Source organism: Phalacrocorax aristotelis, chromosome 15 (assembly GCF_949628215.1).
Source record: "Phalacrocorax aristotelis chromosome 15, bGulAri2.1, whole genome shotgun sequence".
In the NCBI taxonomy this organism is placed as follows: Eukaryota; Metazoa; Chordata; class Aves; order Suliformes; family Phalacrocoracidae; genus Phalacrocorax; species Phalacrocorax aristotelis.
This window is the reverse complement of record NC_134290.1, coordinates 5,724,872-5,788,352: the sequence shown is the minus strand read 5'-3', so window position 1 is coordinate 5,788,352 and position 63,481 is coordinate 5,724,872. Positions and strand designations below refer to the sequence as shown.

General features: G+C 58.3%; 2 protein-coding genes across 3 annotated transcripts; both read right to left on the bottom strand.

The window, feature by feature from the left end:
- Positions 1-11,499: 11,499 nt before the first annotated feature.
- Positions 11,500-32,350, bottom strand: SCARF2 (scavenger receptor class F member 2). 2 transcript variants are annotated; one of them, XM_075110762.1, is made up of 12 exons: positions 31,931-31,996; positions 26,245-26,303; positions 25,094-25,136; positions 24,212-24,313; positions 23,373-23,892; positions 23,041-23,259; positions 22,507-22,635; positions 20,053-20,156; positions 19,850-19,967; positions 18,237-18,358; positions 13,904-14,056; positions 11,500-13,516 (listed from the first exon to the last, which is right to left on the bottom strand). In XM_075110762.1, exons 5-12 carry the CDS (start codon positions 23,852-23,854, stop codon positions 12,312-12,314), a joined length of 2,532 nt encoding a protein of 843 aa, XP_074966863.1. In that variant the 5' UTR covers positions 23,855-23,892; positions 24,212-24,313; positions 25,094-25,136; positions 26,245-26,303; positions 31,931-31,996; the 3' UTR covers positions 11,500-12,311. The 2 variants fall into 2 exon arrangements, with proteins under 2 accessions (XP_074966863.1, XP_074966862.1); XM_075110761.1 differs by lacking the exon at positions 25,094-25,136 and having other exon boundaries at positions 31,931-32,350.
- A 4,804-nt stretch (positions 32,351-37,154) lies between these two features.
- Positions 37,155-48,796, bottom strand: PRODH (proline dehydrogenase 1). Its single transcript, XM_075110053.1, has 14 exons — positions 48,477-48,796; positions 47,952-48,160; positions 42,771-42,805; positions 42,287-42,436; positions 42,079-42,143; positions 41,557-41,673; positions 41,332-41,411; positions 40,977-41,058; positions 40,631-40,723; positions 40,374-40,520; positions 40,021-40,196; positions 39,831-39,929; positions 39,344-39,432; positions 37,155-38,147 (listed from the first exon to the last, which is right to left on the bottom strand). The coding sequence occupies exons 1-14, from the start codon at positions 48,789-48,791 to the stop codon at positions 37,960-37,962; spliced, it is 1,845 nt and encodes a 614-aa protein (XP_074966154.1). The 5' UTR covers positions 48,792-48,796; the 3' UTR covers positions 37,155-37,959.
- Positions 48,797-63,481: the final 14,685 nt, after the last annotated feature.

The window sequence follows — 63,481 nt, the reverse complement described above, 5'->3', positions numbered from 1 at the left end:
CCGCTGGGCTGCACGGGTCCCTTCTAATCCCTTAAAACACACGGAGTTTATTAAGTGTGTTTCGACTTCAAACGCCCTGCTGGGATGGCAATGGTTTCTTTTCGTGAGTGCTTGGGTGCAGGTAATGAGATCAATGTTTAGCGCAGGCCAAGTTGCAAATTCATTTCAGTGGCACACATGAAAAGGGTCCTGGCTTGAATTACCAAAATGAAAGATCCACTGAAATGTATTAAAAATGCCAAAAAAGTATTGTTTTTTTTAACATGACTTCAAAGCTTAAAAAAGCTGTGCTGCCTGCTCAAGGGGAGTAGAAACATCCATGTTAAAGAACGTGGCGCATCCCCAAGGAATCAGTGCATCTCTAAAATCTCCCTGAATATAAATTGCTCCTTTTTTTTCCACCCGGTTGGTTGCCTCAGATTTCCATCCAAGGATCCCCAAATCCCAAGTCCTGGTGAGGCTTTGGGTGTGCTGACTGCAGATCCCTCTGCCTCTGGGCTGCTTAGACCACTGCCTCGTACAGTTAACCCTGCTGTGTCTGTCTGTCCTGCCCGTCCCCTGCCTGGTTTTCCCCCAGCTTGGCAGCAATGTCCCCATGAAATTGCCACCCCAAATTTTGAACAGGCAAATCACCCCAACCCCATCCTCAAGAACTGCCAAGAGGCTTTTGCCACGCTGGAGCTGCCAGAGGCAGAGCCATGGCACCGAGCCTGGGTGGCTGCAGACTGCTGGGGAAGGGAAAAGAGGGTCTTTTAAGTTAAAGCCATTGGCCATGCTGCTCAGCTCCAGCTGGGGTGATATGAAAGACCAGGATAAAAGCATCCCCGACACTTTGCCATCCTCTGCCATGAAGATTTCATGGCAGCTTTTGCTAAATGTCCTTCCCTGGTGTCACCTGAACCCAGGGTTTTGCTGTCACAGGGTATTCCCCCGGCAATACAACACAAAATCCCTTCGGCAGCTGTGGGTGCTTGGGGAGGAAGGGGCCAAGACTTCACCTGGTGCCAGCACAGGACCAGGCAAGCTGCCTGCCCCCAGCATGGCTGCCTGGGCTGCTGAGGACCTAAATTCAGCCTGCCTTGTCCCTGTCTAAGTGTCACATCCCCGTTGTCACAGCACGGAGCAGACCCTGTCTTGATCTTGCCACCTTCACCACCTCACTGGGGCTTCTGCTCTCTTCCTCAGGCCATTTTGAGGAGGGGTTGAAGCCTGGGGTGTCTGGGTGTGGGGAGGGTTGTCTTGACCCCAGACTCTAAGCAGCAGGGTCTTGACCTTGACCTTGAGCAGTATCAGACCGGAGGGGAGAGACCATGCATGAGGCTTGGAGGGCTGGCATGCCTGTGAGAGCCTTGCAGAGTGGCTGCGGGGAGCCTGTACACCCCTGTGAGCAGAAAGGGGGGCAGCCCGGAAGAGGGGGGTCCCAGCCCAGGGAAGGGGGGAGCACCCTCCCAGGGACAAGCTCCAGCAATGCCAGCAAAGGAGCAAGGTGTGATCCGGTGCCTTTGCACCCCTAGCGAAGGCGTCACAGCTGAGCTGGTGGAGGGAGGGGGGACCCCGGGGCTTTCGCTCCGCCACGGACATTCCTCTCCCTTCCTTTGTGCTGCAGGAAATCTGCGCTTCCTCCCTTCCCAGCGCTGCTGCCCGCTCAATCGCTACCAGATGTTGGTCCCATGCGCTTCTCATTAGCCCAGCTGGCTCCGGGCGCTGCCTTCTGCAGGCTGGTGGGCTGGGGCCTGCAAAGACTGGCTTTTGGGGGACCTGCATGAGTGCCATGGGGACAGAGGGACAAGGGGTATGTTGGTGCTTTGAGTGGAGGGAAGAAGCTCAGTGAGCTGAACTGCAGCTGGGGACAATCTGCAGCCACAGGCTGGGTCTGGGAGCATGGGAGGGGGGGTGGGTGGCATGCATGGGGACATGGGCTGGAGAGCACAGGCAACCCAGGGGTGTCCCATGCTCCATATGCCCCAGGAGGCCCAGGCAGGGAGCACATCTTGATGTGTCGGGATATGTACAAGGCTCCTGGGGTGCAGGCTGAAGTTTGGGTGGCGGGGTGCCCAACCAGGTGATGGTGTCAGCAGCGGTACAAGCAGCTCAGGTGGCACCACGTGGGAGGAGAAAGCATGGGCCCTTCCCATGCTCCCCAGGGACGGCTAGCACCCAGGAGGAGATCACAGTGGCTGGACACAGGGGCTTGACAGCAGAAACAGCCCCGCAGTTGGTTTGTGATGTCCAGGAGGAGACTTAACCTGGCCTGGATTGAGCTACAGAGGGACAAACGGAGCAAGAAAGCTCCTTCTGTCCTTCCCCACCCTGCCACACCCACCATGGAGCTCACCCAGGCAAGAGAGCTGGGGAAGAGCTCAATGGGACCTGCAGGTGGTCCCACCACATCATCCCGCTCCAGCTGCTGCTGGGCCATGTGCCCAGGTGGGCAGGATGAGGCCACATTTGGGTGCTCATGGCTGAGGGGCTCTTGCATCGGGAGAGCGGGATGCTCCTTGTCTTGACACAGAGGAAGCCTGGGGGTGATCCTGGCCCGCTGCTTCTTCTAGAACCCTGAAACCAACCACAGGGCTTTCCTCACACTGCTGGTGAAGAGGTGGGTGGTGAGAAGCAGGAGGACAAGCACACGTTGTGGAAAGGAGCCCATGCCCTGTCATGGGATGTGCAGGGACATCCAGAGAGCCAAAGGGTCTCTGTTTCCCACTGGAGCCACTTTCTTCTCACCCAAGTAAAGGGTCCCCTGTGGGGTTCAGGCTTCTTGCACTCACCCGCAGGTAAAACATCTCCCAGTATGATTTCCAAAGGTGTCTACTTCCCATTTAGGGAAGGGATGTCTGGGTGTTACCTTTCCCCAAAGGGTACATTTGCATGCTCAGAAATCCTGGAAAACGGCATTTTTGTGGCCTTGCTGGATGCTGAGTTGAGCAGAAATGGCAGTGGGAGCAGGGTGCCCACGTGCATGGAGCAGGATGGCTCACTTTTGCAATTGGAGCACATTGCAATTAGGAAAAATCCTCTAGAGAAACCTGAGTGCAAACCCATCCACAGAAGGCTGTCTGAGCCCAGTTTCCCCTGGGAGAGTTGCAACGTCACTACAGCTCTGAGTGACTGCTCTGGAGCCGGGACCTCCACCCACAGCCGCTCAGCCTTCGGTGAGCATGGTTTCACCAGGCAGCCAGCCATCACCGATAGAGGCCAATTCACCGTGGCTTTTGCACCAAATGTGGCTTTACTGCTTTTACCGTGGGGCAGGGGACAAGGCAGCATCATCTGGGGCTTGGGGCGGGAGCTGGTGAACATCCCACCAGTGGCTCCACTCTCCATGGCATGACCGCGGATTGGGTTAGCTGTGTCAAAGCCGGTGATTCAACAGCAGCTCTGCCTGAGCCATAGTGTGCTAGATCAGTCCCTGGCTGGTACCCAAGCCAGGGATGGAGCCAAGGCGCTCCTGGAGCAGCAAACCCCCTCAGGGCTGGCTTTTGGGGTGGCTCCTCTCCTCGGGGCCAGATCCTGCCCTCCTCACCTGGCTTGGTTTGAATGGTTTCCCTGAGTCTCCTCCAGCTTCACCTTGGACCCTCCAAGAGCTGCATCAGCCCCCAGCACCCCTGGGAAAAGGGCTCCAGCACCAGCTCCCCATTCCCATACTGCACTGGGCACGTGGTCACCCACTGCAGTGGCTTTGCTGCCTGTCCACAGCCTCCTCCCTCCTTTTTTGGGCCACTTTAACCTTGTGCCTGACCTCTGCTTTGTGCACATTCATCCCCTGGGCAAGGGGAGCTCGTGGCTGGGGCTGCCAGAGCCTCATGGCCTCGGGCTCACCAGATTTATTCCAATTTCAACACGAAGGAGTAAATGTGTTTCCCCCACTCTGGCCTCTGGAGCTGAATATCTGAATGGGAATTTCACCCCTGAGCTGTAGCTAAAATAAGATCTGGATTGAGGTGGTTGCTGGCTCTTGGTGGTGCCAGGTGAAACCTCTGTGCTCCCTCCCCGACCAGCTGCTGACGTAGCCGGCAGAACAAGGGCTACCGAGCTGGAAAAGTTGGGTTTGACCTGCCAGGAGGAGCATGCGTGGTTGGAAACATGTTAGAAAACATGGCTAGGCTTCAGTTGTCTGCGCTGAGCATCCATGGGGACTCAGAGGAGATGCCGCACACGCGCGTACTGACTGCACATCCTTCACCGAGAGGAGATGCAGATGCTCGGCCAGGGTTAATTCATTTTAGTTGTGGTTCAGCAGCCCAGGAGCTCCTCAAGTCTCCACTCCCAGCAGAGCAGAGGGGCTGTCAGGAGGTCTGTTTGACACGGGGTGACAGGTCTATACCACCCCGAGGACAACATGGTCCTGCTTACACAGCCCTGCCTGGCGAGTGTAGGGAGAGACAGGAGCTGCTTCCCCTAAATACTACTGGAGGGGTAATGTCGAGACGGGGTGAGGGAGAAGTGTGTGGGCTTGGCTGGGAGTTATGCAAGGGCCAGGGTCTCAAGGGGTGAAAGGGTGCAAAGGATGCAAGTGACACAGCGAGCTGCAAGAGATGCAAACGGTGCAGTGGGCTGCAAGGGATGCAGCAGACTCTGCAGCCAGCCCCTTCCATCCCTTGGCCTGGGCTGCTGGTTTGCCAGCTGTGCCTCTCTATTTCAGCAGCCTGATTTTTGGGGAAGGGGAACTGACCCAAACTTGTGGGGCCTGTCTTCTGGGCTAAGGGTGCTCCAGAGGGTCCATCCTGCTGTGCCTCAACAGTTCCCATACTAGCACAGGACAGCTTCAAGCCATACTCCCTTCCCCTAAGGATATTTTCAGGGGCTTCAAACATCCCAGGGGGACCAAACCACGGTCCCACCGAGGCAGCTGTTGCTCCTCACCTGCAAACAAGGTGCCTATTCAGCCCTGCGCCCCGACCCGTCTCCCCTGCATCCTGTGCAGCTCTGCAGGGGGAGTGTGGCCAGCCCCCAACAGCAGCCGAGGCCGATCATGTGGCTCCTAATGAAATCCAGACCCTGGAAGAGTGATGACATTGCGCCGTGATTTGTGTTCCCATACAGACTAAACAAGGTCGGGTGCGTTACGGCACGCAGCTGGGCCAGCACAGGCGCGGGGGTAAATCAGGTAGTGGCGGTGCAGATGCCTCTGCCTTTCCTCTGCCTAATTATTCTTCCTCTCCTGTTCAAAGCACTTGGATCAAGTGCACTTGTGCTTTCTGTAATGCAAAACCAGGGATTTTTCCAAAATATGCCGGACAGAGCTTCCAGAGGCTGGAATAAAGGCTCAGGCTCTTGGACCTGTTCAGAGATGGCTCCGTGTGTTAGAAATTTGTTTGCAGCCCAAAACGCTGGAGCTGCTGAGCTTAGTCCCTTTGCTCTGCGCAGTTCATTACGGCCAGGGGTTGATTGGTGCCCTGGATCACATGCAAATGCTTCCACTACTCCATTGGGTGAGGGAGAGTCTTAAAACGGAGCCAAAGTGGGTTTGCTCAGCGGGCTGCCTGGGGAGGTGTTGCACGCATGCCCAATGCCTGCAGAGAGGGGGGCTCCAGCTGCAGCCCCCCTGAGCTGCCCCAGGCTGCTCAGGGCACAGGACCATCCCCCAAAATGGCACATTCATGTGCATGCCATCCTTTGGGCTGGAGGGTCAGGGGGCTGTGGAGCATCGCCTGGAGACCCAGACAGGCTGAGGCCACATCTCCAGTTTGAACCCTCTACTTCAGCTTGGCCCACGCGATGTGCTGCAGCAGATGACGAGGCAGAGGAGTGTGACTGTGGCCTTTTGCCCAGCCCTTTGGTGCCTGTTAGCAGGGACAAAATGGCTTTAGGGAGGTACCAGGTCTTGCTTGCAGAGCTGGGAGCTGCTGCTGGACTCGGGACGGTGCAGGGAAGAAAAGTCCCTGCCACACACCCCACTCCCCTGCTCTCCCAATGGGTCCATACTGGGGGACCCCCATGCCTGTGGCTCCCTGCACCCCAGGTCCTCAGGGAGATGCCCAGCATGGCACTTGTTGGATTTGTAGCATAGAATCATTAAGGTTGGAAAAGACCTTTAGGATCATCAAGTCCAACCGTCAACCCAACACTACCATGTATCCTAAACCATTCCCTGAAGTGCCAACCTCTACCCGTCTTTTAAATACCTCCAGGGATGGTGACTCCACCACCTCTCTGGGCAGCCTGTGCCAATGCCTGACCACTCTTTTGGTAAAGAATTTTTTCCTAATACCCGACCTAAACCTCCCCGATGCACCTTGAAGCCATTTCCTCTTGTTCTATCACTAGTGACCTGCGAGATGAGACCAACACTTACCTCACTACAGCCTCCTTTCAGGTAGTTGTAGACAGCGATAAGGTCTCCCCTCAGCCTCCTCTTCTCCAAACTATGATTCAATGTCAGAAAGACCCTGTCTGTGGACACGGTGTCAGGAGGTGCCCGGGTGGCACTGCCACGTGGCTGTCGGTGGCAGGGCTGGCGCCTGGATGCTGGGGGCTGGGGGCAGGCTCAGCCCGGCCCAGCCACGCTCACTTTTGGCTCCTAGAGCTTATATAAATATAGAAGTATACAAGTGTGTACATATATATACACACATATATATATGTATATATGTATATTAAAATATATAAGTGTATATGTAAAAATATATGTGCATATATCTATACTTCTATACTTCTATATTTGTAAGTATGTATTTTATATACTCCAGGAATATATAGGAAAGTGTGTGTGGTGTGTATTCATATGAAAATAAGTGTATCTATACAGATAAAAAAAATTTACTCCTGGAGTGTATAGGAGTGTAAATATATTATTTTATATATATATATATATGTATTTGTGTGTGTTTATATATATGTATATTAAAAATATATACTTCTTGAGTATATATTGATGTTCTGTGTCTTGTGGCAATTCAGGCACAGGGAAAGGCTGCAGCGACAAAACCGTCCCTCCGTTAGCCCTTCATGGGCAAAAAGGCTTCAAACAACCACCAAAAGGCTCTGTCATCCCAAGGGAAAGGTGCAGGTGCTGGTTCAAGGTGTTCATCCTACTCCAGGGTGGTGGCACAGGGTCCTGGAGCCACAGCCCACGCTCACAGGGACCCTTGAGACCCTAGAGCTGAGCCCTGCCATGGGAGCAGAGCTGGTGGGCAGAGCATGGACAAGCAATGAGGAGATGATGCCTGCCAAAAGGCTGCTATGTATTGCCACTCAAATGCCACCGGGGTCCTCCGGGCACGTTGATGGGGTCACTGATGGCTGCGGTGAGGAACATGAAATGATTTTCGTGGCGTTGTGGTGGCTGCTCCTCTTTGGGGTCCCAGTCTGCAGAGTGATCCACTTAGCTTGGCTGCGGGGAGCCTCATGCCAGCTGGCTGTGGGAGGATGTCACTGACGTAGCAGGGGGACATTGCAGTGCCCCCAGCCTAGCCATCCTTGGAGCTGAGTGTCCCAAGGAAGGCAATCAGGGACCATTACATCCACTTTTGGGGGTGAAGGAGGAATTTCCCCATGTGTAGCATGCACCCACACGAAGCCACTACATGCAGTGTAGGCTGAAAGTATATTTATACCCCTTTCGGTTTACCCTGGCTTGTGCTGTACCACTGGTGGAGCTGCTGGAGCTCCCCAAGCCCCTCATGATCCCCTCTCCAGCATGGAATATCCCTGGCACCACCATCCCCCCTCCCAGCAAGCGTTGAGAGACATTTCCTATTTAATTTCAGGATCTCATTGTCTCATGCGTGTTTCATTCTCATTGGAGTTTCCCTTCCGAGTTTATTTTTGGTAGGGCCTGAAATAGGAAATGAATTGTTGGCAATGGGCTTGCTTTTATCGCTGCTCGCTGGCCAAGCCAAAGCAAATGCGCCACTGTCCAACCCAACGGCTCCTTCTTCGGTTTGGGAAATTCGGATGAAATGTGAAGATGACCAGTGTTACAGTGTTGGTGGAGGAGAGGACGGGCCACAAGTGCCACCACACTCCTCTGCTTCCCCTGACTGAGGTCCCCGTGGAGACGAGGCCTGGTGGCTGCTGAACAGGTCCTGCTCCAACACAGCATCTCCTGCCAGCTTCATGCACCGCTTCTCAGCCATGGGAGGCCATGCAACGTGCTTAGCCAAGCCATCACGTTATCACCAAAAACCTCTGACCTGTCTTTGGGGAAGATGCCTTCAGGGAAGGTGACTCCTGAAGGTGGCTTCAGGAGAAAGTGACTTCTGCTCCATCTCGGGTGAGCAGAAGACCTGGTTTTGCTCCACATTATGACTTCCTCCTGTGATTGGGTTCAGCAGGTTTTTCCTCAAGGCCAAAGGTTTCTTGCATGTCCAAGAGAGCGGTGGAAAGCAGCTAAGAAAACCAAATGTATTTATGCTATGTATGATCTTTCTGGTGGGACTCACAGCTGTAATTTTATGGTTTTTGGCTTCTGCTGATTTGTGGACCCCTAAAAAAAGTCCTGTCCCCAGTGTCTATTGCAGGATGCTATCAGTCTGAGATAACCAAAGTGTGGTGGTGGGACAAAAGCCTGCAGGCCCTGGGAGGATGCTTGGAAAAGAGATTCATGGTCACATTAGGCAAAGCAATCAGCCCTTTGTGATTTGTGAGTTGTGCAAGGCCTCATCCTTTGCGATGGTGATGTCCTTCATGGCCTGTGGCATCACAGGGCATTTCTTGGAGAAGCATCTGACCAATCTGAGCTGGAAGGACCCTGATGAAAAGAACCTGGAAGCTACAGTGGACCTCAGGTTGAACATCTGCATGTCATTGTCTTCCCCAGAGTAAGGCAAAGCCCATAGTGGGGGATGCTGGGAAGCGCGTGGGCAGCCACCTGAAGGAAGCTGCTGCCTCTCCACCCAGTAGGGTCCAGATATGGGCCTCCCAGTTCAAGAGGGATGTGAAGAAACTGGAGAGGCCTGGAGGTGGGCTATCAACATGGTCATGGAGCTGGTAGACATTTCGCCAGGAGAAGTGGAGGAGGCTGGGCTGGGTTAGCCAGGCCATGAGGAGGTGAAGTGGGTCTGAGAGCAGCCAACAGTTAAGATGATGGAGTCGAATCCTTCTTGGTAGTGCCAGACCATACGATGGAGGACAACAGCCATTGACTGCAGCTTGGGAGGTTCAGGTTGGAGCCCGGAAGAAAATTCTTCTTCAGGAGAGTGGCACAGCCCTGGGACAGTCACCAGGAGCTAGGGGATCTCCATCCTTGGAGGTTCCCAAGACTCGGCCAGACAATGCCACAGCCACCCTGACATGGTGCATTGCTGCCTGGTTGGGCTGGAGCCTCCAGTGAGCTGCTAGGATGCATGTCAGCATCTGCAGCGTGGGCTTTTTGCATTTACCTGTAGGCTGCTCACTCGCCAGCTCTCATCTGGCTTGCTGGGGCTGTGGTTGCAGCATATGGATGGGCTTATGCCTAGGGGAAGCTCTTCTGTCCCAGGATAGCTTGGGGACCAGGGCGAGCTTATGGTACCCAACCTTCCTGGGCACCAGCCCTAGCTTTGCTGTCTGCATGAGTGAGAAAGTCCTCTGAGAGGAGGCTGGGGCTATTCCCAAATTCACCTTGTTGGGTCACCATTATGAGTGTCATGGCTGGTTTGCCCCAGATGCTCTTTAGTGCTGATGTGAAGTTTGTACAGGACCATGTGATGTCTGTGACAACCTCTTTCCTCTTTAACTGTATTTATTTTTGCACTTTTATTGCCTGGATTCTACTCCTTTCCTTCTCCCAGGCCCTTCTGAGCCTCCTGGAAGACTCTTCTGTTTCTCCCATGGCTTCTGTGGTGGAGGGAGAGGGACTTCAATGTTATCGCAGGACTCATAGGCTCAGTGCGCCCATTTTTCTACTGATTTTGTCTGTTTTGGCTTTGGTGACACTGAGCTGATTCATCACCTCCTGTTACTCTGCTGTGTGATGTCCCAGAAGTAGTTTCAGCTGTCGGCTTAGATCTTCCCAAGTAAAACCTGAAGAGGAGAGAGAGTGAAGGAACTCTGAAAGGTGGCCAGGAGTCTTGTAAGCAACACTGGCAAGTCATGTGATGTCCCATCCCTTCAGTCTTCTGCTTTTTTCTATGAGATGATGCTTCGCCAGCCAGTGTCACAGATACCGCGCTGTCTCCAGCTCTGTGATGCTGGGTAATGCCAGAGAGCATGCCAGAGCTCTGTCCCTCCCAAGTGCCATGCTGGGCTGGCTGTAGTCCTGGCTCCAGGTGGTCTCATCCCATTCTGGTGTCCACTGATTTCCTCCATCGCCTCTGAGATTGCCCCACAGTGGGCTTTTTGGTCTGGTGGTCTTCTCCTGGGCCATCATCCCTCGCTGTGGGCAGAGGTCAGGATGGCTCAACAGTGGGCACTGGTGCGCCTGGATCCCACAGCAGCAGAGCCCCGTTTTCATTTCCCACAGCAGGGAGGGTCCCCTGCAACCACGGTTCTGGCTCCTCCAGGGAGAGCCAGGCAGGGTGGTGGGTGCTGCAGCTCCATGGGCTGGCGGAGGCTCCAGCTGAGGCTGAAGGAGCCTGGCAGGGGCAGAGCCACTGCCCCAAAGGACCCCGAGCCCCGCTGGTGGCACCAGCTGTATTTACAGCCCCGCAGACACCGGGAGCAGCAGGACAGGCAGGGCTTTGCTGCCCTCAGTCTCCCGGGAGAGGCTGCAGAGCACCGCTGCCTCCCCGCCGCAGACCCAGGCAGCGACACAGCACAGGCAGCGTGTGGGTAGAGCGCAGACGGCGTGAGCAAAGCACAGGCAGAGATCAGGCAGAGCACAGGTAGCAGACAGAGCGCTTGTAAAACGTACACAGCGATTAGGCAGTGTGCAGGCAGCGCACAGGCGGTGATGGAAGCATGCAGGTAGTGTGCAGGCAAGGGTGCAGGCAGGACTGCTTGGGAATCCTGGGCAGAAGCCATGTGGGAGAAAACACATCTCAGCTGGTCCCTGGGCTTGTCCCAGCCTTGCCACATGGCAGCACCGTGCCCAGGGCTCTGTGGAGAGCCCAGACACTGCCAGGATTGGTAGGCCCTTGGCAGGGGAGTTAGAAAGCTGGGGTCGGAGCTCTGCACCCCACTGCCAGCCCCATGTCTCCCCACATTTGTGTCCCAGCACCCTGATCACCCAGCCAGGGGTGGACTCTCTTTACCCAGCGGCCAGAGCTCTCGAGGCCCAGGGTCCATTCCTGGCTACACTGGAGAGGGTCTGACCACAAGACCGGTGTGTGTCCCCTGAGGCTTTTGCTGGGTTGGGGAAGGATGCTGGATACCAGGGGCAGGTGAGGGAGAAGGGTTGAGGGGCTCCTAATCTTGCCCCTAGGGCTGGTCTCTGCTACCAGGTGAGCATGTGGCAGCAACCGCAGTGGGGACCTGCCTCCCCACCATGCCTACCTGCCTGTACCTGCCGCAAGGTCATCCATCCCCCCTCCACATCCCACTCAGGACCAGGCTGAGCACTCGAGCCAGGGCAGGTGATGCCCAGCATGTTGCCTGCCCCCGGGGAGCATGGGGCACGGAGAAATGGCACCCAGCTACGGAAGAAATACATTTTTATTACAAAAGCACTCTGCAGAGGTGCCAGGCTCTGTCGTACCAAACTAATCTCTCCAACTCCACTGGATGGGACATGGGAGCCTGAAGGGCGTCCAGCTCTGGCCATAAATAGTGCTTTCTTCCTGGCCAGAAGCAACCCCAGGCGCGGACGGGAGGGAGGCATTGGTCGAAACCAGCTCGACTCCACACCGGGCACGGCCTGGCTGCGGCAGGACTGGCAATGGAGAGCCGTGCCTGGAGCCCGGGGTGCCAGGGCAGGGGTTTGCCACTGGTGGTGGATGTGGGGTACATCCCCAGTGATGCCCTGGGCGCTGAGCAGCAGCACCCTCCCTCTCCCGTGCACCGCAAGCCTGACAGACCAGAGTGGGGCGCAGGAAGCGAGCGGCTCCATTACTGCAGAATATACCGTGGGTACGTCTAGTACAACAAGCGCTGCTTATGCGATCGATAATACTGCTACAAAAAAGTGTGGGGGGATATGCCACACATGGGCCCCCCCAGGTTGGCGGCCGGGCCAGCTCTCTGCAGTCCTGCCCTGCGTGGGGATGGCGAGCTGCCAGACCCAGGCAGGGAGGAGGCAGCAGGGCATGGATGGGGAGGACCAGGTCCTGGGGCAGGGGACACTAAAGAAAAAAGGGGGATGAGAAAGATGGAGGGGGGCAAAATGGAGGCTCAAGGCTCTTCCAGTGCCCCCTGCCCAGTCCAGGCTTCCACGTCTGCTGGCCATGCCGGCAAGCGTCCTTCCTCTCGGCATGCAGCTGGCTGGCACAGGGCCAGTGCCTGGCTCCCGGTCACTGCACCGCCTGAGCGGGCACAGCGGCTGCTCTGGGCTGCTCCAGGCTGGCTTCTCGGCTCTTCTTCCTGGGAGGCTTTTTAATGGGGGTTTTCTTGGCTGTTTGCTCATTGGGGAGAGCCTGGTCCTGGCTGCTGCCAGTGCTTGGCTTCTCCACCCGCTTGGGCTCCCCGGCCGCTGGCTCAGCCGCCCCGGGGATCAGTTTTTGCAGATGGGGAGAGGTGGGCAGCAAGGGCTTGCTGGTCTTCTGGCTGCCAGTGGCCACCGAGCGCTTGGCTTTCTGCGGAGGGGTGGGCTTCTCCCGCTGGGCACCCACTCCATTTGCGCGGGTACCTCCGTCCCCCTTGTTGAGGCTCTGAGTCTTTTCCTTCAGCTGGGCAGCCAGCTCGGAGGCCAGGTGGGGATGGAGGGGCTCGGAGCGGGATTTGCTGGTGCTGGGGCTGCGGGGAGCATCCCTGTTGTCCCCGACCCGGCGCTCTGGCTGGAAGGCACCCATCTTTCGGAAGGCATTCTGCACCGCCCCGTTGATGCTTTCTGTTGGCTCTGAGCCAGCTTTGCTCCTTTGCTTGGGCTTGGAGGGTGACTGGGGCTCCCCGGCGAGGCTGGCTTTGCCCTCAGGGACACCGGGTTCCTTTGGTTGCTTTTGTGCTTTCTCCTTGCCCCGCGTGCTGCCCTTCTCCTCTGCTCTGCCCTGCATGCCAGCTGATGTCTCGCTCGGACTCCTCTTCCTCTTGGCCAAGCCCTGGCCTTGCTCAGGGCTGCCAGACTGGGCAGCCGCTCTCTCTGGTGACCGGCTGGGTGCTGGCAATGAGTTGGACTGGCTGGAGTTGTACCTGCTGTGGATCCATGAGACTTTGGGCTTTGTGGCTGGGTCTGGGGGACGGGGCTTGGTCCTCTCTGGGGATGGTGGCTTCCCGGGGCTGCGGGGCTCTGTGACAGCATCCTCCTCCTCCTTGGACTGCTTGGAGAGACGGGCGACCCGGGCATAAAGTGCAGCGCCGGCTGAGCCGGAGCCACAGGAGGAACGCTCGCTGTCCGAGGACTTCAGCAGGGGTGTTTCACTGCTGTCAGCTGGGAAGGCTCTGACAGACCCCGTCTCTTTCAGAAAGGTGTATTCGCCTGCTTCCTCCCCACTGGCTGGGGCCAACAGCTTGTCCCCAGGGCTGGCAGGTGTCCCCCTGTCCCTGCCGTCACCCACGCTCTCTGTGGAAGGAGAGCATGGGGGTGTCAAGTGGGGATGTGCCCAGGGAGGGGAAGAACTGAGATGCTTCTGCAGCATGGTGGGATGGCATCCCACCTGGTTCCCCCCCACATCCCAGTGAGTCCCTAGGTCCCCCTGTCCCCTCCTCCTGGTCAGGGACCCCAGAACAGGAAGGCTCTTGAAACAACCCTGGAGCAGCAAATGCTGGAGGAGGGAGCTCTGAAACCACACAGGAGGCAACATCAGCACCCACATCCCTTCCTGGGGCATGAGAAGCCAGGGTGACAGAGTCCCCACCGCACAAGGGAGACACCTCTCCACTGAGCAGGAGGTGGACCCTGGTGATGGCCCCAAAGTCCCCTGGGGAAGTGCCCCATCGCCCTGCTTACCTTCGTGGGGGACGCAGTACACAGGCCCCTCATCCGTGGTGTCAAAGGAGGAGAAGGAGCCGCGGGATGACCAGGATGGGGAAGGCTGCTCCACCACAGAGGGTGGCTCGATGAAGCTGCAGTTCAAGGTGTTCTCCAGGTCGTGGTGGGCCACTGTGAGGGCAAGGAACTGCTGTCTGTGCCTGTCCTGCCAGACCCCCTGAGCCCCCACACCAGCCAGGAGGATGGGATGCTGCACAGCTCCCCCCTGCCCAACTTGCCGGTGGGTCTTAGGGACAGGGACAGCATCCCAGGCATGGCGATATCTCTCACCACGCATCCCCACCAGGTCCCCCAGCCAAGCACCAGCATACAGAGGCCATGAACCACCAACAGTGGTGACCAGCATCACCCATGCTTGGGGTCAAGTGTCTGCGGACAGCAGAGCCTGTGCCAGCCTTACCCCTCCCATCTCTCCCCTCCTTCCACTGCAGGTCTCCAGCTACCCAAATCAAGGATGCACATGGAAGAAGAATGAGCTGCCCAAAACCCTGGGTCCCATGAAGACTCAGTGAGCATCGCAGTGATCACCCATGAGCTGTACAACCCAGCACAGCCACCCTGCAAAGAAAGTCCCAGTGCTATGACTGTCCCCTTCCTGGGGAAAAAAATGAGCTGCCCATTTTAATGCACTAATTTCCACTTCAGCATCACTGTTTGCATATTCCTTTTCCTTCTGCTTCTGCAAAAGGAGGTAGAAGGATGGTAAAAGGATGTCCGTGGCAGGGGGATGTGCGGCACCCTTTTTTCCCCAGTTCTTCCACTTTTCAATCCCTTTGCCAGCTTCTCCCATCCCGAAGCAGAGGAGAAGCATCCCTCCTCACTCCAGCACTGCCCCCTCCACCACAGGGGCCACCCACAGAGAAAAACCACCAGAGAGGAAAATCTTGGTGTTAAAAATATTTTCAGTTTCAACGGGTGAAAAAAAAAAAAGCAGCTGAGCAGTGACAGTTGTCTGGGCTGAGGGACTAGTTTTTCTGTTTGATCATCTTTAAGGTTTTTTTTTGCTGGATAAGTTCATGTCCCAACCCACCCTACGGTGCTTCCCTGGGTGCCTGCAGCTTTGGCATCATCCTCGGGGTACCCAGAAGGAACAGCTGTCCTGGAGAGCTGGGCAGCATCAGATGCTCTTGTCCCCATGCTCTGCCTGCTGGCTTTTGTCCCCCAGGGTGGTGGCAAGGGCTGCAGCCCAGGCAAAGCCCAGCGCACAGGGCAGGTTTCCCATGAGCAGCAACTGTACATCAGTATTTCCAGTATTTGTAACCTCTGCCAGCACATCCCAACCATCTAAGTCACACTGCAATTTCCTGCTTGGACTGTTTGATTCTTGCACCGTGTCCCTGGTTTACAATAAAATAACTCTAAGTGTTATTGGGATGCCCACTGGAACATTTATTCTTTATTAGGGAATCTGGCTTCAGAGCTGCAGGGCCATTAGAATGACAGCAGCGATGCAAGCTTGCCCCTGCATAGTTTGGCTTCTTGGAGAAAGGAAACAAAAAAAATCCCCGTGATATTTAAAGAGCAAATGGCCTGGAGAGGGGGAAGTGGCAGTTCCAACATGGCTTTCCTTGTAATAAAAACCAAAAAGGGAAAATTAAAAGCAGCCGGCTGGAAGCGGATGAAGGGAGATGTTTCCTGAGAGGGGGCGTAACGAGTAGCTGGGACTTAGGGCCATGAGGCGTCTCTGGGACTCGGATGAGACCCAGGACACAGCCAAAGGATAAAAAGAGGGTGTGCAGTGCACCCAGAGCTGAGCTCAGGGACTCCTGTGTGGTGCCCTGGGATTTATACCCCCGTGGCCAATATATCACAGGCTGATGGGGCTCGGAGAAATGTGCCCATTTCCCTTGGGTCCTGTCCTGCTGCTCTCCCTGGGGCCTCGGGGGCCACAGCATCAGGGTGACAACTCCAGCCCTGCCTGCATGGCAGCTGATTGGTCTGAAGACAGGGATAAAGCGGCAAGGAGCCACAGAAAGGCCATGGAAAGGTGGCCCTGGAGCCCTCGTGGCCATCCCCTCCCACTCATCCCAAGCTCCCCAGAATGAGCATCACCCTGGGGGCTGGCGGAACTCTGCTGCTCGGAGGAGATGCAACAGCGGGGTGCAGGAGCAGGCACCCCGTGGTGCAGAGCTTGAGTTAGCTCCAGCACCTGCAGGGTGACAGAGCACTGAGACCCACGCTGGTACCACTGACATCCTGGGCGAGCAAACGCCATGAAACCCGCGCATACAGGGATGCCCAGGCACTGCGGCCACTGGCGTCAGCCCAGGATGTGGCTGTGCAGGCTGCCAGCTCGGGTGCAACCCCCAGGGAGATGCTGTGGATCTGAAGCTGGTGCTGAGGTGGGAGAGCAGCTTTCGAGGCAGGTACCTGGAGCCCCAGGCACCGGATGAGCTTCAAAACCTGCTGCCATACCTGGGGATGTTCTACCATGCATGGGCTTGTGCTTGCTGACGGTGACTGTAGTCATGTTTGAGCCCAGAGGGGAAAACCTGCCCAGTGCTAGCAAATGCATGGCCATGGTGGTAGCTGTGCAAGGATATAAGACCTGGAACGACCATCTATCAGGGATCCTTGGCTTTGGCCAGCACTGGATTCACCATAATATCCCTGGGGGGTCCTGAGCAACTCCAGTGTTCACCTGGCACTTGGGATGGGACATTTCAGCATCCCCCAGACCCTGCTGCCCAGACAGGACCAATGCTGGGAACAGACAGCCTCTGCCACTGCGTACTGGCCACCACGGCTTCCAGGTGGAGCCACACACTGACATGGCACTGCAGTCACTGGGCATCACAGGGCTGCAGCTGCTGTGGGCACCCCGGAAGGTCTCCCTCACCCAGGGGGTCCCCAGACCCAGTGAGGTCTGGAGGCATCACCGGACCATGCACCAGAGGGACCCAAGTGGCTGGAGATGACACCAGCTCTGCCCTGTCACGCTGTGTGGGATAACACTGTGAACACAAGACAAATCCTGACCAAAGCCTTTCCCCCCAGTGAAATAGCAACCCCCAACTCCATGAATAGGCTCCAGGAATAGCCCCAGTCCGGCTGGGACCCAAGACCTTCCCGAGCATCCCTCTGGCACCAGCGCCACATCCTCAGCCTTGCCAGGGCTGCTGCTGCCGTTTATACAGAGCAGCTGGGTGGGCGCCAGCTGCCTCCAGGCCGGCGCAGGGAGCCCCCCTGAGCCCCCCCTGCCCTTGCCGCACACAGGCCCCCTCTGTCCTCCCTGAGCCCTTCCCGGCCCCTTCCACAAACACGGCCTCTGTTATCCTTGCAGCAGGAATGTTTCTCCGGCCCTGGTGCACCCTGCTCTGGGGCAGGGCTTTGCCATGCCTCATGCAGCGAGGAGTTGCCCCCGTCGGCTTTGATGCTCGAGCTCGGGCATGGCATGCCGGGGTGGGGACCACCTCCATCCCTCCTCCACCCGGGATAGGGGATTTGGCCCCATGCTGAGCTGCTGCACGCCAGGATACGGCCGCTCGGGCATCCCGCCAGCACTGTGCAGCCGGGGAGGTGCTGGGCTTGGGGAGATACGTGGCTGAGCCCCATGCCGGCACAGGGTGGGGAGCGCTGCCTTTGCCCCCCAGTTTATTCAACAGGGTCCTCTCCGAGGCAGCACATCCTCATCCTCATGCTGGGATGAGCACAGGGAAGTTTCAGAGCATGTGGGGTATAGTGTTCCCCAGCTGCCTGGATGTGGGGGGTCCCTGACAGCCCCAACACCCCCCGGTCAGGAGCTCTGCTGGGTTTGAGCAGCCTCTCTATGAGCCCGGTTTGTACCTGGGCAGCACGGGGAGCTCACCCAAAATCTCTGCCCCTCCATCCTCAGCTCTGCTGCACACAACAGAGGGGTGGGCTCTGGCTCCAGCTCGGATGCTTTGGCTCCACACAAAGCTGGGGCAGGGTTAGGTCAGGACCAAAAGGGCAAACAAGGCATTTCGCTGCTGCGACAGGGACTGCTCCGCTACCTGGGAAACCTAAAACCCTCACAAAACAGCTCAGCAGAGCTCCAGGCACCAGGTCCCTGCCCTTGTGAAGCAAAATGATATGCTTTGAGATCCAGAAGCTGCAGACTGAGAAAGGGCTGAGCTCCTCTGAGCCAGGCAGCCTGCATCAAGCACTACAACGGTCCCAGGGACACACATGTCCCTGTCACCACTCTGCCGTGCTCACCAGCCGGGGTTTGGGGCTAGAAAGGCTGCTGTGAGTCAAGTGTGTAGCCCTGCTAGGAGTAAAGACCCCAGGGTTTGGCTTTCTGCCCTCTCCCCAAACCCCAGCACCTTACCCACGACCTTGGGTAACTTCTGGCGGCGCAGGGGGATGCGCGGGAGCTTCATGCCAATCCGACTGAAACGCCCGCACAAGCGTCTTGGCGGCTTCTTGGCTGCTGCCGGGTCCTGACTGGAGCTGCAAGAGAAGGCAACGGCCCCATCAGAGAGGCACTGGCACCTGGCCCGCGGTGAGGACGGCCTTCACAGGATGAGATAGCACGTCAGGAGCTCAGGGATGCTGTAAATGCAAAGGGGTTTTGGGGAAGAGCCTGGGCTGGCTCGGGGCAGGGGCTGCACAGGGGATCAGGGTCCTGCCGGGGCTGCTGCCAGCCCCAGGCACCAGCCTGCACTCGACCAGAATGCAGAGCCAGGGGATGATGGCAGGGACGGGTTCAGCTGTGGCCCAGCCCCAAAACATCCGCAATGCCAGGCCAAGACCCTGAATCTTTAAAAAAAATAAAAATCATCCCAACCCCAAAGCAAACACATGGCTTCTCTTTATTTGCTCTCTGGTTTTGAAGCCTCCCAGGGCCGAGGTTTCAAGCAATTATCTGCAGCCGCAGGAGCGAGCGTCTTCACATGTTGATGCAAGGCAACCTGCGACGTGTCCACCGCCGATGCGGTCCCTTGGCATGTTCCAGCAAGGGACTGGTGCTGGTACAGCACCACTGGTGACCCAGCTATTTGGGGACACATCCTAGGCACCCCAGGAGAGGAAACTATTCTGAGCCATTTCCCCCTCTCCCTGTGTGATACTTCACCACACAGGGCTGCATTTGTGCTTTTATCTGTGGGTTAATTACACGCAGCCCCCAGGGTCCCCAGGGCAGATGTGCTGGGCTGGGATTGAGCTGGCAGGGCTGCAACGGGAGGCTTCTGGAAAATTCCCGTGCAGTGGCTGGTGGCACAAGGGGAGACTTTCTCTGCAGCTGAAGGAGCTCCCACGGCCCACTCATCCCTTGCTGAGCAGCACAAGCCTTCCCTGCAATGGGGCTGTCCCCATCCCCGTCCCTGTGGCAGGATTTTACTCAGTGCTGCCCAAATGCTGCTGGCATCCTGAACCTTGCTGCAGGAACTCACCCTCCCTGTCCCAAACATCCCTGTGCAGGACAGCTGGCAGTGCTGCAGCCCGTCACCCCACCAGCTCTCACCCTGTGGCCCAGGGGTTTGTTCTGTGGGTCTCAGTCATGTCTCGATGCCCTTGCTGTATTTTAGGGTTCCCTTTGTGGTTCAGCTGCAACCCCCTGGAGACTGGAGGGGCCCTGGTGGGTCTCCATGAAGCGATGGCCCATGAGACGCAAACAAAGTCAGGGAGAGTGGGAAGGGTGTCCCCAGGCAGGGCTCACTCCGAGCCCTTTCATCAGCCCCCTGCAGCTGGGTGCTGCCCTGAGGATGCAGCAGGACTTGCTCAGACCAGGGAATCACAGGGTAATGGTGCCAGGAGGGCAGCTCTGCTCTGCCTCAGTTTCCCCACAGTGCTGCTGTCCCAGTGCAGTCTCTGCATCCCCACATCAGTCACAGCCCCGCACCCAGCACCGATGTCCCCAGCTGTCCCCAGACCCACAGCTCCCCCTGCTCAGGCTTCATGGCAGAGCCTGGCAATAGCCCGCCCAGCCCTGGCACTCACCCGTGGGCTTCATCCTTCTTGCGGCAGACACAGCAGCAGCAGAGCAGGGAGAGCAAGAGGATGAGCAGCAGCGCCAGCAGGGCTCCTGCCCCGATCACCCCCATCCGCTGGTTGGCCTCTGCAAGACAAAACCAGCCAGCTCAGCTGTGGTGATGGCCCCGTGGCAAAGCCTGGCACCCCAACCCACGCTCGCCGGCACTCACCCATGTGGCAGGCGCCCGTCAGTGGGTCGCAGGCGCCGTCGTGGCAGCTGCAGGCTTCGGCACAGTTGGCTCCATAGCGGCCAGGTGGGCAAGTCAGGTTACAGCTGGAGGGAAGGTGCTGGGTGAGAGCCCTCGCCACCCCAGCTGCTGCCTCCTCTCAAACCCTCCGTGCTCCGGGGAAAAGCAGGGGCTGCTTCTCCAGGCAGCTCCAACACAGCCCCCGCCGCCCCAGGGACCGTGTAACCCCCAGGGAGCAGGCGCCCACTGCCCATCCAGTGGAGTCACCCATTGCCTGGGGGGATTTCGCCCGCCTGGGGGTCAGACACGCTCGCTGCTCCTCGCGCAGGGCTTCAGGATTAGGTGCAACAATTATGAAAGGCCGTTAACCCAGCAGTTGTATCTAAAGTCAACCCGGTGTCACGCGGGGAGTTTCCAGCTCAGCTCGGCAGTGACGTGGCTGCAACACCCCCGGGCTCCCCCACGCTGAGCCAGGCAGAGCCGTGGCAGCCGCAAGCTGGAAAGGTGCCCAGACTGATTTTATTTTTATTTTTTTGGCCTTCAAGAAGAAAAAACAACTGAGTAGCCCTGAGGGATACATTCTGTCAGGGTGGACCCTCCTGGTCCAGTTAAGCCAAGTGTCAAATCTGCACTGCCGGTAAACTGCCACCTCAGTGGTGGGACAGGCACTGCGGTGTGGGACCCGGATGAATTTGGGGTATGCTGGCGGCACTGCTGGGTGCCAAACCGTCCACCAGCTGCTCACCAGCGGCAGCATCCCAGCTGGAGCTGCTGCAGCCGTAAGGAGCCAGCAGGCCCCAGCCCAATCCTGCTCCCCTGAGGACACAGCTGTCCCCCTGCCCTCGGCGCCATGCCTGGAGCAGCTCAGCCCATTTCACGCTCTGCCGACTTGCAAAGTGCCGCCCCAGCCGAGCCTCGTGCCCACCAGGCGCCGTGTGCCCGCCAGGACAGGCACTGAGCCACTGCAGATGCTCCCAGCAGCTGCACCAGGGCATTAAATGCTGCAGGACAGTAGCTGGGATATTTCCCGGGCAACCCAAACCTCTTCATCCCACCACTTGGACCCATATTTCTGCCCCAGGCTGAAATTTTGGAAGAGCAGAGGGGGGCAATTTTTCCTCAAGAGGATCCAGGCATCTCTGGGAATGCTGTGGAGGAGATAAAACGTTCATAGTGTGCACAAGGCGGTTTAGCAGCCTTTCCTCTAGCATCCTCCTGATGTAGAGCTGAGAGGACACCCCTGCAGCGTGAGGACATCCCTTCTGCCTTCATTCCAGAAATCATCCCTTTTTTAGCAAAGTTATACACTGCTGACAAAAACACTAGTTTGCACATAGTCACAGGGATCTGCCCAAGCACACAGAAAGTCCCCAAGCCCGCTCGGCGTGCACCCATACGGCACAGCTCAGGCCGCGGTTACAGCTCCAGGATGCTGCTGGGGCTGGTGCTGCATCCCGAGCATCCCTGGTCCCCACATCCCCAGTGCTGTGCCAAGGCCTCAGAAGAATTTAATTCATGTGCCACCCTCCAGCGCTGTGCCAAAATCACTGCCACTGACCCCTGGTGAACACCAGGACCCTCTTACCTCCAGCTTTGCTACCGAAGGTGGCAGGATGCCCAGGACGGGCACGCTGAGCTGGCACTGGTGCCCAGCCAGGTTGCCTCCCTGCTTGTCTCCACAGCTCTGCCAGCAGCACAACTGGTCGGTGAAGCCCCAAAATAACCCACCTGAAATCTAAATGCTCCCTGTTTCTAAGCCCCAAGAGAAATGCCAGCACAGGTGGGACGCTGGTCCCAAACCCTAGGTCCCACCGCCAGCCTCGTGGTTAACTCCCAGGAAAATCCGAGCAACACCTAGCAGGGCCTGGGGGAGCTGGACTGCATGCCCCAGCCTTTTCAAACAGCACTTCTGTCCCACACCAGGATCACACCAGGGGATGTGAGGAGGACTCCGATGTCCCTTGTGCCCCTTCTTTGGACAGGGGAAAGGGTAAAGACCGGGGGGCTCTTTCTAGGGGTGAGAAAGACCCCTGCCAGAGCTGCAGCTTGCAGCAGGAGCACCCTGCAGATGCCATGCCTGTGAGGCTATTTGCTATTCTGGGATGTGGTCTTCTCTCTCTTTTCGGCTAGAAATTCCACCCTGGATTTAAAAAAACCACCAGAACAAAAAAGCACCAAAAACCTAAACCACCGTTTTGTCGACGGCATTTGTTTTTGCCAAATAGCTGTTTCCTAAAGCAAAATCCCTCTCTCGCTGCTCATGGCTCTGCAAGTGCTTCCTTTCTACTCTGCTCCAAAAATCAGCCAAATTATTGCTCATGATCGCTTCCACTGCAGGAAACCTCTCAGCTGGGAACCACATAGGACCCAAGGGGGCAGGAGGTGTCCGAGCATCACCCATGCCCCAGGGTGCACCCCAAAGCATGGCTCACTTACTAGGTGCCGTGGGAGCCGGGGTGGCAGAGGCACTGGCCGGTCTCGAAGTGACACTGGCCGTTGACGCAGTCACTGCAGACGAAGGCGCAGTTCTCCCCATATGTCCCATTGCGGCACTTGGTTTCACACCTGAGGAGGGATGAAGGCAAGTGGCTGGAGCACCCATGGCTCCTGGGGACCTCCAGCATCTCCCCGTCCCTCCTGCCTGCAGGCAGGGAAGTGAGACTGTGCATTGTCAGCCCTGCTTGGGTGCTGCAAAGCCCCAGACCCAATCCCGGGCACAAGAGCCTGAGGAAAAGCATCCCAGCTTCACAGCTGAGCCCTACTGCAAGCACCCAACATTACTCAGGGGCATGGGGCAGGGGTCTCAAAGGCCCCCTCTGGTTCCATGGCCATGCCAGCAGGATCAGCCCATCCTTGCCCTCCCCTCCTGGCTGCAGAAACCCACAGCCATCCCTGGTTCCCAGGCAGGGAGCAGCAGAGAGGCTGCGCATCACCCCACCGGGGCCCAACCCTGCACCCACCCGCACTCACCGGTCTCCGATCCAGCCCGGGTTGCAATGGGAGCATTTGCCATTGATGTGGTTGCAGGTGTGGCCGTCCTTGCAGGGGGGACAGAGCTTCTCGCAGCCCTCTCCGTAGAAGCCAGGCGAGCAGGGCTGGTCACACTTGGTACCGTTCCAGCCTGCCTCGCAGGTCAGGCAGCGTCCATCTGCCACGGTGCATGGCTGCAGGCTCTTGCACTGCCCGCACCTGCAACAGCCAAGGGGAAGCCTGTCACCCAGTGCAGCATCCCTGAAACCTCCCTGCCACCTCCCACTGAGCCCGTGGTGTCGGATCAGGCCCGACAGGGTCTGGCCACTCACCGCCTCCTGCAGCCTTGGCCATAGAAGCCAGCCGGGCACGGCTCGCGGCAATACTTCCCCCGGTAGCCTGGCTCGCACGTGCAGGTCCCATCCACCTGGTTGCACTTGCCCTTGTAGCACTGGCAGTAACGGTCACAGCGGGGCCCGAACGTCCGCTCCCGGCACTGGCAGCGCCCCGTGAACTGTTCACAGGGCGAGTTGTTGCAGGAGCACTGGTTGTTGCAACTGCGGCCCCACCAGCCTGGCTGGCACAGGCAGTTGCCCGTCTGCTGGTCGCACTGGGAGTTGTGGCTGCAATAGCAGGAGCTGGAGCACTGGGGTCCCCACCAGTTGGGCTCACAGGTGCATTTGCCCGTCTTCTGGTCACACTTGCCGTGCTTGCAGAGGCAGACGTTCTCACATTTGGGACCCCAGCGGTTGGGGTTGCAGGTGCACTGGCCCGTCACATCCTCGCATTGCCCGTTTGGGTGGCAGCTGCACATCTCCTTGCAGTCGGGACCCCAGAACTGCCGGGGACACTCTGCGGGCAGAGCTGTCAGCCCTCACACTGCCCGTAGGACAATCCTACCACCAGGCCCTGGTGGAGACCCCCAGCCGCAACGGGACCTCTCGGCTGCACTCCCCACCTTTCCTCCCAGCACACTGGATCTCAGAGGAGACCCCACCAAAGGGATGATGCCCTAGGGACAAAGCCAGGGGGACAGGCAAGGGCAGAGCAAGAGCATCTGCAGACCCATCCCTGATGCTCTGCTCTGGAAAGTCACCCTGGGGTGAGCCAGCACCCCAGGGCCACCCTGGCAAACCCCACCAAGGACACATGGGCACCTGCAGGTACTCACTGGCGTCGCAGTTGGCACCGAAGTAGCCGTGGCGGCAGCGGCACTCGCCGGGCCTGACGCACACCTCATTCTCCTTGCAGGTGAAGTTCCCCTCACACGCAGCTGGACAGACGGACAGATGGCAGGCATGGGTGTGAGTGCCAGTGAGTTTGTCCCTGCTCCCCCCAAGCCCCCCCAGTCCCGCAGAGCAGGGGAAGGGTCGTGCAGTGGCACTCTGGGTGCTGCTGAGCTGTGACACTGTGACCGTCCTTGGCAAGCAACCAGGCAGGCTGGATGGGACCCTCAACAGAAAAATGCCACCAGACTCCTGCCACCCTGTTCAACTCCATCCCTGCCACCAGCCTCCTGCCTCCCAGCTCAGCCCTGTCCCTGTCATCAGTGTCCTGCCACCCAGCTCAGCTCCGTCCTGGCCACCAGCCTCCTGCCACCCAGCAAAACAGCATCGCTGCCACCAGTCTCCTGCCACCCAGCCCAGTCCCGTCCGTGCCACTGGCTGCACCCAGAGGCAGTGGCCCCTGCTCAGCTCCCTATTGCTGGCAGAGGCAGCTCTGGGGGAGAACAGGGACATGGGGTGGGGGGTTGCAGGCAGCCACGAGCACGCTCCCCCGTCCCCGTCCTTGCACTCCTTACAGACCGCAGCAGTGTCACTGCCACCCCCACCACCGCCTCTCCCACACAGACCACCAGCCCCCAAAGGCCACCTGCCCCTCTCCTGCTGAGGGGACCTTGCGCTGGGGTGAACGCCCGGAGCGGGGCAGGCACAGGACATGGGACAGGCAGCACCGCAGCGCAGGCAGGCACAGGCAGATCCCACATGGCCCTGGACACGCCTCCTTAGCCACCGGGAGATGGAGAGCAGACCACCCATCCCGTCCACCTTACCTGGGAGTTCTTAGACCTACGGTGATGGATACTATAGAAACCCCTAAAATAGACAGATTACACAGGTTAGGAGCAGTGAGTCTAACGGTTAGAGCAAGTTGCAGGGGGGAAGAGATGGGGACAGCTCACTTGTAGGACCATCCTCCCCCCGCTGTCCTGGCAGACCCTGTCCTTCTCCCTTCCTGCCAGCACGCCGAAGGGACCGCGTCCTGTTCCCGGCGTGCGGGCACCCAACGCATGCAGCGAGCGGTTATGAGGGCTCATGCACGGTGGGTTAGTTGGTTATGTGGTCTTCGCTGCTGGCTGCAAACTGCTGATGGTCTAGGCCGGTGTGCAGAACTCTTCCAGCTGTCCTGGGGCACGGCGAGCCCCGTGGCCAGCCGAAACTGCGCAGAGTAGCACAAGAATCCCAAAACAGCTGCCTGCATCGTGGTGGCAGTGCAGGGGATGAGAGTTCCTGGGGCTTCATGCTGAGCATCCATGCTGGGCTTGTCATGGCCCCTGGTAAGAACTGTAATGCCTGGCATGGCCCCAGCTGGGGCTGCCCTGCCTGCAGGCTCGGTGGCCCCTGCCTGACAGCCTGCCTGCCCCGGTAGACTCTCCCCAGTGGGGCCACGATGGACACATGCCTGGTCCTGGAGGCTTCTCCTCCACCGTCGGCTCTGGCTTGGCTCCCCACACTGCTGCAGCACCCATGGGAACTCTCTGGGTCCCATCCCCACAGCCGCACCTTCCCTGTCCCCAAATTTCACCCTGTGGAACATCTCACTGTCCCTTGGATCCCAGAGAAGCACCCCCAAAGCTGGCTGGCATGGAGAGAAACCCCCCAGTCTGGGAGCAGGGGTGACGCTCCCCGTGGAGGAGCCCACTGGGGGCTGGGGCACCCCAGGGCATCACTCTGTGACCAGCACCCCAACACTGGGGCTGAGCACCCATTCCATCCACACGCTGCTGGCTTCGAGCACCAAAGGGAAGCAGGAGGGCCTCCGGCATCCCCGGGGCACCCAGCTGCAGGCAGAGGTCCCTGGGACACAGGGCCCCCACTGCAGGGCACATCAGGATGGCCCCTGGCAGTGGTGGTGAGGCCAGGAGGCCTCAGCAAAGGATGGGCAGATGAACAGTGTCCAATGAAGCAAAAGGCCGGTGCTTACCTATTAAACACTCGCTTCCTTGTTGCCTCCATCCTGGGCAGCACACGAGCGCCGAGGAGCTGCAGGGGAAAAAAAACACCACAAATGGTTACGACCCTCAGAAAGTCCTGGCCCTTCCCAAAAACCAACCAGAAGCACCGATGCTGTGAAGGTGAAAGGTCCTGTTCCCAGTCAGCTGAACCCTGGCTGGGGGCTGCTGCATCCCTGTGGGGCAAGGAGAGCTGTTGGCTCTTTCTCCACCACGCAGGGAGCACAGATCTGCTGGGGGGGTCCCACAGGCACCGGCTTGAGATGCCCCACCAGCCAGCTGAGGCAATGCCAGGAGTGAGGACAGGACGAGTTCCTCCCATTAATCAGGAGCAACGAAACAACAAAAGTGACATTCGTAACTGTTATTTTGGAAAAAAAATCCCCAAAAGACCCCAGAAGCTGGGAAAAAAAGGGAACGCTCTAAATGTCCTAGGGGAAATCTGCTCTGCCCCCGAGGGTCCGGCAAAGCAGCCTGCTCCCAGGACAGGATGGCTCGGCGCCCGCAGCCAGATGCCCGGCTTGTCTCCCCTTGGTGCTGGACCTCCCTGCTCAGAAGGGTGCTGCAGTGAGTGGGGGACAGCAGTGCCTGCACCAACATCCCCAGGCTGCTCTTCTCCGCCTGCCTGCACGCTGCTGCCTGCCTGCACCCCGCTGCTTTCCACTGCCTGCACCCTGATGCCTGCCTGCACTCCCCTGCCCTCCTCTGTATATGCCCTGCTGCCCACGTGCGCTCCACTGCTGCCTGCCTCCACCCTGATGCCTGCCTGCACCCCCTCCCTGCCTGCACCCCCATGTACGAGCTGGGTGATGGCAACTGCAGGAGAGGCCCCTGAGCCCTTAGGTGTCCTCAAGTGCCACCAGCTCCAGGAAACACCGCATACAGGATCATCAGCCAAAGTGTTTTTGGCACAAGGTTGACCCTGGCCAACACTACCGCGGGGTCTCAGACCCGTGTGGAGGCTCAGCCAGGGACACCCCGTGGGGATGGGACACATGGGGACTAGGCAGGGACACCTCACCCACACTTGCTCAATGAGCCCCCAAAGCAAATGGCTGGGGGCTCACGATGCTCCAGCCCAGGAGTGGGGAACACGCTCCCTGTGCCACGACACCGCAGGGACCCCCTTGGTGGGGGAACACTGCTCATCCCCAGGGTGACCCGCTCATCCCTGGGGCGACCCGCACTGCCTGGTTCCTGCTGGCGACCAGAGCGATGCTGGAGGGTTATAAACAGTCTGAGTGGACGTTGCAGTCGAGGAAAACTTCACCCGGGCTGGTCCAGCGGCACAGCCTGGAATGTGTTCTGCTTTTTTTTTTTTTTCCCTTTTCCTCTTTATATGTAACAAATGCAGAAGAGGAGGAGACAGCGAGGAAGTATTCGCTCAGAACCCAGCGCAGTCACAGGACCACGTCTGGCTGCCAGACCGCCTTGTCCTGGGGCCGGGGAGGGAGCTGCCAGCAGCCCCCCAGCCAAACACGGGTACTGGGGAGGCTGGACGCAGCTCCCACTGCCAGCTCCTCAGCGGGCAGCACCCACACGGCCTAGCTGGGAGCATCGCATCCCCCTTTTCGTGGCGGACAGTGAAAAATTGGAAAGGAGGCAGAAAAGAACCACAAAAATGATTCAAGGCCTGGAAAAAATGCCTTGCAGCCGGAGCCCAAAATAGCTCCATCTATTCAGCCCGTCGAAGCGGTCGCAAGATGCTGCGATGGCAGCTGGCCCATACCCCCCATGCGGGGACCCCGGGGCTCGAGTGGGGGTTCTGCTCTGGCTGAGCATGCAAGGACATGCACAGTGTTAACGGCAAAGGGGGGTCAACCACCAAACCACCTCCCTGAGGACCGGGTGGACTGGAGACAAGGTTCTCTGCAAGAGGCTTCAGGCCGCCCTCCCCGATAAGCCTCGCCAGCTGTGCCAGGATGCTCAGGCACAGGTAGGGAAGGGTCTACGTTGCCCTGACGCTGCCACGGTGTGGCCAAAGCACCTGTTGTCCCACCTGGGCTTGCTTTCACCACTCCACCTTTTCAAAATTCAGTGTTTGGTGGTTTTTAGATTAAACCATTGCAGGTTTGCAAGGGGAAACCCCTCCACTTGGGAAACCTCCTCCTTGAACAGCTCAGCCTGGCCACCAAAACAGGCATCATGGATAATCCACCAAAAAGCATCACCCGCAGTGAAAGCCCTGAGCCAATGGTGGGGAGTCGGGAGCTGCTGAAACACGGCGGCGGGAGCGAAAAACCCTTCCCCTGCCCCGAGCAGGAAGAGGTGAGTAGGACTGCGATCATCACCAGCCAGGACCCCAGCCCACCCACTGCCTCTCTGGACACAGGATTCATGCTTATCTTTTAACAGACAGCTAATCTCTCCTTCACCATGCCTGCTGATGGAGTCACACACCCCTCCGCTCAGCCCCTGCCTCATTTATCAGCAGCTTTGACAGCAAATAAAATTGCTCTCATTGCAAGGAGAGGCAGCTGGGTTGCAGCACTGGGTAACCGGTGCTCCCAGTGCAGCACATGAACTGGTCCCTAGGACAGCCAGGCCCAGGTAAGGTTGGTGCTGGCTGCAGAGCACCCATTGGGGTGGGAGCCTAAAACACGTCTTGTGGTCTCTGCTCCTCCAAAGAGGGCTTGCTCCATGTGCCCCATGACCACTGGAACTGGGATAACATGGAGATCTGTTTACAAGCTCGCTCCTGACCCACACAGACCTGGCGCCGCAGACATGCACAGTGCAAATACATTTTCTGTTTCTTTTTTTTTGTTTCTTCAAAGCACTACAAATGCTGGGAAAAAGAAGAAAGAAAAGCTGCCTCCAAGATGTGGTGGGGCTTGGGAGCTTTGCTGCTGTAGAGGAAAAGGAGCAGGGACGCGGACAGAGCTGGAGCTGTGACCTGCAGGGACAAGCGCTTGACATCAGTGTTGCCCCCGGCACATGGCCACATCCCGCTCACGCTGAGCATCAGTGGGACATGGGACCTCTGCAAATGCTCCAGAGGTTTCTATGGAGGCAGAATATTTTTCTTGCTGATTAATATCCCACATTTCTCTGTGAATCATGTCCCCGTCCCCTTTAGCTAGGGCTGTGGGAGGGCTCCTGAGGCAGGAAGGACAGCTCCTCATCCAGACCAATGCAGCCTCCACTAAACGAGTGGCCTCACATCTCCAAAAGCAGGAGGGAGACCCTGGGGCTTGGGTGGGAACTGCTGCTCATGGTCCCACGCGAGACCTGCCTGCTCTCAGCCCACCCAACAGGGCTGCCGAGGAGCCCTGCAGGTGCGCAGCATGTCCCTGAAGCCCAGACCATTGCCATCACCTTCCCCAGCCACATGGCCATCCCCAGTGCTCCCCATCCTGGTGCTCCTCCTGAGCATCATCCCAGCACTGAGCTCCTCCTTTCTCTGTGTCACCCATCACTTGGTACCACACAGCTCCCCCTGTGCGGCACACAGGGCTCTTGGGGCCACTGGGTCTCAGCTGGCTGCATCCCCCCCAACCAATGCCAGCCACAGCTCCCCGACCTGAACCCAGCCTCGAGGTGTAGGCAAAGACAGAGATCCCCTGCTGCAGACAGGGGTAGGATCACATATGTAAAGGGAAACCTTTCAGTCAGAGAACAAAAAGAAAAGAAAAATTAAAAAACAAAGATTACCAAAAGAGAGCATTAGTGAGAGCAGGACAGGGACAAAGCAACGCCCATGCATGCATGGCGCTCATCAGCCTGCATCCCAAACGGCAGCTTCGGAGAGGGTCACACCGACTTGTAACCAATTATTAAAGAGCTTCAAATTTAGGAGCAAGATGCACTTAGTACACAAAACTAACACCAAATAGTCCCCAAATATACCCTTTTCTCCTACCCACTAACTGGGTCTCAGGAGGTTGCAGTAAAGGCTGAAGCAGAATTCTCCTCTCAAGCCCTCTGAAACCCATGGCCAGCATCCCCGAGGGATGTGCTCAGCAGAGCCTGGTACTTGTACAACCACGCACCAAGAGTCCAACCAGCAGCTTTACCGAGCTCAGGGGACACACACTGGGACCTCCTCCCCAGGCCATGTCCAGCCTGGCTGCCCCCAGCCCCCTGCACAGGGCAGGACTTGCAGCACCTGCCCATCCTGTACACCCTGTCCTGCTCCTCAGCGAGTGCCTCTTGCACACCCCACGGCACCCACGGGTGGCACAGTCTGAGCCCTGCAGCACTGGGCGCAACATCTCCCCCATCTCCATCTAGCCGGGATGGAGGGGTGTCCCTGTGCAAGGCGGGGCACCCACGCACCCATCCTGAGCACCCGGGGCAGGATGCTGGGAACAGGGAGGGACGCTACTCACATCCCCTCTGCCACCCTGGGACGTGATGGTGGTTTTGCTGGGAACCAGCTCGGCAGATCACGGGCAGCTGAGGAGGGACCGCTCCCCGCATCCTCCCCTGCTGAGGAACAGCATGGGGCCAGGAGCTGCGGCCGCTCTGGCTCGTGAAATGCCTCCTTAGGAAACTCAGCCTGTAATTTGAGGAGGGGGCACCAGCGCCCCGCGGCCCTGCTGAATGGAGCCATTATGTTGGCCCTCTCGCTTGCAGCACATGTTTTCCTTGTGGACTTGTCTGACCTCACGGGCGAGACGTAAAGGTGCATTTATGGCCTGGGCCCCCCATAAAGGGCTGGGGATCCTGCCCTCCTAGCTGGGAGGGAACGGCTGTGGGCAGTCTCCCTGCTTTGCTGGGGCCAGCCTGGCCAAGGAGCCTGGCCAGCACCAAGCCCTAGTGCTGCAGACAGGCTTGGCCTGAGGTGATGCTCTGCAAAGCGACCCAATGTACATGGAGAGCACTGAGAGCAGCGACAAGGCAGTGCCAGCTCCCAGGGTCCTACCCCCAGCCAGGCAGGCAGGATGTGACCCCTGGGAAGAGACAGGCAGTGACAGCACCCACTTTCTGAAGCCAAACCCAAGGGTCCTGGAGCTGCCAACTCTGCCATCTCAAGCATCCCGGGGCAGCTGCGCCAAGGATACCCGCAGCATCCTGCACCCTGCCAGCCCAGGCTCGACTGTAGAACTGGCCCCGGGGGGCTGCAGGACCGGCCCCCCACTGTGCAACCCGATCCCCGGAGGCACTGAGCACCAGCTCCCCACCGCAGAGCCGGCCCCGGGGATGCAGGATTGACCCCCCGCAGCACCACCCGATCGCCGGAGGCACCCAAGACCAGCTCCCCACAGCAGAACCGGGCCTGGGGGAAGCATGACCGACCCCAGAGGCATCCAGGACCGGCTCCCAGCAACACGCCCGGCCCCCGCGGGGTGCAGGACCGGTCCCGGGGCACTCAGGACCGGCTCTCTGCAGCAGGACTGACCCAAGGGGGAGCTGGACCGGCCCCGGTGTGCCAAGACCGGCTGCCCGCAGCACGCCCGGAGAGCAGAACCAGCCCCCCCGCCCCGCTCTGGGCCCCGCTTGGGCTGAGCTCCTCGCCCCCTCCCCGGCGCCCGGCTCCCCCCGCCTTCAGCCCCGCACAAGACGGACTTTGTCTTGGAAGGCGCCCAGCGCCGCGGCTGGCCCGGGGGAGGGGAGCGGCGAGCCCCACCGCACCCCACCGCCCCCCGGCCCCCGAACCGTGGGGTCGGGGGGTCCCGTCCCGCCCTCCACACCTGCCCGCCCCGCCGCTCCTACCCGCCGGCCCTGCAGACATTCCTGCCGCGGGGGCTCAGCTCCTGCGCGGCTCCGCGGCTCAGCAGCAGCAGCAGCAACGGCAGCAGCACCGCGGCTCCGGCTCGGGCGCGGCGGGGCGGTCGCAACCCACGGGCCGCCATGACCGTCGGAGCGGCGGGGGCCGGCTTGGCCCGGCCCATCCCATACGGGGACGGGCGTTCTTCACCCCCCTCTTCCCCGGCTCCGCCGTGCCCGGTACCCGCCCTGCCCTGGCTGCCGCTCGGCGGGCGGAAGCCGCAGTGCGAGCGCTGCTCCGCCGCCGCCGCCGCCGCCTCCCCCGCGCCCCTCTCGGCAGCGGCGGGAGGGGCCCCGCCGCCAGCCAGGAAATTCCGCATTGGTTCCCCTGACGGCGGGCCAGGCTCCGGGGGCCGCCGGCCGCCGCCTCCCCAGCCGCGGGGCAGCGCCGCCCCGACGGTCCCGGGGGGGGAGGTCTCTACCGGGTAGGCAGTCCCGCGGAACCGGCGGAGGGTTTCCCAGGGGCGGGGAAGGCTGCGAAGTCCTGGCTTCCAGTTCAGCCCGGGGGTCCTGGCAGTCCAATGGCTCAGGGGTTTGGATGGCCCCGGGGTGCTGCAGCACCGGGGTTCGGCCGTCGTGCTGGTTTGGCAGCTCCGGTCCCCGGGAGCCCTGGGGGTCCGGCAGCCCCAGGGTCTGGCTGTTCTGGGGATTCAGCAGCTCCAGGGGCCCGACAGCTCCGGGGGTGTCCAAGAGCCCCGGGGTCTGGTAGCCTCAGGTGCCCAGCAGCCCCCAGTACCGGGAAGCCCTGGGATTCGGCTGACGGGAGGAGCCAGCACCTCCAGGTGCCCAGCAGCCCTGGGTACCCGACAGCCCTGGAGTCTGGCTGCCCAGGAGATCCGGCAGCCCCAGGTGTGCACCAGGGCTGGGATCTGGCTGTCCCAGGGCTCTGACAGCCCTGGGATCTGGTTGACCTGGGGAGCCAGCAGCTCTAGGTGCCTAACAGCCCCAGGTGGCTGATAGCTCCAGGGTCCAGCTGTCCTGGTGGTCTGGCAGCTTCAGGTGCCCAGGAGTCCCTGGGAGCCCGACAGACCCCAGGGTCTGGCTGACACGGGGATCCAGCAGATCCAGGTGCCTGACAATCCTGATTGCCCAAGAGCCCCAGGGTCTAACTGTCCCAGGAGTCTGGGAATCCCAAATACCCACAAGCCCTGGGATCTGGCTGTCCTGGTGGTCCAGCTGTTCTGGTCATCTGGCAGCTCCATGTTTCCAGCAGTCCCAGGTGTCCAACAGCCCCTGGACGAGACTGTGGGGAGCCAGGCAGGGATCCATGGGAGTCAAGTAGTGCCTGCAGTGGCAAGGCCAAGGGAGCATGACCCTGAACAGGGACAGAGGGGCTTCAGAGCAGCCACTGGCTAAACTACCATAAGGACACAGCTGGAAATCAGGGAGACACACTGGGCACCTGCAGTGCTCCCACACCCCTGGCTCAGTGGGGCAGCCCAGGCAATAAGCTTACTTGGCTTGACAGTACAGCAGTACTGAATGGGCCATGGCTTCCTCGGCCACCATCCTGTGTCAGCTGGCTTTTCAGCTTAATGGTCACTGCAGGAGGTGGCTCAAGCTTGCCTGAGCTACCAGGACATCTGATAGCTGTGTGGTGAAAGCACAGATGGAGGACACCCCAACCACCTCCCATGTGGCAGCATAAATGCAGCTAAATAGCTGCATCAATCTCTTGCTGAGTGCTGGCTGCATCCAAGGATCTATGGAAGGGTGTATGGTGTGCATCTCCTGCAGAGCTGGGTCTGAGGGCCACACACCTCTGGTGATTTCCTGAGGATGTGGAGCCTCCATGATACTAGGGGTGGGTTGGGCAGCATCCTTCTAGAGAGGGTTAGGGAGTCCTAGGTGGTGTCCTGAGCACATTCCCAGCCCTAGGATCCCTTCACCGAGCAAAGAGTAAATGCGTTTAGTGGCTTCTCACCACCAACATCCTTCGGTGTTTGCAGTCCATGGGACTGATGTGCACGGAAGGTTTCTCTCCTGTGTAGATGAGATGTTCCCTATGGTGAAGTCTCTGGTGGTCTTGCCAGTGCGAATGTACCTGCAAGAGAGTCTCACTGACCTCCCAATGCCCAGCCATGGGCAGTAGCTTGTGCAAAGTGCACAGATGGTTTCAAATCCACAGAACTGCCCCATGCAAACATGCATTGTTTGCATTGGCTTTCAGAGCCTGTCCCAGAAGCCACCGACAACCTGCAATTTTGACAGTCTGGATTTATAACATCCTGGTCCAGTGCCTTGCTTGGCAGGGTACAGTGAGCCCAGATGCCCTGTGGCCTTTGCATGTGTGATGCCACAGCAGGGAACAGCCAGGACTCTCCATGGCATGAAGCTGGGAAGGCAAAGCCGAGCATGTTCCTCCTTCCCACTGAGTGACATTGGCATCGGGCCACCAGTGGGGACTTGGATGGCAGTGACCATGCCTGAGATTGCCTTTTCCCCATTCCCTGTGCCATGGGTGTATTGGCACATTGTGGCCAACATTCCACTGGCAGCATGCTTGGTGCAGAGGAAAGGTTCGGTAGTTTACCTAGTATAACCCATCAGCTTTCCTTTTCAGACCTGAGCTGTCCAATGGGCTCGGGATCCCTTTTTCCCCTCTGCGGCTCCAGCACTTTTCATGTATCCCCAGTCCCCTTCTGCATGTTTGGCAGCACTTGGAAGCTTCCCCTGCTCCGCATTCCTGTCCCCCAGTTCACTCGCAGGACTTGTCTGGAGGGTGCCCAGAAACACGTGGGTGGCCCTGCCCGGCTGCACTGATGTGAGGAGTTCCCTCCGGATGACTCTCAGCCCTCGGTTGACCTAAGCATCCCTTTCTGTCTGGGAAAGCGGACTGGGGAGGGCGTTAACTCCGAAGTTAGGCAGGAAGCCAGGCTTGGCGGTCTCATCCCCATGCCTCCCCTGGCAGCTGTGCCTACCTGGAGCCGCGGCCTCGCTCCGGCTGTTTCAATAACTGGGATTCCTTTCCTATCTGCTCTCTCCATCACCTCCCCACTGTGCTGAGTGTGCCTGGTGCTCCTCTGCCCTGCTCCCAATGAGCCAGGGCAGGCTCACATCACCGCCTCTTTCCCACGCTGTTGCTTTGTGCAAGGATGCATTTGATTTTGGCTGTTTTCTGGCTTCAGTAAACAGTTTCCTCTTCCTGCAGGCAGCAGATCCCATGCTGCTCTGTTTTTATCAGGTGTAACCAACAGCAGGGCAGGGGTTGGGCTGTAGCTAGGGAGATAAGCTGGTCTCTCAGAAGATGCTGCCAGCTGGTAGCCAGAGGCTGGAGAAGCTGCTGAGGATGCGGCGGGGAGGAGGAAGGCTTTACAGTGCTCAGCGGGGTGGCATGGTCTGGGTTGGCTGGTGATGCCAGGGCTGTGTCATTGCACATCTCATGGGTATCAGCCACCCATTCTGCCTCTCCCTCTGGTCCCAGTGAGGCTGTTGCCTGTGCCAGCACCCTGCAAGCACAGCTTGTTGCTTTCCATTACCATTTGCAGTTCCTTTTCCAGATTTCAGGCTGGAAATGCCCCAACAGGTGCTTGCCTCCCATTGAACTATTTTGGAAAATATCAGAGAAAAAAGAAACCCCAGCACTATAGTATTTCTGAACACAAAACTGAGAATAAATACGTTGTTTTGTCGATGGTTCAAAAATCCCTGCAGCTGTTTCAGCAGGCAGGACTGCACGGCAGGGCAGTGGGGAGTCATACGATATGAGGCGCTTGTCACCATCCTGCTGGGACGCGGCCAGGCTCTGCTCCTTGGAAGAAGCCCCTGCTCACGTGTGTGCTTGGGCTTCTCACAGCATTTGAGCACAAGGCTGCTGAGACGGTTTCTACAAGGATATGGGCTCTTTTCCCTTGCAACTCCCCCTGCTGCTGTAGCCAGCATCCTTGCAAGCAAGCATGCTGCAGAACAGGCTACCGGCGTACACACCACTGTTCCACGCCTCCCTTTTCTTTGGGACAAGCAGAAAGAGGCTTCCAGCAGCAAGAGCTAAAACTGAGTAAGGTCAGGAAAGCCTGAGATATAGGGAGGGTTCGGTTGGATCAATACACCCAGAAATAAAAGGAGCTGTTGCTGTGTTCTGGTTGAGCATGGATAAAAGTTGCTGGGAATGGGGATTTGGGGTGTTTCAAGGGCATCCAGTGTGCTGGGTAGACAGGAGGCAGCACCCTGCACCCTGATCCCATACACAGCCCCTGCAAACAGCAGCACGTTCACTGTAGAGACATGCTTCAGAGCTGCCTGGAGGTGCACAAGTCCCTTCTGTCCTGGAAAGAGGGCTGGGAAGGGGGTTAACTCCAAAAAAGGGGGGTCAAGAGGGGCCATGTACAGATACATGCAGCTGCTGGCATGGAAGCTGCAACACCTGCTCCTGCAGTAGCTATGCAGGTGGCCAGGGGTCTTTGCAGAAGCTTGCAGCAGAAAATGGCTGCTCATGTATCCAGGCAGCCCTGGGTCCAGCCACACTGTCAGAGCCCAGGCCACAGGCCTATCCCCTCCCCTCCCCACAATACCAGGAGCCTGGGTACTGTCTGCTCTGGCACTGCTTTTAAATACCAGCAGCCCTGGCCCCATGCTCCAGCCATGCTTGCTGCACCTCCAGGTGTTTTTAAGGCATGGGAGTATCAGCTAGAGAAAAAGGCAGTAGGTGAACACCTCTGGAAAGCCTCAACTTCACTGCTTTGGCTCAGGTCTCTTGCCAGAAGCAGAGAGAACAAACCAGGGGAAAAGGAGATGCTGCCTTACAGGTGCTCATGGTCCTGCAGAGCCCAAAATGAGCCCAGAAGAAACTGTCCCTAATTCGAGGCAGTGAGCCTGCAGTGTGCATGTCCCCCAGAAACATCTCAGGGTGGGAGAGGCTCTCTCCCAGCTGCTGCTCTCCCTCCCCCCATGAGCAGCACAGTGCTGGGGGCAGCTGAGGATGCTCCAGGGCTCCCAGCTCTCCCCAAGCCCATCACAGACAGCTCTACAGCTTCCCCATTCCCAGGCCCCAAGGAAGTTTGGTCTCACTCAGTGCAGCCAGTCTCTGGCTCCTTTCCCCTGGCCCCAGCTCAGGCCAGAGCGTGCAGCTGGAGGGGGCTGAGAGCAGGCACTAACTACTGCTCTGAGACCAGAGTAGTGAAGCAGAGCCCAGGGCAGCAGCTGCCCAGTAACTCCAAGAAAGAGACAGGAGCAAGAACAGTTATGATTTAATCATCACCATTCTCTGCAAATCCAGTGTATGGCAGAGCCAAGCTGTGGTCCGGCTCCTGGTGCTCCCATGTGGCCACCACTCCTGCCCACAGCAGACCTGGTCCAGCATCAGAACTGGGGACTGCAGGCAGGGCAGGAACAGTATGCAGGTGGGGCTGGCCAGCACCTCTCACCCCTCCTGCCCCACTAGCTCTGTGCTTGAGGACGGACAACCTCAGGCAGCTTTGGCTCTGGGGCGGGGGCAAAGCCTGGTCCTGCCCAGGAGCTGCCCAGCTCTGGTCTGTGCAAAGCTGGTGAGCAGCCAGGTAGTGGCTGCCCTGGGACAGGCAGCAGTGACGCATCAACCCCTGCCCAGTGACAGTGGAGGAGCTTTTGCCGAGGCTGCCCTGGACCCAGTCCCGTGGCATGAAGCAGGCAGTGAAATCTCCCCATGCAATCCTACGAGGGGAAAACCCTAGGACAATGGTCACTGAAATGAGGAAAGACTGGCAGGGGAGCCCCAGCATCTCTCCAGAGACAGCCCAGGGCAAGCACAGCCCAAGACCCTCTGGGCTGGAGGAGGGACAGCCCTCAGGACAGTGCCAGCTAGGGCAACCCTACAGTAGCGACCTCCAGAAGGTGAATGTGGTTCAAACAGCAACAAGGACACTTCCCCACCCAGTGCAAAGGGTGCTGGGGCAGGGGGATGTGTGTGTGGAAAACTGCAGCAGAACTAGGACGAGGAACAGCAGTAGTGGTTATAGGTGAAGGCACAAGAGACCCTGGGCTGGATGCCACAGCTGGGGTTAGCGGCTGGGGCTGAAGAGGCTGCCTGCAAGGAGCCGCCTCTTGAGCTCCCTCCAGAGAAGGTCCCGCTCCTGGTTTGCCCTCTGCACAAAGCCCCTGTTCTCCTGGGCTCTCCGGGACAGGTAGGGCAGCACCTCGTTCACCGGGCCATAGGGCACATACTTGTAGACAGGGAAGCCAGCCTGACCTGGAAGGAGAGAGGGGCAGGTCAGAGAAGTACCAAGGAAAAGAAAAGAATGGAAAAAAGAAGAAAAAAAAAAAGGAAAAAGGGGGGACAAGAAGGAAAAAAGCAGGGGGGAGGAAAAGAGGCAATAAAGGGGAAAAAAAGGAAAAAAGCCTCCCTTACCCCCAGCTCTCCCATGCCCCTTGGGCTGTGCCAACAGAGCGAGGGATGAGGGTCAGCAGGTAGGAGCTGTTGCAGTGGCCGGAGGCTGTGGTTGAGCACTGGGGAGGGGAAGCCTGGGAGTGGCCCCCGCCAGACATGGCCAAGCCTGCCCGGGTGCGGGGGCGCGGCTGCGCGTCCCTCCCCAGCTCAGCACGGGGAGCTTGAGAACACACGGGGAGAGCAGGCTAAGGTCACCAGGAGCCCTGGGAATGTCGGCAGCCAGGGCCAGGCCAATTCAAGAAGCATTCAACCAGAAACATCAAGTTAACACATTTTTCCAGCATGACCAGAGGAGGTTGCAGACAGGCAGCCAAACCCCGCTTGTGAGGGGAACTCCAGGACATAACAGCATCCACGCTGGACAACTGCCCAGTCTGCCTCCTGCCGCTCTCCTGGCCTCGGGTCTCCACTCCGGACACTGGTGCAGGCAGGAGGATCAGTCCCTGACCTGAGCTGGGCTACCTGGACCCTTGCACATCCCTCTGTCCGGGCCCCTGGGAGCTCTGCTCCACTGCCTGGCCCAGTGGCAGAGGAGAGGACAAGGTCACACAAGAGCCTGTTGCCACGCCACTAGTGGGGAGCCCAGGACTTGGTGTGCACCTCCAGCGGAGGAAAGCAGCACTCCCAGACCAAGAAGGTACAAAAGGGGTTTTCCTGTCTGCCAGGACCCATCTCTGCCCCACCTACAACTCTCAATCTCAGCGTGTAATCCGAAGCGGGCATCTCCTGGCCCAGCCATCACGGTCTCATGGGACCTCCAGGAGACAGATGTGATTCTCCATCTGGATCTTCCCCAAACCCCATGCAGGGGGTCACAGCACCCCACAGAGCTAGGGAAGAGGCAACAAGGCACTGTCCTCGGCCAGTCCTGCTCTGACAGACCCCCATAGCCTGGCTCCATCCACCCTTTGGACCCCACAGCACCTGCTTAGGGAGATCTCAGGGGTCAAGGTGTACTCATGCTCCACCTGCCAAGCCCCCCTGCTCCCAGTACTCACCCAGGGGGAAAGTGATCTGGTCACACATGCCCAGCAGCTGCCCAAAGTACACCTTCTTCTCTGAGGGATGGATCCCAAGCTCCATCATCCTGCAAGCCAAGCCTCAGCATTAGGGAGGAGTAAAGACAGCAGAGCATGCAGGGGCAGCACATCCCACCAGAGGAGCGGGGATCATCTCCAAGTGCAACAGCATGGCACTGACCACGTCCCAGATGGATACTGGGATGCAATGATTTGAGGGATTTGTATTTAAAACAGCCTCTGGGCTGGGCCATGGGGCCAGCTCTGCAGCTGCTGTGGGCTACGATGCTGCACCCCAGCTCCAAGACCCAGCTGAAACCCTGAGCACTAGATGGGAGCTAGGATTCCATTGGGTGAGCAGAGGAGACATGACAAGCCACAGCACATCTCACTGCAGCTCTGCCAGCCTCCCACATCCCCTGAGCCCCCAGTCCCTGCCATACCATGCTGCCTCCCCAGCACCCACCTGCGCAGGGTGAACTTCACCGTGTCCTCATTGTGAGATGCCACCATCACGTTGGCTTTCCGGCTGTGCTTGATCTCCTCCAGGATGTAGTCCAGACACCTGTAGGACGGTACAGGACTGTGTGGTGAGGCTGCCTGAGCCTATGCCTGGTGGGGCGGGAGTGAGGAGCATGGCTGGGGCTGTACCCTACCTGTGGTACATCTCATTGGTCTTCTCATAGGTGGGGTTAATGGGATCCTCGTAGCCAATCTGGGCTGCCCTCTCCCGCTCCTGCTCCATGTAGGCACCGCGGACCAGCTTGGTGCCAAAGTGCCAGCCCTCCCGGCGAGACAGCTCCACATCCACTGTCACATTGTCATAAGCCTCCTGGGACCAGATGGAAGAAAGAGCAAAGGGTCATCACGCCAGTGCCACCTTCCCCCTGCGCCTCCAGCCAGCCAGCCCTGGAGTCGTGCCACTGCAATGCCGTGGCTTCAGGAGCCAAGGTCCCCATCCGGCTGCTCCCGCAGATCCTTCCTGCCCAGCCTCCTTGCTGGACCTCACCTTCAGGTAGCACTGGTAGGTGTTGAAGATGATTGCCCGATCCCTGTTGAAGCGGCGCTGCATCTCCAGGGTAAGGCGGCTGATAGCTGGCTGGAAATAGCTCTGCTCTGCATCCACCATCAGCCTCACACCCTTCTCTGTGGCTCTCTGGGGTGGTGAACAACATGCAGGTTGGTCTGATGGGGCCACTTGCTATGCACCTTTTCTCTCTGTGGTGGTGCCTGTGTCCAGCTGCCCCAGCCCCAGCACCCCCTGACCTTGGCAAGGATATCCATCCGCTGCAGCATCCGCTTCATCTGCAAATCCTCCTCCTCAGTAAAGCGCGAGAGCAGAGGCTCCAGCTGCCCAGTCTGAAACAAGAACAGCTTGTGGAACCCTGCCTGCCTTCAGCCAGCCCTGCCCACAGGAGGCAGAAACCTGCACCAGGGAGGCACGTGTTGGTGGCCAAAGGCAACGAGGAGGTGAACTATACAGAGGGATGAGTCCTTGCAGCACCCTAGCCTTGGTGCAGCAGCAGGGGACCAGAACAGGGGACAGGCTGCCCTGCACTGGCAGTGCCCTCTCTGCAGGGCCACTCCAGGTGTGGCAGAGATGGGTACCCACCTGCATGTTGGGGATGAGCAGCAGCTTCGAGAGCTTGGTGCGGCTGTCGATCAGGCTGTTCCAGTCTAGCAGGTCCACAGTGCTGGGAAGAGAAAGCCAGGTCTATACTAGTGTCTTGCAGGTGCAGAGGGGTCTCTACCAGCTCCTGACCCCTACCAGCAAGCCAGGTGCACAGCACTGCCACCCTGACCCATCTTGCACCTCCACCCAAACCTCATCTCTGCTTGGTTGCCGTGCTGAGCCAGTGCTGGCCTTTGGAGACCTCTCCTTGCTGCTGCCCCATTGCCCCAGGAACAGGGACAAGGTTCCCCAGCATCCCCACCCCACAGAACCCCCCAGGCTACAGGCAGCTTACCCGCTTACACCCAGGTTCTCGCCTGTGAACCAGTGCTGGCTCTCTGCCTTGGTTGCGATGCCGAGGCTGGCCAGGGCCTCCTGCCACCAAAAGGAAAATCAGTGCCAAGGGGCTACAGGTGCCTTGTGCTCCAGGCTCAGAGGTGTCACAGGTCAGGGCTGCTCTGGGATCCCTATGGCCACCTCCAGCAGCACAGCCTCCTCCCTCAGAGATCACCTGCCTCACCTGCAGCTTCTCCGCCTCCAGCTTCATCTCCAGCACTGCCCGCCCAGCCTGGCCCTGTTCTGCAGCCATTTGATGGAAGAACCTCCGCCACTTCACCAGCACCTCCGAGAACTGCAGCTGCAGGGACAGAGTTCAAGGTGAGACACCCAGACTGGAGCCCAGCTGGCTCGGAGCCTCCTGCAGTGCAGGCTCTGCAGGATCGTGCCCAGCCTGAGGCAGACCCTGACGCTGTAGCGGGGAACCTTGGCCAAGCAGAGGCCAAGCCTAGCAGTACAGACCCCCCATGCCCTCAGTCTGGGAACTCTGAACTTCTGAGCTCTTCACATGTCTCCAGAAGTTGAGGCAGGGTCACCAGGGTGGTCTCAGGCACACAGGGGACAGCCTGTTGGTGCCCACTCCTCTCTGCCATCAGTAGAGAGGCCACTGCAGCAAGCCTGACACCCCAAAGCACCTACCCTGAGATGCGTCACCTGTGGCCCTGGCTCTGACCCACCTTGCCTTGATCACAGCCCTAGCACTCACCAGGAACTGAGGTCTGCCCAGCGCCGTCAGCTTGATGGCTGAGAAGCCGTCCTCTGAGCTGCCACCTGCATGGAGCCACAAAGACAGAGCTCACCCAACAGGCAGGGTGCTCGGGCAGAAAGGAGGCACCCAAGATACAGGGATGGGCTGCAGGGTCCCGGCAGTCTCCAGGAACAGTGGGGCTGCTCAGGACACATGGAACACTTACCTGAGGCATCAATGCAGCGGAGGAACGTCTCCATGTGCTGGTCACACTTGGCTTCATCAGCGTAGAAGTATGTACGGGCACTGATGACCCCACCACGGCGATCCCCAAATCCCCGATGAGCTCGGTACTGCTTCTCCCTTTGCTCTGCTCCTGGGGTGGAAGAGGGTGGAGATGGGCCACACAGCCCTGCTGAGCTCCTACAAGCCTCCCTGGGAGCTTCTGCCATGGGTGCAGGGAAGAAGGGCTCTGTCTTAGATCTCAAAAGAGCCCCCAAGGGCTGCGATGTGCCCTGCCTGCTCTGTTGCCCAAGCAGGAGCTCAGCCTTGCTGAGGTGCAGAGTTGGCCAAGAACCAAGATATTCTTCATCCAGCTTGTTTTTCGAGGCTATGGGAGCTGGGTCCTTCCCCCATACTAGGCCTGCAGTGCCCAGATCAGCTGGACCTTCAGGCTATCTCCTATCAACAGGAGAGGCTGGGTCACTCACCTCCCATCTCCTTCTCGGCTGCAGAGGTGCAGGAGCTAAGAAGAGAAACAGGGAAGATAAGGGCCAGGTCAGCAACCCCCCACAACCCCAAACTGGTGGCCAGGGCAGCTCCAAGGCTCCTGCACTGCCAGCCCGGTGTTGGACCCTGCTCTTCCCTCACCATCCCATCACCAGTGAATCAAATGCTGCTCAGCATGAGCTCCACAGGCTAGTCAGATGCCTCAAACCCACTCATGGAAGGCAATGGGGTTTCAACATCCAGGCAAGAGTTACCTGGAAGCCCTGAGGCAGCACAGGAAGGATGCTCTGTCCCAGGATCCAGAGCTGCTCTCAAACAACCCACCCTACAGAAAGGACAAGGTCAGCCCTAGTGGGGCTCGGTGCTCTGTCTCTAACCACACCAGCCCAGTCCTCACTGTGGTGGAGCGCTAAACCTCGTCCCAACACCTCCCCACCCTACAAGCACCAGTGGCCAGACCATGAAGCAAGGAGCTCCTCTAGACCCATGGCACATAGCCATAGGATGCCCTGCTACAGCTCAGCTGCCCCATACTCCTCTGTGCCCTGGCATTAGCCAACAACTCACAAACAAGGTCTCAGCTTCAACTCCAGCTGACCTCAGATGTAATTTCAAGTCCAAGCTCTTTGCCACTGAGATAACAGGGCTCCGACAGCCCAGGGGGCCACTGGCCAAGTCACAAGATCCTACTTGAGCTTGAGCAGATAAGCCTTCTTGCTGACACCCTAAATCAAACCTGCAGACCCAAGGTCTCACCCAGGAACACTGCCAGCCCCTGGAGAGCAGCCCTGAGCTACAGCAGAGCCATCTCCTCCAGGAGAACTCTGCCTTGGAGTCACTGCCCCAAAATTAGCCATGCCCATCAATGGGGAAGCACACTGCGAGGCAAGCAGCAAAGCCACCTGGCTAGAGCCAGAGGACTTGCACAAGAGAGCAGCAAGGCACATGGCACAGTCCCAGAACATGTTCTCCCACATGGAAACCCTGTGACAGGGATTAGGGGCTGCTGGAAGCACAAACAAGCAGAGACAAGCCCTTCCCTCTTTCTCCCTGGAGCCAGGAACAGCCCCACATTGATCGAAGTGCAGCAAAGCCTGTCATGAACCAGGGCAGGAGCAGCTGGAGCTCATGGGGAGCAGCAGGCACCACGTCTGATCTGCAGTTTTGCTACCCTGAAGACAGGTCAAGAAGCCTTCTGCCCCTGAATACAGAGGGTGGAGGAAAGGAAGGAGGAGACATCATACACTGAGGGATGGGATGTGATAGCAAAGCCCACGGTGGATGGAAGGTCCCCTCAGAGCAGGCTGTGTGGTACAGGGGAAGGCTTCAGCTGGACACGCTGCTGGGACTCTGAGGGCATGTCAGAAGAGACAGGTCCTGCAGGCAGGTCCCAGCCATGGCACAGCAGGGCAGCTCTGAACCCCAGAGCACGCCTTACCTCCAACATCTGAGATGCTGGTGGCAAGTGGCACAGAGCAAAGCCTCCTCTGACCTACCCAGCGTGAATGCACACAACTAAATTAGCAAACAGCACCCTTGAATTTGAAGTGCTTTGCACTCCAGACAAACACACCCTCTCCAGCAGCATTCCTGCTGCATGACTGCGCTGAGCCCTTCATCCCCACGGGGGTGGGGGTGGCATTCAAATCAGTGCCATGGTGCTCCCTTTACTGTTCTGCATCAAGCAAAATAAAAGAAGGTCATTCCAGCTGAAGAAATAGCTCTTCCTGGATATCATCTGCTTTCTTTGCAATATTAATCTTGGCCAGCAAAGCTATTCCTACACCAACCAAGTGCCACTTAACCCAGCTTATACCTGGCCACCCCTTCTCCAAACCCAGAGCGAGTCTCCCAGGGCAGGACACTTCTCCAGGCACTGTCCAAACACTTCTGGCAAGCTGTAACCACAAAGGAGCCACCTGCAAGGCACATTTCGGACCTGGGAGGTCACAGTCCCCCAAAGCATGCACAAACCAAGCCCCCCAGGTGCTGCAAAGCAGGTTATGAAGCCTCAATGCAGTCTACTGGATTGCTGGGAAGGGTAATCCAGCTGACACAATAGATGTGGGCTTTCAGGAAGTTTTTGATCAGGCTCAAATAAGCTGTCTCTCGGAGAACCAAAAAGGTCCCCTTGTCAGAAATAAGTAGGCAATAATCCATTTTGCCCTGGAGGTTACCAGGAAGGTATCACAAGCACAGCATATTTGCTTTGCTCATCAGCAGATGGGTCTGGCAGGGGGGATGAGGGAACACTAGGGAGAAGCTGTCCCTGAATTACCACATTCAAAGAAAAACTCACAGTCACATGAAGCCCAGACCAGAGCTATGGGTGATGCTTAGAACCCTGCAGGTAGGAATAAAGCAAAACTCTTGGCAGAAGACAGTCCTTCAAGCCTGCCCCATGCCTGAGTTGCCAGCACACACCAGTCCGGGACCACTGCAGGACCTCCTCGCACAGCTGAACAGAAACTACCCTGTGATCCCAGCGACCCACAGCTCACGCAGGCAGAGCACTGGGCATGGGTGGCAGCAGGAGGAGAAGGGGAGGCAGTGGCTCTGGGAGGCTGACTGGCCAGGCTAGATTGTAATCCCATGTTGGGGCAGATATCAGGTGTCCGCACGAGAAAACTCAAGAGAGTGAAATCCATATGCTGCATGGCAGAGCCATTCAGGGTGTCTGACAGCACTCATGGGCAGGATTGTCCTTCCCCATGTTAGCACAACCCCAGCCCATTTCCTGGCTCAGGATGCCCATGGGCCAGCAATGGCCCCAAGGCTGCAAAGGGACCACAACCACCTCCGCTATGGAGGGGTCCTTGTTTCCCTCCACAGGGAGCAGAAGCCCCTGACCAGGCGCAGCACTGCCCCTCCACACCCCACCCAGGACTGCACCCATCCCAGCGCCCCCATCCCACACGCTGCCCCAGGAGCAGAGCAGCACCCAGGCTCTGCTGCCTGCAAGACACCTTCTCCAGCTGTGTCACCATGACCTGGCAGCAGCCTTCAGCACATGGCCAAGGACTCCTGGGACAAGCTGGCAAAGCTCTGGATGCCAGCCCGGGCAGGGCAGGGCAGGTATGAGCCTGCAGCAGGCGGGATAAGCCAGTGCCTACCCACATTGCATTGCTGTTTCCAACCAGAAAGCCTGTTACAAGGAGCAGGAAGGGCCCATCGCTGGGGAGGAAAGGGCACTTCCTCTGCTGTTACCGCCAGCTTGCTCCAGAGGAACAGGCTGCACTGGTCAGCCCAGCATGGCTGCCTGCAGGAGCTATGCCTGGGGGAACAACAGCAGATAGCACCAGGAGGCCAAAAAAACTGCTGGCTGGGTCTGGTTTGTACCTCTGCTTCCTGGCTGGCAGCGGGGTAAAGCCCCAAAGCACTCACTGGAGGGAAGGATGCAGCTCCCAAGTCCAGCAGCCACAAGCCATGGACTGCTCACCCCTCTCAACCACACACAGCCCAGCTTGGCACCACCCTGGCAGAAGCGCTGGTAATTTGGGTTTTGCCCCCAAACAGAGCCAAGGAGGACCCAGCGCGATGCTTGGCATGGGCCAGGGTCCAACGCAGCCCTTCCAGTGCCACCCACACCTTCCCTGGTCTTTGTCCCTGCTTCGTGACATCACTGGGTGACTGCCAGGACAGCATTTTTTCCCCCTGCCTATTTGATGCAGAAAATCCCACTGGGCATGGGGCTCAGATCCTTTCTCAGGATTTTTTATCTGAAAGATCTTTCAGGACCTTTGCCAAGCTTTCCTAGGTGGGAATGACCCACGCAGCACAGGCAGAACTCACATAGCAAGGAGTCCCATGCAAGCAACCCCAAAATCTGCTCTGGGGGGCCTAGCATAGCTCACAGACACGCCACCATGAGCGGGCAGGATACAGGTGCAAGCAGAGCCTGTCCACGAAAGCCCTCAGTGGTCAACCGCAGGATGCGCTCAGCACAGGCACAGCCCTGCAGCACTGGAACCACCAGCTCAGCTGTGTCATGCCAGGGGCCAGCTCAGCTCCACAGGGATGCTGAGCAACAGGCCGAGACCATGGCTACATGCCCAGGGAAGAAAACTGCCAACCCTGAAAACACCGCTGCTGTGCACCTTCAAAAGAGCCATAGCCCGTGGGGGGGAATAAGAGGGGTATTTTGAAGCTTTTAAATTTAAAAAAGTGCAGTTTGCAGCTCAGTCAGCAATGGGCTGGGCTGGGTGCAGTCCTGCCTCCCCCTGTGCAGCTCTGACACCAGTGCTGCCCTCACAAGCTGACCAGTCCTGCCATGGATGGGCAGGACATTTGCACTGGTAGATAATTCTAGCAGCAACAGTGAGCGGCAAGCCGAGCGTCCCTGATAAGCAGCAGCTAGGTAGGGAGCAGAGATAAGGCTCCTGGCACCAGCTAGGAAGAGTCCAGTGGCAGCACCTGCATCACTGCACCAACCCAAAACCACACTTGCAAATCACCCCCAAAAGATGTTTCAGCTGTTATTTTTAACACCACGCAACAAGTGTGCGGTGGCAAAGGGGGAACACGGGGCTGTAGCAGCCTTGCCGGGGGGAGCGCTGCATCCCCAGCCTGCACCCTCTGGCAGGGCCACCCTTCTGCTGGGTGGGGGGGGGACACTGCCCACCCTGGTGACTGTGGGGTGCCAGCCAGCGGCCCATCGATCGGGTGAGCAGAGCCACCCAAAACCGGAGCCTGAATAGTGGAAAGTTACTGGCAGCTTTGGGCCGGTGCCTGCCCTTGGCAGAGAGCAGGCGGCAGGGAAGGCTGCCCGGGGTGGGGGAGCCAAATGTGGGAAGGGGGTGTGACTTGGGGGGGGAGCACATCGGCTGGAGAGGGGTGGAAATGGTGAGGGGCAGCACCCCAGTGTGTGTATGGGGCAGCAGCCTGGGGGGCAGCAAGGGGAACAGAGGGGAGCAGCACCCCAGCGTGTTTGGGGAGGATGGCGGGGCGGCACCGGGGGGCGGCGGCCGGGCGGGGGGTGGGGGGGGGTGGGAGCGCAGCGGGAGGCGGGACCGTGACGCGCGGCAACTCCGGCGCCGCAGCCAATGGGAGCGGGGGGGATGGGCGGGCGCAGCCAATAGCGGAGCGGCCAAGTCCCGCGCCCGGCGCGCACGCCGCGCCGCGCCGTCCCGCTGCCGCCTCCCCCGCCGCGGCCTCGCACTCACTCCAGCTCCTTGCGCTCGGCCTCCTCGGCGCTCAGGTCCTCCTCCACGCTGTAGTCCAGCACGGCGCCCACGCCGAAGGCCTGGTTCCGCCGGATGAGCGGTTTGATGGCCTCCTGGTCCTCCCCGGCCACGAACTGCCCGTAGAACGTCATCTTCATCAACCGCTCGAACAGCGCCTGCCCCAACACCCGCTGGCACAGCTGCAGCAGCTGCGGGACAACGACAGCTCAGTGCCCCACCGACCGGGCACCCTGCCCGCAGCAGTCCCCAGCCCCCCGAACAAGAGTTCCGCAGGACCTGGATCGGCACCCCTCACCCCCCCCGGAAGGGCGGGCCCCCCTCCCCTCTCCCGGTCCGGGACCGGAGCGGGTAGCTCCCCCCGCCCCGAGGCGGGCATCCTCATCCCTCCCCGGAGCGCGCAGCCCCTCCCCCCCCGCTCGGCGCCCCACCCAGAGGGGGAAACCCTCCTGCTCGGGACTGCCCTCCCACCCCCCGGGCGGGGTCCGGCGACCCCCCGCCACCCACCTCCCGGTTGTGCTCCACGAGCGGCCCGACCGCGCACAGCCCCAGCACCAGCAGCCCGCGCAGCAGCTCCGCGCTGCTCTTGCTGCGGAACGCCTCCCGCGGGTCCTCGAAATCCACGACGGGCGGCGGCGGCCCCCGCTGCTCGCCCCGCGGAGGGGGAGGCGGCGGCGGCACCGGCCGGGCTCCCCTGCCGGCCACCGGCGGCGGCGGAGCGGCCCCGCGGGGCGCGGTGGCGGGCGCGGAGCGCGGGCGGCGGGGGGCGCCCAGGCGGGCGGCGGCGGCGCGGAGCGCCCGGGCCGCACTCGGTAGAGCCATGGGCACGGCGGGGCTGCGTGATCCGCGCCGCCGCCTTAAGTACCGCCCGCCTGGCACCGCCCCGCGGGGCTCCCCGCCGACACGGCCGCGCCCGCCGGGCCGCCGCTCCGCTCCGCTCCGCTCCGCCCCGCCCCGCCCCGCTCCGCGGCCCGGCTTTGCACCGGCACCGGCAGCACCGTGCCGGGCGCGGGCCCTGTCTCGCAGCCCCCAGCCCGGTGCCTTCCCCGTTCCCATCCCCTCGGAGCAGCCCTCCACGGGGGCGCACCTCTTCCGAGGAGCCCCGGGGAGGGCATAGAGGGGCAGGGGTGGCCCGCGGGGAGCCCCGTGTGAGGCTCCCTGTCCTCTTGGAGCAGTACCAGGGAGGGCCGGGGTAGGGCGGGGAAGCCCTATGCCCTTGGAATAGGCCTGGGGAGGGGCGAAGGGAGAACCCCCAAGCCCTTGGATGAGCTCCAGGGAGAGCTCTGGAGGTCCCAAGGGAGCCCTGAAATAGTCCCCATCTCACAGGATGGGCCCTGAGGGGAGCATGGGGCCAACCCTGCAGGCCAAGGGACTCCTGACCTCTTAGAGCAGCCCCAGGGAGCATCAAAGGGTGCCCCAAAAGGGTCTCTGTCCTCTCGTAGCAATCACTGGGGCAGGCTGTGGCACGTCCAGCCCACAGAACTGGGAGGCCCTTGGGGAGGGTATCTCAGACCCAGGGGAAGCGTCATGGGAGAGATGTTGCAAGCCCCCGTGCTTGTTCCTCATAGTCTGTGCATGAACAATTTGGCGGTTTCCGCTGAATCCTCCTTTGTTTGGTCAGGGTTCATAGGTGCTGGGGTGCTGGGGTGCTTGGGGTGGCTTGAGCCAGCAGACCAGCTCCCTCTCCGTGACCGCGTGCCCCCTGTGTGCCCCCTCTATGCCCACTGGTCCAGGCCCAGTTCGCAGCGGCTCCCGGAGGGTGGCTCCGGGCTGCTGCAGACCTGCCCAAACCCAGCGCCTCGGCGACATCTCGCGCCCGGGGACGCTCAGCGCAGGCAGCATCGCCCAGGCGGGGTTTGCTGCGGGGCGAAACCACGCCCTGAGTGGGGAGGAAGAGCTCGAAGCTTTGCAGCGGGTGCGATGCAAGACTTTTCTTTTCCAAAGCAACGCCCAGCACAGCAAACTGTAACCGATGTGAGTCTGGCCCTGTCTGGATGACGTACAGCTACCACAGGGCCAGCGGTACAGGAAAAATTAGTTACAGCAAATGTTTTTTCCTCCATGTCCCAGCACTGACATTGCTGTGATTAGCAAGGTTCCTTGAGCTCATTTGCAAGGTTTCCTTTTGGGACATCCCATCCTTCCGTGGTAAGAGCCAGACAGTGGCATTGCCCCTAACAGAGCGAGGTAAAAAGTCACTGTGAAAAAGCATCCATTTCCTTCAAAATATTTCCTGTGCTGCATTAACACTTTCATGCTATTTAGAGTGAAATAATTCACCTGAAGTTTCTTGCTGCGACGAGGTTGCACACATGAAATCTCAGGCTTGAAAGGCTCTAATGGCATCATTCGCCCCCAGGAAACTCTCATCTGATCTTAGCAGGGAAAGTTTGCAAGCGTTGCCCGTTGTGCTGGCAGAGCTGGCAGCCCCGCAGCATTGGTGGAGCCTCCAGGCTGGGGGGGGGAGTTTATGGTGCACGATCAGGTCTGAGTTTCCAGAGAAACTTTAGTCTCGGATCTGAATGCGGAGATGAAATGTACAAAAGCCACATTTTGGTGGAAATGAAATCTGATGGTGTTTGTCTTGGGACTGCTGCTCCCAAAGCAGAGGGGATCCCTGAGCTGTCACCCCTGCTGACAGCTGCGAGAACAACAATGGATGCTCAAGGCTGCTGTGGGAGCCCCCGCACCCTTGGCTGTGCCAAGCCCTCGCAGGTCACTGCACCATGGCCCTGCAGAGGGCTGACCCCAGCTCCCGATACCCCCTGGCTGTGACTTTATGCCCTTCAGTCCACTGTCCCCATACCCCACCATGCCCAGGCAGATGCTGCTGGCGCAGAAGAGGATGGTGCACGCGCAAGGTCTGCTCCTACTGGCATGGTGGCTGCAGCTGGCCCGTGCGTGACATGGGAAGCCCAGTTCAGCCCACGGCACAGGTACCCGTATCACAAACGCCACCATGCTGCTGCATCCTGCACAGGGAACGTGCCCAGGCCTGATAACGTGCATGCTCGGCCACACCAGCGATGGCACTGAGGTGGGGAGAGGCTGTTATTGATGGCCTCAGAAGCCATAGGATGTAAATAAACAAATTTGAATGCAAGACAAATAGGTGAGAAGGGGATTTAGTGCGGGAGGAGACGGCAGTTTGGGAAGCGGGAGGCCATGGCATGCATATTTCATGGGCCGGTGCTCGGCAGAGAGGCATTTTTGACACTGTGAAAATAACAGATGGCAACAAGTAACAGCAGCCGCTCAGGGCACCTGGGAGGGAGAGTTGTGAGATGAAAATCACCTCTGCCTTTCAGCAGAAGCGCACGAGCACATGACCTCGGGCTGCTGAGCTGTGCCATATCGCCAGGGTGCAGGGATCAGCCTTCTGCACCATCATCTTCCTCCAGCCCAGTGCTGGGGTAGGGGCTAACCTGGCCCATCCTCAGGACTGGGGCTCAGTCCTCCCTGTCCTGTAGCTCTGCCAGCCCTCAAGCCCTGCCTGCTCCAGCAGCCCTTCCTGTGCTGGGCACCCGATGCTGGAAGCAGCATCCATCCTCTGCGGTTTCCCTGGAGAGTGCTGATTCAGATCCTCCTCTGTCAGGTGTTTCTCATGTTGATCATATGCCTGACTCGTGCCCAGCACCAGCGCTACCAAACCACTTCCACCCCAGGCCAGCATGCTGGGAAGGACATCTACACCCTGCCAGCAGGCAGGCAGGGGTGTGGGGAATGGTGTGGACCCTCAGCTGGCACCTAGCTGTGCTAAATATGCCCCTTGGAGATGGACACGATGGGGTGGCCAGGAGGTGCAGCCCTTCCCCAGCATGGGTCAGGGGCAGCTGCCTGTCTGCTGTGGCCTCACCAGCAAAACCCAGGAGAAGGTGGAGGTGGGGACAGCGCTTCCCAGATTGTATCCACAGGTGGCTCATCACCTGGTTGAGGGTTATTTTTTCTTCACAAGAGGCTTCATTCCTGGCGTGCCACTCTTCAGGGAGACCCCCAGACCCACTAGTATTCATGCTGATGGGAATAAAACCCCCATGGGGTGCACAGGAGCTCCTGGCACTAGGACAGGGTGTGTTCAGATGATGAGCTGCTTCACTTTAACTCCTTCAAGCAGCCCTGTTGCCCTCCCGGGGGTGGCTCTGGCTCATGCCGTAGTATGGTTCATTGCAAGCGCTGCTCTGCTTTGCTGTGCCATGCTGGCAGTAGGGTGGAGGACCTGGCCTGTCCTTCCACAGCTGGGGAACCGGGGAACTGTGTCTTTCCCCTTCCTCCTGGTGCTATAGAGGTCCCTGGAGGTTTAACCACTGCAGCAAGGGTAGTGGTGAACCCCATCCCAGCACAACACAGGCATGGTGAGGCTGCAGCACTCATGTCCTGCCTCTACAAGATCGGAGTAGTGAGTTTTGGGGACTTGCTGGTGGTCACCTGGGGAGTCACAGGGTGGGAGCTCTAGCTTCTGGGGTGTTTCTGTGGGTCTGGAGCCCCAGTGAGAGCAGCTGAGAGCTGCCACAGACCCTGCCAGAAAAAAGAGATGCTGGGGGCTCCTCTTGCAGCTGATCTCCTAGCCGTCTCGGACCTTGCTCCTCAGGGATTTGGGAAGCTGAGCTGGGCTCCAATCCCTGGCACTTTCCGCTTGCATCCCAATTATTTTTGGTGTATCACTTGCAGCCTAAGAAATAAATGTCCTCTTGATTCTTCCTCTGAGTTCCTGCAGGTCTGCTGTGGCTCAGCAGCCATAAGAAAATACCCGGGTGAATTCCCATCTCTATAAAGGTCAAAACTATAAAAAAAGAAGGTTGCCTCTGAAAGGGCACCTAGGAAATATCCAAGGCAGAGAAACGCACATCAGACTTCCCACATCAGGTAATTCTTTCTTTTTTTTTTGCAGAAGGCTCCTCTGGTTTTCCATCTGCAGGTAAAAGTGGGTTATGTGAGATGTCCATGAGTGTTCCTGGGGGAAAAGGAAGGTCAGCAAATGCCTGAAACAATTTTGCTGCACTTACAGCTGAGAAAGGATCGTGCCGGAAGGTTTCTGTGGAAGTGGGGTCTGGGAATAGACATAAAAAGCCTTTTATCCAAGCTGACTCCCTTGGCGGATGGGTTGTTTACGGAGCCTGGATGCCAGAGCATCTGGAAGGGAGCCAGCTTTATTTTAGCCCTTCGTAAATGATTTTAAAACCTCATGCTGGGGGAGAATTCCTGGGAAAGCATTGGGGAAGGGAAGGCGAGGGAGAGGAGCTTTTGAGGGCAGAGGCAGGGGTGGGTGGAGGGAAGGGGCTGCTCGGCTCTGCTTCCCTGGGGGAGCAGGGGCACGGGTCCCTAGGACATGGGTGGGAGGCAGAAAGGGCCAGCCCTGGGAAGGGACAGCAGGAGTGTTTGGTAGGGGGCTGGCTGTGCCCCTCCTGCCCCCACCAAGAGCTGCTGAGATGTGAGCCCAGGGAGGTGTGCTCCTGAACCTGGCAGCCCCCAGGGCAGGTTGTGTCCAAGGACAGCTCCCCAGCAAGCATCTTCCCAAGCCTCCCAGCTTCCTCCCAGGTGATGCTCGTAAGAATCCCCTTTACTTTTTGCAGTCCTTGCCTGCAAGGAGCTCCTGGACAGGCCCATGGAGCCAGGCTCCCCACTCTGAGCTGAACCAAAGACCCCCAGGTGCGGGTGTGGGAGCCTGGTGTGCCGGGGGCTCGGGGCAGGGCTCCCTGCAGCAATATGGGGGCAACCAGACATCATCGGACTTGGGATAAGGAGCCCCGCTCAAGGCTGAATGAGATTAACTCACACCACCCTTAACCTCGAGAACCTGGATGTTCCTTATTGATTAATGTGTTGGCTCATTTGTCTAAAAATATGCTCTCAATTACTATGCCTTGGGAAATGGAGATGTCTTGCAGTAAAACCTCATCAATTTGAGGGCTGCTACAGCCTCAGCAAAGCCCCTTTGGTCACAGAGCATTGATGTCCACTGTCCAGAGATGGCTCCTCTCTGCAGGTGGGTTTGGTGTGGTTCAGGGGTCTGGTCGATTCCCAGCCTGCAGCAGCAGATTGATACTTGCCTTTTTCCAAGTGTCACTTATCTTTGCTTCTTACCTTTCTGTTGAGAGCAGGTGGCACTGAGTGGCACTTGGACTTCTCTTCCAGTAGAGCGAAGTGGAAGAAAAAATGTTTCTTTTCTCCTTGCACTCCCAAGATGTCCATAGTTAAAGGGGAAATCTGCTCTGTTTTCTTTATTTTTGTGTTGTTTTTCTGCCTTCCTTCTTTTCACAGGCAAATACTTTGTAGGAAAATTCATGCTTTTCCCTTATTCTCCTGTCCCAGGGAAGCACTGAGTTGCCCCCCAAAAGGACAGCACCCAGGGAGAGGGCCTGATGCTCCCCTCCAAGTGCATAACCCCATAAAGGCTGAAAATAGAAAAAAAATATAGAAAATAGAATTGAAAATAGATTGGCTTTTCTGCGGTTGTTTCACATCTCCAGGCTGAGACTCCTGTGCTGGGAGCAAGTGGCTTGCCAGGTCCTGGAGTTGGAGGGGGGGGTGTTTGAGGGCCCTGTGATCCCCCATCCCCCCACCAGCACCACAACCTGTCTGACAGCCAGGCACAGCCTGAGGAGGGGAGGGCTGGGGCCTTCTGGGACAGATCAAGGAGAAAAAGGGAAAAGTGACCGAGGCTGCTGGCTGCCAGCGCTGGCCATTCCTGCCTCCCTCCCCAGACAGCGCAGTCAGTGGCAGCGTGCAAACTGTCCGTCATCTGACAGATCAGCTGGGCACCAACGCTCCATCCCCATCTGCTTCCATCCAGGCTCCGTATCCACCATGTCTCCCATCCTCCTTTGTCTCCCCTTCAGCCTCTGCCCCACAATCCCAGCCAGCCCCTGCCCCTGGGCTGAGATGAGCACTGCAGGGCCAGGGGGTGCTCAAAGAGGGTTCATCCACTTCTGTGTTTCTAACATCCATAGGCAGTAGGAGAGAGCCTTGAACTACATGTCCAAACCCATGTATCCTCGCTCACTGCATGGGCTGCAGATTCTTGCTGACCTACTCCTACTTTTTCCACCCTTTATACCTTCTGTGCAGCCACCACCCCTGTGCCTCCCACCAAGCAAAAGCAGCTCTTTGCTTCCCTACAGGCTTCTCTGTTGTATTCACCTCTCCCCAGGTGAGGGGGAAAGCAATTTGCTTTTGCAGTGCCCAGGAGAGCAAGGGCAGAGCCAGGGCGTTGCTCTGGGGTGACATTTCACCGCCCCTTTCTCTTACTGCAGCACTTGCTGTCCACCTTCAGGTTTCGGCACCAGCTGGAGCAGGGCATGCAGATGATGGCATCCTTCCTCCCCAGCCTGACGTCCCCCTGCTCTCCCCATCCTTCATGGTGAACGTGGCCTGAGAAAAACAGGCTACACGGTTGGTGTCACTTCAAGATGCATATTACTGCACAGAAATACTGATTTTTTTCAAGGCTGAATCCCATCTTTCACTCTGGTGATTGCATGGCTTAACTTTGCACATTCAAAGTTCCTTCTGGATGGAGTTTTGTATATAATTTCTTAATTCTTTGCCCAAGGAAGTGTCAAAGAGAGCATCCCTCCTTGGAGAGATTCAAGCCACGGCTTGATCTAATGTTTCTCCAAGGGGGAGGCAGACCTGGAGATGCCAGAGGTCCCCATGGCTCTGCCATCCCATAGCCCCATTCCTGCCGTTACACAGCTGTGACAGCCACCCCAGGATTGCAGGACAAGGGAGAGCCCAGGGCAGAGCCCACCCCAATGCTCTGGAGGATGCTGACACTGGGGATGGTGAGAGGACACCAGGCCTGGGACAGCAGTGCTGGCAGCCACCACCAAAACTCACACCCTGACTGTATCAGAGCTCAAATAATTTTTCAACATCACCGGCCAAATTTCTGCTGATTTTCATGGGGACAGGAGAAGGCAACACTCCAAGTCCCTGTTCCACAAGCTGGCGATGTGACAGTTTTCCACTGGTGATTTTTTTTCTTAATGCAGGCCAAAAAAAAGTAATTTGCTCTCATTAGAGCTGCTGATACAGCTGGAAAAAGTGAGTTGCTCTCTGAAAGCTCAGCTGCTGCTCTGACAAAGGGCACCGTCCCCCCTCCAGCAGACCTCTGGGTGTTTGGCTGCCCTCTGGCTGCAACTGTTTGCACTGAAACTTGGAAAGAGACTCCAGGATGGAAAATTTCAGGCCTAAAGGGTAAAGTTGGACAAAATCCAGGCAGGACTTGGCAGACAAACCCAAAAAAGGTTGTTCCTCTTGCTGACATTTTTACTTCTGTGCTTTTCAGAGCCACTCTCTAGCTTTTTTCTCGGCCGGGTCATGTTCTGCCAGTGTAAGAGGTGATGTTACCACCATGACAGATGGCATCCTCTGGGGCTTCCTGAGTTTCTTGTCCCTGGAGCTGTGGATATTCCAGAAGCAGACGCTGTAGTGGCCTTGCATCTTGTGAGGACGGCTGTCCCATCACACTCCCTTGCCAGCCTAGAAGTGGCTGGAGGGCTTTGCTCCTCTGGCTGCTTGTGCACAGCAGATACTGTCCATCCATTGCTGCACCAGAACAACCCTAACACAGCTCAGATAAACCACCTGGTGGAAATCAGGTGCTGGGGTCTTAGTGCAAGCTCTGGTTATGGGCAACCAAAAGCAAACTGCTACGCAACGCAGCTGTGCATTGCAAGCTGGCTCCAGGATGCACATGAAGTTGCTTTTAACAAGGAATGTGCTGGAAAACTGGTGTGACTCCATCTGTCTCCCGTGAATTCTTGCACTCAGGTCTTGCCAGGAGGACAAGTCAGCCCATCCGTGCAAGGCTTGAGGAGCTCTGTAGAAGGACCTTCCTGGGCTATGCTGTGTCCTGAGCTCCCCTGCAGCAGTAGGGATCCCACAGCACTCCATGGTGACTGAGTCACTCCTCCAGTCACCTGGGGGAGCAATCCCCCAGATGCTGAGGCCAAAGACAGACCAAATTCACCCTGCAGGAAAACAGCTGTACAAGGAAATTGGATCTTACTCATTACAAATATTTAAACTTTTTTTTTCATTGCTAAAGTGTGTCTTTATTTATTTAAGTGCAAGGCAGCTAGTTCAAGGTGAGAAAAAGCAGGCTGCAGATGAGAGATGAACCTGCTTTAAAGTAAGTTTGGAGTTGTCATCACCACACCTCCTGTGGGACTGGTCTCAGCTCCTTCCCTCCAGAAAGCACCGTAGCACCTCTTTTCCCCTGCATTTTGGAGAGGACAGACTTGTGTTGCTTACCCAGAAACAGAAATATAGGTCTAACAAAGCACATTTGAGGGGTCTTGGTGTGAGAGAGAGTGTCGGTGAAGGTCTCTTGTTGTCCCCTCCACTGACCATGTTCCTCCATCCAGGGGATGACCATAGGCCAAAACTGCGCCAGGGCCCCTGTATGGCCGGGAAAGGAGCCCCTCAAGAGGTGAAGCACATTTGCACCAGGGAGCAGGGACAGCTAGCCTGCAGTGGGTGCTGCTGCTGCTGCTGCCTCTCGGGCCGCACCACCCGCGTGAGGCAGCGGCGCCGCTCGGACAGGGCTGTGGGGCGCGGCTCGCGGCCAGCGGGACCGCTGGGCCTGGGGGGCAGCAGGGAGCGCCGGCGCCGGGCATGGGTGAGGCGGTGGGCGCCGACGGCGGAGGGAAGGGCGGGGGGCGGGGGGCGGCGGCAGCGCCTCGCCGCCGCTGGGTGGCGCCGCCGCTCCGCCCGCCGCCCCGGTGCCGGTGCCGGTGCCGGTGGTGGCGCCGGGGGGCGGCGGGGGTGAGGCAGCGCTGCCCTGCCCTCTCTGCCGCCTCCCCGCAGCATCCCCCGCTCTGCAGCCGGGCACGGCCCCCGCTGCCCTCCGGTCCCTGTCCCGTTTCCCTGCCGGGTGACCCCCCCGCGGGGCACAGCTGGCCGCTCCGCCTGCCCGGGGCAGCGGGGAACGCGGAGGCAGGCCGTGCTGGAGGTGCGCTGGGTGTTTTACCGAAACCTTTGCCCACAGCAAGGCTGCTGGGTGCCCCTCAGCGAGGATCTGCCGCGATGCCGTGGTCAGGCAGCCACAGAGGGGCTTGTCCTGCCTTCCGTTCCACTTTCTCTTGTTGCTGTCATCCCCCAGCCCAGGGTCTGTGTCACTCTTTAAGTGGTTGCTCCCTTGAATTCATCCTGCTGCAGCCCCTCAGGCTCCTCCAGCCCCTGCCCCAGCCTCCCCCCCCGCCTCCTCCCGCACAGCACTGCAGGCCCTTCAGCTCTCTTTAAAACCTCAAGCGATCTCCGCTCCAGCTGTGCTACAGCCAAAGCATCCCGGTGTCCGGTCCTCCAGCCTGAGCGCCGCACCGCCCTGCAGCCCGGTGCATGGCCGGAAGGGGCGTTCGGCTCTCCTGTAGGAAAAATACCTTTCACTCCAGCCTGCGATCATGAGATGGCAGGGACTTGGCAGCCCTGATGTAGGTGTACCATGTGGCACCGAGATGCCAGGCTGCCCTTTGGTGGCTGCGTCTACTCCTCACCTACTCCACCCTGCCTGGCAGGATGCAGGGCTGGGCAGGCTGCTGGGAGAGGGGAGGTGGGCTGTGGACACCCGGGTCCATCCCTGTTCGCACTCATGGGGCATGGCAGCTCTCTGAACAAGAACTCCTCCCAAGCACATTGTCGGCCAGTTCCACCAGTGTCTTTCTATGCGTGGGATGAAGGTGTGGTGGTGTGGGGGGTGCAGGTGTGAGCAGGCAGGGCTGTGTGCAAGACCGTGTGTGTCTGTGCATCCTTGGGAGTGTATGTGTGTGAGGGGTGTTCATGCAGAGCGAGGGGTGTTCATTGGGGAGCCCTCATGTTGGAGGGCTGGAGGAGGCAGGGGTGTGTGCATGGAGCAGTGCCCAGCAAGACAAAGGTGGGTCTGTCAGCCCTGCACCTGGGGACATGCTGCTCTGGCCCCAGGGATGCCTGACTGATGCAGGGATCCACCCAAAAGTCTCCTTGCCAGGCCACCCCTCCATGTGTTTCATCCCGGTCTGAGTGGCGATGACATTTTATTACTGCTCCTGGGGACCTGCTGCAGAAAGCTTCTGGCAGGAGCTCCCAGCCCATCCATCACACACTGAATTGGCATTTATGAGGCACCTGGAGCAATAAATTCTTCCTGGGATGTGCCTGGGAGTTGGTGTCAAGGACGGGCTTGGCAAAACCTCCTCAGGACCCATGTGCCCACATGGCAGTTGCCAGGCGGCACTGCACAGCCCATACTTGTTTCCCACTCCCTCCCGACGCCCACGGGTCCACCCTTGTGCTGGCCCAGGCTGAGGGTGCTGCCCTTTCCTGGGCTCAAGTGTCCCATCAGCCATGCTGCAGCGGTGCCAATCTGCCAGCCTGGCCCCACCCTGGTGGCGCGGCAGAGGTAGGGACAGTCATGGTAATGGGCTTCTCTCCAGGGCAGATGCAGGTCCCACAGCCTGGCTCTGTGATGCAAGCAATTAGTGGAGAACCAGTTTGATTTCAAAGACAAGTGAGGTGGCATCTGGAGTGTTGGCACCCAGTTGTGGGCTTCCCAGTACAAGAAAGACATTGGCATACTGAACCGAGTCCAATGAAGAGTTGTGAAGATGATTAAGCCATTGGAGATCATCATGAGTGAAGCAGTACTCTCCAGAGAGAGAAGAAATATGGAGAAAGGAAGACTGACCATCAGCTGAGGAGGATTGGGTCAGAGATCACCTAGGCAAACTGGATCCTCACAAATCCATGGGCCCCGATGAGAAGCACCTGCGAGTGCTGAGGGAGCTGGCAGATGTTCTTGCTGAGCCACTCTCCATCATCTTTGAAAGGTCGTGGAGGACAGGAGAGGTGCCTGAGGACTGGAGGACAGTAAATGTCACCCCAATCTTCAAAAAGGGCAGGAAGGAGGAGCTGGGAAACTATAATCTAGTCAGCCTCACCTCCATCCCTGGAAAGGTGATGGAGCAGTTCATCCTGGGGGTCATCTCCAGACATGTAGAGGAAAAGAAGGTTCTCAGAAGTAGTCAACATGGATTCACCAAGGGAAGATCATGCCTGACCAACCTGATAGCCTTCTGTGATGGTGTGACTGGCTGGGTCGATGAAGGGAGAGCAGTGGATGTTGTCTATCTCAACTTCATTAAGGCATTTGACACTGTCTCCCATAACATCCTCATAGATGAGTTAAGGAAGTCTGGGTTGGATGAGAGGACAGTGAGGTGGACAGAGAACTGGCTCAACAACAGAGCTCAGAGGGTTGTGATCAATGGGGCAGAGCCTGGTTGGAGGCCTGTCACTAGTGGTGTTCCCCAGGGGTCTGTGCTGGGGCCAGTCCCATTCAACAAATTCATCAATGACCTGGATGATGGGATAGAGTGTAACCACAGTGAGTTCGCTGACGATACCGAGCTGGGAGGAGCGGCTGATACGCTTGAAGGTTGTGCAGCCACCCAACGAGACCTGGACAGGCTGGAGAGCTGGGCCGAGGGGAACCTCGTGAAATTCAACAAAAGCAAGTGCAAGGTCCTGCACCTGGGGAGGAACAACCCCCCGCACCAGCACAGGCTGGGGGTGACCTGCTGGAGAGAGGCTCTGTTGGGAAGGACCTGAGAGTGCCGGGGGGCAGCGAGGTGACCCTGAGCCAGCACCGGGCCCTTGTGGCCAAGAAGGCCAACGGTGTCCTGGGCTGCATTAAAAGGAGTGTGGCCAGCAGGGCGAGGGAGGTTATCCTCCCCCTCTACTCTGCCCTGCTGAGACCACATCTGGAGCACTGTGTCCAGTTTTGGGCCCCTTACTTTAAGAAGCACAGGGAACTGCTTGAGCAAGTCCAGCAGAGAGCTACGAAGACGATCAGGGGACTGGAACATCCCCTTTATGAGGAAAGGCTGAGAGACCTGGGTTTGTCCAGCCTGGAGAGGAGAAGACTGAGGGGGGATCTCATCAATACCTATAAATATCTGAAGGGTGGGTGTCAGGAGGATGGGGCCGGGCTCTTTTCAATAGTGCCCAGCGACAGGCCAAGGGGCCACGGGCACAAGCTGGAACTCGGGAAGTTCCACCTGAACATGAGGACAAACCCCTTCCCTGTGCGGGTGCCAGAGCAGGGGCACAGGCTGCCCAGAGAGGCTGTGGGGTCCCTTCCCTGGAGACATTCACCCCCCGCCTGGACGCGGCCCTGTGCCCCTGCTCTGGGGGTGCCTGCTCCAGCAGGGGGTGGGACGGGGTGAGCTCCAGAGGGCCCTTCCAACCCCCACCATTCTGTGGTTCTGTGATTCTGTGATATTAAAAACCCAATGGACGATGGGCCTGAGAAGCCTGCTCTAGGCAACCCTGCCTGAGCAGGGGTTTGCACTAGATCATCTCCAGAGGTTCCTCCAACCCCAGCAGTTCTGTGAGTCTGTAAAGAGATTGTTGAGCCCTGGAAAAATGGGGCAAATGTCCAAGACCAGAGCACAAAGAGAAATTAGAAGATGGTCCACACCCTTTCTTGGTTTCTTTTGGAAGTATCTCCATTTGCAGAGAATGGACAGCAGTGAAGGGCCAAGCTGGGTGGTGGTGGTGGATGAAAGAGAAGAACTAATCTCCTAGACCTCCTTTTGGCTGTACAGCACAACCAGAGGGCATCAACGGGGAATATGGCATGTTCCCAAAGATAACAGCAGTTCAGGCCCAGTGCCACACTTCTCTGCCCTTTACTGGATCCTGGTAACAAAAAAAAAAGACGATAAACAATACAAAAATTGTCCAAAATTTGGCATTTTTTCTGTGAAGGGTGCTGGGATTCTGATTAACCTGGTTTTATCATGACATTTTGCTCTGTGAGAAAACTCTTCTTGGCTGTGCCCAACGCTGCGTGTTGCTCAGCAGAGCACAGACGGCCTGACAACAATTTGGCTGCTAAAACTTCTAAAAATAAAAGCCATCCTTTTTCCTTTTTTTTTCTCCCCCCCTCCAAAGAAACATTGCAGCATCACACCTTCCTCCCGGTACAAACTGTCAGGCCTCTTCAGGCGGAGTGGCTGCATGCATGATGCTGAACTCAAGATTGTGTCATTTTGGTTTTCTGCAGTATTTCATTCTGAGAAGGGGGTACTTTTCAGGTCTTGGCAGTGGTGGGGGAAACAGGGAAGCAAAGGTTGCAGGGTGGGTTCAAACACTTGTTGTGGATTGGGGCTGCCCAGGGAGGAGCTTTTTGTGGGCACCCTCTGGAAACCATCTACCCAAATGAGGAGGTGGGACTGGAGCTCACTCCTCTGCTGTCTTGGGTGGTGGATGATTCCTGTGGTTTTGTGCTGGACTGGTTTAAACTGGGAGCTCCACCACGCAGCATCACCCCTCTTTGCAGCGGGGTGGCTGTCTGGGGCTTGCGGCTCTGCATGGGACCAACACTGAGACCACGGCTCCTCGTGTGCTGCCCCGGGGGCTGAGCTGGCAGACGGGACTGAAGCTGTCACTGATCATTGCTTAAAAGCCAGGAGGCTCAAGAGTGGGGCTGGAGGGAGAAGCGAATTTTTAATTTAGTGCATGAACCACAATTAAAAAATAATAAAAGATTCTTTTCATCTGAATACGTATATATAGATTTAGCAGGGCTTTACTCAAAGCCATGTGTTTCCTCTCACCTGAAATGTCCAGTTGAGAGGAACCCATTTAGTTCACAGACGTTTTGATGGGGCTGGAGAAGGATGTCAGCCCTCCTAAGGGGGTGTGGTGCTGGGAGAGATGGGAGGTGTGCAGGGTTGAGCAGGGGAGAGCAGGGCTGGTCACAGCCATCTCTGGACTCTCCTCCTTATGCTCCTGCTTGCTGCATCTCTCCAAAGATCCAGTGCTCGATCCCCCCAGCCCCACGGTCTCTCCACGGGCGAGTGTCTCACCGCTGCGCTTGCAGGCAGCTCCACCAGCCGCCTCCCAGGAGGATTTGCCTTCATTGCACCACTGCTCCCCACACGGCCCCTTTTCTCATCCCGTGGGAAACGTGTCACCACTGAGTGCCTGCCGGGTGTTTGGGGATCCCTGGTGGCTTTAGGGATCCACCCAGGCATCACCCCCGCGTTTTGATATGCCCACCAGCCATGCTGCTGGAGAGGGAAGGCATCCGGCCCGCACTGGGCCAGCCCCCCGGCAGCCCCCCGGCCGCCTGCTCTCAGCCTGCCGGTGGAGCGCGGCTGGCTTCACTTTGAGCATCAGTTTGCACTTAGTTTTATCCACCTCCTGGGGTTTTCACTCAGATTGCGTTTCCGTGCCTTGTTTATGAGAATGCCATGCAGAACGGCACAAGAGGCTTTGGCTAAGATGTATTACATCCACTGCTGCCTCTTCCTCCACTAGACCAATTACCCTGGCAAAGAGAGAAATTAGATCGCCCTGATTCATTTGCGATAAAACTGTGTTGGCTGGATTTTATTCTTTATTTTTATCACATTGTTGCCCTCTATGTGTTACAAAGGGATCATTCAATAATTTGTTCCAAAATTTTTCAAGGAACTGAAGCCAGGCTTGATGATCTGTAACTCCCCAACTTCTTAATCTCCTTTTCT

Excerpts from the sequence above, each read along its gene's own strand:
- SCARF2 (XM_075110761.1), bottom strand. The coding sequence starts at position 32,304 with ATGCGGAATTTCCTGGCTGGCGGCGGGGCCCCTCCCGCCGCTGCCGAG. Across the intron at positions 24,314-26,244 it reads AGGAAGCGAGTGTTTAATAG|CTGCGTGTGAGGGGAACTTC; the intron begins GTAAGCACCGGC and ends CCGTCTGTCCAG. Across the intron at positions 14,057-18,236 it reads GAAGTTACCCAAGGTCGTGG|TGGCCCACCACGACCTGGAG; the intron begins GTAAGGTGCTGG and ends TTGCCCTCACAG.
- PRODH (XM_075110053.1), bottom strand. The coding sequence starts at position 48,791 with ATGGCTCTACCGAGTGCGGCCCGGGCGCTCCGCGCCGCCGCCGCCCGC. Across the intron at positions 41,059-41,331 it reads GAGAACCTGGGTGTAAGCGG|CACTGTGGACCTGCTAGACT; the intron begins GTAAGCTGCCTG and ends TTCTCTTCCCAG. Across the intron at positions 39,433-39,830 it reads GTGAAGTTCACCCTGCGCAG|GATGATGGAGCTTGGGATCC; the intron begins GTGGGTGCTGGG and ends CTTGGCTTGCAG.